We start from the raw sequence: 72,089 nt of genomic DNA, 5'->3' as shown, positions 1-72,089 counted from the left end.
CATACTGAAAAAGAGCAACCTCTCAAACAGTAAATCGAACTAGAGAAGTCGAGGTTGGAGGAGAAGGCACTAATGAAGTCCAACAGAAAGGGGTAACTAGCAGACCTCGACAATAGGGCAGGGTGTATACGGTGACCCACCAAGAAGCTGAGGAGGCACCCAACGTTGTGGCTGGTATGGTATCTTTGTGACCATATTGCATATGTACTATTAGATCCTGGCGCTACTCATTCATTTGTTTCCAGCATGTTTATATTGCATATTGATAAGATGTTAGAAAATATGTCTGATGAGTTATTTATTTCTACCCCTGTTTGCAAGATATTAATGGTAAAGGAGTTTTATAGAGATTGTGATTGAGGGACAAAGTATGTTGATTGATTTAATCCTTTTAGAATTGTTTGAGTTTGATGCTATATTTGGCATGGACTTTTTAAGTAAACATCATGGCTCCGTTGACTGCTATAAAAAGGAAATAGTATTTAGGAGGCCTTGAGAAGTTAAGTAGTCTTTACAGGAAATAGAAGAGTTCTTCCTAATAACCTGATTTCATCAGCCAAAGCAAGGAAGCTATTGAGGAAAGGATGTAGTATTTAGGAGGCCCATGTAACAGTTTCACAATACAAGAAATTGGGCCTAGAAGATGTATCGGTGATGCAGGAATTTATTGATGTATTCCCTGAGGAACTGTCAGGCCTGCCACCTGACAGAGAAGTATAATTTACGATGGACCTAATTCCAGGTACAACTTCTATTTCACAAGCCCCATACAAGATGGCACCAGCTAAACTAAAAGAGCTAAAAGTCCAACTATAGGAACTGGTGGACAAAAGCTATATTAGGCCCAATGCGTTGCTGTGGGGAGCACCAATTCTATTTGTAAAGAAGAAAGATGGCACCCTTAGGTTGTGCATTGACTATAGACAGTTGAATAAGGTGACAATCCAAAATAAATATCTGTTACCGCACATCGATGACTTATTTGATCAGTTGAGATGAGCCTCAATATTCTCCAAGATATACTTAAGATCAGGTTACTACCAGTTAAAGGTTAGGGAAGCTGATGTTCCTAAGACCGCTTTTAGAACGAGATACGTGCATTATGAGTTTTTAGTCATGCCATTTGGTTTGACAAATGCCCCAGCAGTGTTTATGGATCTAATGAACAAGATATTTCATCCTTACTTAGATCAGTTCGTAATCATTTTCATTGATGATATCTTGGTTTACTCGATAGATAGGAAAAACATAAGGAGCACCTGAAGATAGTACTGCAGACATTACGAGAGAAGCAATTAGACGCAAAGTTTAGAAAATGCGAGTTTTGGCTTGACCAAGTTGTATTCCTAGGATACGTAGTGTCAACCACAAGAGTAAGTACAGATCTTCAGAAAACGGAAGCAATAGTAAAATAGGAGCGACCTATCTTGGTGTCAAAGATATGTAGTTTCCTTGGATTAATAGGTTACATAAGAGATTCGTGGAAGGCTTTTCAAAGATAGCTCTTTCGTTAACTAGCTTAACTAGGAAGGATGCCAAGTTTAAATGAACTGAGAAGTATGACGAGAGTTTTCAGAAGCTGAAGCAAAGATTGGTGTCCGCATCAATCCTAACCTTTCCAGTATCGGGTAAGGAGTTTGAGATTTACTATGATGCTTCCAGACAGGGGTTATGATGTATATTAGCAAGAAGAGAAGGTAATTGCCTATGCTTCTAGACAACTGAAAAAGCACGAGTGTGATTATCCTACCCACAATCTAAAATTAGTAGCTGTAGTATTAGCCCTAAAGATATGGAGACCTTTACCTATTTAGTGAACGATGCCATATATTTACTGATCACAAGAGTTTGAAGTATACCTTTAATTAGAAAGAGTTAAATCTAAGACAGAGGATGTGATTAGAGTTGATTAAAGACTATGATTGTACCATTGAGTACCATCTAGGGAAGAAGAATGTAATAGCTGACGCACTAAGTAGGAATGTGGTATATTCTAAAGCTACCCTTGTTTTAGTTAAAGGTATACTGCTACGAGAATTGAAAAGTGTTGATGCTAGGTTGACAGTAGGCCAAGCGAGGAGTTTGGTAGCTTTGGTATCTCTGGTAGATGATATTTTTATAGAGCAACCAGGGGATCCCAATCTTTAGAAGTTAACCGAAGCAGTAAGTAAGAACTAGAGATCAGATTATAAGTTGAGATCAAATGGAGTCTTACTTAAGGAAGGCAGATTATGTGTGTCTATTGTTGTGAATTTGAAGATCGCCATTCTAGAGGAGGCCTATAGTTCAGCCTATGCTATGCATCCAGGCAATACTAAGATATACAGGACCCTGAGGAAGTGCTATTGTTGGCCTAGAAAGAAAAGAGACATAGCAGAGTTTGTATAGAAATGTTCAGTATGCCAACAGGTTAAACCTGAGCGTCAAAGATCTATAGGATTGCTTAACCCACTTCTAGTACTAGAGTGAAAATGAGAACATATCACAATGGATTTCTTGTTTGGGTTACCCAAGACTCCGAGTGGTTATGATGGTATATGAGAAATAGTCGATTGACTCACAAAGATAGCTAAGTTCTTACCAGTTAAAGTTACTTTTACACTCAATCGACTAGCTAAGTTGTATGTGGATAGAATTGTGAGTCAGTATGGAGCTCCTGTGTCGATTGTATTAGATAGAGACCCGAAGTTCACTTCAAAGTTTTGGCCTAGTTTGTAGAAGGCTCTTGGTACTAAGTTACATTTGAGTACAACATTTCATCTGCAGACGGATGGACAGTCAAAGCAAACGATCCAAACTTTGGAAGACATGTTAAGAGCATGTGTGTTGCATTATACAAGCAGTTAGGATACACACTTGTCACTAATAGAGTTCACATACAATAATAGTTACCATTTTAGTGTTGGGATGGCCATGTACGAGGCATTGTACGAAAGATCGTGCAGAACTCCCGTTTGTTGGAATGAAAATTGGAAAAAGAAAACTAGTGGGGTCAACGTTAGTATAAATAACCTTGGACAATGTTAAATTGATAAGAGAAAATATGAAGATAGCTTGGGACAGACAGAAGAGCTATGCAGAGAAGCGAAGAAGAGAACTAGAATTTGAGATCGGAGATCGAGTATTCTTGAGGCTATCTCCATGGAAAGGAATACTAAATTTTGGTAGGAAAGGCAGGATGAGCCTAAGATACGTAGGACTCTACGAGATAATCGAGTGGATTGGGCTAACAGCCTATAGATTAGCTTTACCTGCAGAGCTATCAAGGATACATGACGTATTCCATGTATCATTACTAAGGAAATATGTACTGGATCCTTCGCATATTTTGCAAGGTCAATTGGTACAACTAAAGGAAGATTTGTCGTACGGGGAAGAGCTGGTACAGATTCTTGACAAGAAAGAACAGGTGTTGAGAAATAAAATAATACCATTAGTGAAGGTATTGTGGAGAAACCATGAAGTAGAGGAAGCTACGTGGGACACCAAGGAGCAAATGAATAGAAGATATCCCCACTTGTTTGATTGATGGAGCTCGAGGAAAATTTTGAGGATGAAATTTTCTTAGGGGGAAGTAAATTGTAAGCCCCTAACCCTACTTTACTAAGTAATTATATTTAAGCTTCTTCTTGGTTGTGTGTCAATGATGTTTGTGAAAATATATAAGTATTAAGAAGATAAGCCTCGAGTAGTGGCTGGATAACCAACACTTAGTAAGGAAGTTAGGTCGTGAGATGTTATGCACCCAAGGCTAAGGGAAGTTGTTGGATGGGAAAAGCATGAGATATGTGTTGAGGGGACATATCGAGGTTAAAGTGTCTTTGAGGAAGGACTTGGCTGAGGCTATCAAGGGATGAACTAACCTCACAAGGAGGTTAGTGAGGGTCAGGGCTGGTGGCGTGCAGGTAGCTAAGTTTCCTAGGTGAGCACATGGTAGGCGTCGAGTGATGTATGCGCCGAGTGTTATGAAAGAGTTTAGTAGGCATAACTCAAAGCGAAAGATAGGCGGCAACAAAGAAGACACTGGCCAGAAAACTTAGAGGTTGCAGTGTTGGCTATTCAAGGGATATGCGACGACATGAAGGGCACTGAGATGCATTTAGAGATTATGTGAATACTGGTGAAAAGCCAACCTACTGCAAGAGCCGAAGGAACGCGGGTGTGTATTGGTTGAGGTATGTAATTGGCCGAAAGGGAAGGCTTGCATGTACGCAAGCCCATGTCTTAAGGGAAGGCTGAAGCAGACAACTTAATCACCAGTTGGTGCACTAAGTGGCTTAATTAGAGGCTATAAGCAAAAAAATTAGTGGGACAGGTGGCACCTTAATGAAGAACTTAGTCATGCAAAATCTAGTATAAAAGGAGCGCTGGAATGAAGAACTCAGGTTATACAATTTACCCGTGCCAAATGAGGAAAATTGCTGCAAAAAATGAAGCTTGCTCAGTGTTGAAGTTGATCTAAGGCTGCCAGGAGAGGAGATTCCCATGAAATCAAGCTAAAAGTTGAAGAGTTCCACAGATGCTCAAGGTTCTCGAGTCACTTGGGCAGTTTGAAAAGATTGAAGGTTTCCGAGCCTGTTAAGATGAATCAAAGGCTGAAATTTTGAGGTAAGGTAGTTCAGATATTTAGAAACAAGTTCTTAGAAGAAAATTTTGTGAGATCAGTTCTGGAAATTAAGCTATTTAAACTGGAAGTTAAATATGAAATATTGACAAGATGAGCAAGGAAGTAGTTGCATCCTACGCATAAGCACGTAGTTGGCCGACTAAAGGTGTCCATAGTCAAGCGTGCGTTAAGGAAGTGTATGCATTGGTGTGACGGGTGTTGGCTGTGAGGTATGCACGATGTAAGCGAGGGGCTACGAGTGTGAGTTGAGGCGTGCCCAGGGTTACGACCACAAGTTTGACGCATAGGCAAGGTGGGGGCATCCCAATGCCAGTGAGCACTGCATGTGCGTGCTTCCACCCACCAACCTAGCTGCAAGGTAAAATTGAATAAGTTTGGTGGTGTGTTTAATTTACTTAAGTATTAGGGATGTGTTGAGCATAGTTAGTACGATGATGCGCTGAGCTAGGCTACGTGTTGATGAGATGTTAAGCTTGGTATTAAGCTTAAATGTTAGAGAAGCTCGAAAGGAGCTATTAACATTAACCGAAGGTACTTATTGATGTCACAGGACAGACGCCACTAGGGGAAGCTTACCACCCTTTGAGGAAGTAACCTAAGACAGTGAGTGATATGTTTTAAATGCTTTATAATTATCGATTTCATTATATAAGCCCATCCCAAGCATGCTATTCCTAAGGTTTGATATGAGTTTTGAAGTATTCTTTTCCCTCGCTTTCAAAGCTAAGTTTAAACTGAGGTATGATGAGTTTTAAAAAGCATACTTGAGTTTTAATGCTTGGGAGCATGTTTTTACAAAGCATTCCTTGAGTTGAGTTATTCCTTATGAATTATATACTTATAATGGATGTGATATTAGAATGCTTGATGTTCTAAAGGCTGAGTTTCTTAAATACAAATAATATTTTATAATGTTCTAATGAGGAAACCCAATACTGAAGTTATGAAGGTATCTAGGCTCCCTGATACTTAAGGTATGACGATATCCAGGACTTAAACACGTGCATGTAGGTACTATATTATTGACACTGATTGTATTGAGATTACTCTACATCAGCTAAGGATTCGACATTGCGCGATTGAGCAAAAGGACTCTCCCTCAACTAAGGGTAGAAGATGATGTTTTCTAAACGAATGAATGTTATTCAATGTTTTTAGAGTTCTATAACATTCTCTAGAGATGTTACACATTAATGTTTTTAATATTAGCGAACCCTGAGTTTCATAAAATTGATGCTTGAGTATGATTGTGTTTCTCTAGCATGTGTACTAGAAGTATGTTTTAAAAGTCATTCACTTGGCATTAGCTCACTTTTTTCAATGTTTTCATTTCTTCCTCAGGTAATGGTCCACACCCCGGAGCCTAGCGGATCTGTCAGTCTACTACTAAAAGATTAAGACTTCTAGAGGAACCAGGACATAAGTGTTTAGGTATACAATTTTGTCCTGTTCAATAAACTATTATGTGCATATTAGGGATAAGGGTAACTTGAGATGGGTTCCACCGTAATGTTAACTATTTTGGCATGTATATATAACTCGTGCTTTTGAGACTGGCCACTTGTGTTACTGAGGAATGTCTAGTGGATTGCATGATTATAAACTGTTTACTGGGGCACGAGGCTTGTGAGTACAGGTTTCTAAGGTTGAGATGGGCATTGGATGTCGTAAGAGGGTTGATATCTGCTGTCTTCAGATCTCCTTCTAGGTTAAGAAGGTAATCTGGGAGGGCGTGTGTCAAGTGTGTACTGACCCCCACCAGATTTTATAGGTACCAACGAGCATGGCAAGCTTGGTGATGCTAAAAATGAAGCTTGAGAAAGATCATCATATAGAATTTTGTCGTTGTTTACTTTCTTTGTGTTGGGAAGCTTATTTTATTTTGAACAATTATCTTTTGAGACTTTGGTTTATGTTCATGTTGTTTCAGTTGATTGAGTTGAAAACTTTGTAATAGTTCTTAGTTGATTCGTTTTTCATGTTAGCCTAAGTTGGACAATTCATTACATTTCGTTGAGTCTGACTAAGTTGTTATTTTGAGAGTATTCATTTTTCTGAAAACTCTTTTTGTTCTGTTGAGAGAAGTTTATTGATTCGAATGTTAGCAGAAGAGCATCTCTTTGAAACAGGTGCTAAAGTAATTTTTGTTTCATTATGTTTATGTCATTGTGTTGCTAAAATTTTTATAAAATATAAGAGTTAGTAAACTTAGTTTTAGGTTAAATTTTGGTAACGTCCTTAGTTTAGTATTGAAATTCGAGGTCGTTACACCAAGACCTATAATCCTATACAATAACACTTCCAACAGTTTCAATCACCTAAAGCTTCATGTATTGTTGCTTAATTTGCTCTATTGAGTAGTATGAGGTTTGCCTCCACTTACACCAAACTCTAGCAAAACTCAAGATCATAAACAAATGTATGGAATTTGAGCTAATCTTGTGTGAAAGAAAATTTCTTAAGTATCACTGCCACCTTAAATTTCATCTCAAATGCCTTAGCTTCCGTTCATCTGAACTTTTGTAGTCCTGTTATAAAAGACAAATGATAAAACTCAAAAAACCTAAAACATTGTCTCTTATCCATACTCTAGACCAAAAAAAAAAAAAAAACAATCTTGTTTTGAACACCAATGACCTTATACTATAACACTTCTAACGTTTTCAATCACCCTAAAGCTTCCATTATTGGTGCTTGAATTGCTCTATTGAGAAGTGTGAGGTTTTCCTCCACTTGTCCAAAATCTAGCAAAACTATAGATCACAAATAAATGTATGGCCGAGCTAATTTTGTGTGGAAGAAAAAAAATCTTAAGTATCACTGTCACCTTAAATTTCTTCACAAATGCTTTAACATCCGTTCATTCAAAATTTTATAGTCCTTATATAAATATCATAAATCTCAAAAAAATCCAAAACATTGTCTCTCCCCCCAAAAAAAAAACAACCACCGACCCATAATCTTATACAATAGCACTTCCAACGGTTTCAAACACCCTAAAGCTTCTCTTATTGTTGTGAAATTGCTCTATTGAGAAGTATGAGGTTTACCTCCCCTTTTCCAAACTCTAGCAAAACTCAAGATCACAAACAAATGTATGTCATTTGAACTTAATCTTGTGGGAAAGAAACATTGTTAACCATACTGCTACCTTAAATTTCTTTCCAAATGTCTAAACTCAGTTCATCCGAAGTTATAAAATCCTTATCTAAAAGTCATATGGTGAAACTCAAAAAAATCCAAAATATTGGCTTTTATCCATACTCTTGCCACCCCCCCTCCCCCCCCAAAAAAAGGAACTTTGTTTTGAACAGCAATGACCCGTAATCTTATACAATAGCACTCAACGGTTTCAAACACCCCAAAACTTCTCTTATTGTTGCTTAAATTGCTCTATTGAGAAGTATGAGGTTTACCTCCACTTATCCAAACTATAGCAAAACTCATGAGCACAAACAAATGTATGGCATTTGAGCTAATCTTGTGGGAAAGAAAAATTCTTAAATATGACCACTCCCTTAAATTTTTTCCTAAAATGCTTTAGCCTCCATTCATCCAAACTTTTATAGTCCTTATATAAAAGTCATGCCAAAACTCAAAAGATACAAAACATTGTCTCTTAGCCATAGTCTTGACCAATAAAATCCGAGTAGTTTTGACCACCAATGACCAATACTCATTTACACGAGCATTTTCTATGGTTTCAAATACCTTTAAACTTGACTTATTATTCATTAAATTGCTCTATTGAGATGTATGAGGATTACCTCCACTTGCCCAAACTCTAGGAAAACACAAGATTATAAATAAATATATGGCATTTGAGCTAATCTTGTGTGAAAGAAAAAATTCTAAGTATCACCGTCACCTTAAATTTCTTCTCAAATGTCTTAGCCTCCTTTCATCCAAACTAGTCCTTATTTTAAAGTCATATGCCAAAACTAAATCCAAAACATTGTCTCCGAGCCATTTTCTAATACCCTCAAGCTTCCTTATTATTTGTTAAATTGCATTATTGAGAAGTCCAAGAAGTCCAAAACATCGTATCCTTGGCATTTATTTTCTCCATCATCGTACTTGTCTGTATCGATGTTCAAGATGCCGTGACAGTGGACTACATACTTCTTTTTGGTATGATTCCAGATTGAGTTATGGGGTTCTTGAGTGTTTTTAATGAATTTTTCGTCATTTATTCGTTGTTATGTTTCAGTTAGATAGGTGTTGTTATGTTTCAGTTAGAAAAGTCTAGAAAAATTCGTTGTTTAGGAATCGAGTCTTGGCCAGAATTTTAATGATTTGGAGGTGCTTGAATGGTAGTCTTTCCTATCTTCTTTCATCAATTGTTTCTAGGACAGTATATAACTCTTGGTTACGGCCTATTAATCCGTCTAAAATTTATAGAGTTAAGCTCTTATGGATGATTTATTTCATGTTATCGATCATAGTTTGAAGATTAATTGGTTTAGAAAGCATTCAAGATCTAATATTGTGCCTCAAGGCTTACGCCTTCACCATATAAAAAATGGCGTAAGCCTTGTTTCTAGTGGTGGGCCATGCAAGTAATTAATCTTACACTTCTAAAATTACTGCAGAAAAGAAACTTCGTTCTCAAAGGACAATGGAAAATGGTTAAAACTTTGTTTCTAAATAAAATGCATGAAACGAGTTTTTAGGAATAGGTATCTAATGAAAGTACTACTGGAAAGAAAATAAGAAAAATACATGTGACCATCCAGATAAGTAAAGCTAGAAGTATCTTCAAGATGGAAACGTGGATCGAAACTTCTTGGATTCTCTAGATTTCTGATATGAACTATGTTCTGCAATGAACAAAAGAAAATTGAAGGCCATGAACTGTACATAATTAAAAATGCAAAATTGGAACACCAAACACCAGCATGGAATAATAATAGAATGATAATATGACTCTCTTTCTTACGGTTTATAATATTCTTCAAGTCCAACAACACCACCAACCATCCCAATTTTCAATCCGTCTATAACCTCACGTCGACAAAGTTCCTTTTTTTTCTCAAATAAGGTAATACATTAAGAAAAAAATTAGAAAGTTTCAAAAGAAATAGGGGCTCAAATGCAATAAATATTATGGACCAATCTATAGATCTACAAAAGATGGAACAAGAGACAGAAGCCACATAAGATTACCCAAGAAGGAAAATATATTAGCTATCGGTTTCTTCTACATACCGCTTAGACGATTTATCTAAGCGGATAAGATAGGAAATCCGGATCGAAATTGGGGGATAAAGGGTTTTAGGAGGAGGAAGAAGAAGGGACCTTGAAGAAGCTTTGACTCAAATACCTCAGTTTTTTATTTGTTTATAACTAACTTTGTGATGTAAACGGTTAGCTAGTATGCTTTATAAATACCTCTAATCTTTAAAACAAAAACAGAGAGTTATCATCATTTTTCCTAGTTTTCTGTAAACAACAAAAACCGTACACAATCTTCATCGGTAAAGAACTTGGATCTTTCCGTGGACTTAGGCAATCTTACCGAACCATGTAAACTTTGTGTTTAATCTTCTTACCTTTATCTTTCTTGTTCATACAATTGTCTTCTTTTTGCAAATCGCGCATCATACATTCACCATTCAAATCGCACCAAATAACTGAGTATCGAGTTCAATCGTGCATCGATTTTCGCTATCGAGTAGCTTCGAGTTGATCATTTTCACCTTCGAGTCGCATAAATTATTGTTCAAGAATCATTGAGTAAGATTGAGTATTAGTTCAGTTGTCATCGAGTTCCATCAAAGATTTAATAGAGATTCGTCAGACGAAGAAGGGAATTCTCATTGAGCATCGAGTAGAAAGACGTCGAGCGTCGAGTATCGATCATCGAGGATTTAGCAGAATATTTCTTAGCATTTTATTCATCTTTCCAGCGTTGATCTTGAATATTTGGGTCTAGTGAAGAGTGGTTAACCCAACAATTTGTGGTATCAGAGCGTTTGAAGATCATCAAGGTCAACATTCTTGGAGCATTAAGATACTCAAGAAAGCTAGACTCGTTACTCGATTAGATAAAAAAATGATCGTTGCAAGATATGAAATTGAGAAGTTTGATGGAAAGGGCGATTTGGGCCTATGGAAGGCCAAAATCAAAGCTATGCTTGGACAACAGAGAGCTCATAAGGCCCTTTTGGACCCATAAACTCTGCCACCTACTATATCAGCTCAAGAAAGGGAAGACATGGAGCTTACTACATATGAGACTCTGGTTCTTAATCTTAGTGGCAGCATCTTGACACAAGTGATTGATCATGACACGACCTACAAGATGTGGGTCAAGCTGGAAGGTCTTTTTGCAACCAAGGATCTCCTTAACAAGATGTATCTAAAGGAGAAGTTTTTTCACGCTCAAGATGGATTCTACCAAGCCTTTCTCAGATAATTTGGATGAGTTCAAGAGGGTAGTTTCAGAGTTTAAGAGCCTTGGCGAGAAAATTGGCGATGAGAATGAAGCTTTTGGTGTTATTAAACTCTCTACCCGAAGCCTATATGGCAGAGAATCAGTTATCATTAATGGCATCATTTCAGCATTAAGAACTAGAGAGTTAGAGCTTCAGTCAGTAAAAAAAGAGCAGCCTAGTGCAGAGGGGTTGTTTGTCAAAGTGAAGAACAAGTAGAATCAGTCTAAGGGGAATAAAAACCAGTCAGGTGAAGAGCACAAACCTAAGACCAAGCTGAGATGAAACTACTGCAAGAAGAAAGGTCACTTGATGAGAAATTGCTACAACTTGAAATAGAAAAATCAGGAAAAAGAGAAGGATCAGAAGGGAAAACAACCAGAAGCTTCAGTGGTTGAAGGTTCTTACTTTTATTCTAATGCCTTAGCCTCCATTAGAAACCAGACCAACCAAATCAGTCCTCTTGGGAAGCATGACTGGGTACTTGACTCTGGTTGTACCTATCATATGAGACCTTTCAGACCTTGGTTTAGTACTTACAAGGATGTAAATGGAGAATCTGTGTACATGAGAAACAATGAAGCCTGCAAGATCAAAGGGGTTGGTTCAGTATCATTCAAGCTAAAAGATGGATCAATCAAACTTCTAAGAAATGTGAGACATGTACCTTTACTCAAGAGAAACTTGATATCTCTAGGTATGTTGCACTCCATTGGGTGCGAATGCAGAGGAAAAGGTGGAGTTCTTGAGGTGATCAAGGATTCCAAGATTGTGTTGGTTGGTGAAAAGGTCAATGACCTTTATATTGTGAAAGGAGTAGAGATGATGACAAGTGCTTACACGGTTTCAACAACAAGTTTAACAGAGGTTGACTTGTGGTACAAAAGACTATCCCATATTAGTGTAAAAGGGATGCAAGCACTGTCCAAACAAGGTATACTGCCCAAAGGTATTAGTGAGCGCCTTTCCTTTTGTGAACACTGCATTCTAGGTAAAGCAATCAGACAAAGTTTCACAAAATCTCAGCATACCACCAAAGAAATATTGGATTATGTCCATTCTGACCTATGGGGACCATCTCCTACACCAAGCCTTAGTGGCTCAAGGTATTTTCTAACCTTTATAAATGACTTTTCTAGGAAGAATTGGATATGCTTTCTTAAAACTAAAGACCAAGTTTTTGGGAAGTTTAAGGAATGGAAAGCCATGATAGAAAATAAAAAATCTAAAAAGTTAAAATACTTTACAATCGACAATGGGCTTGAGTTTTACAATGAATACTTTGACAAATTTTGTAGTGAGAATGGTATAACTAGGCATAGAACAGTGAGGTATACACCTCAACAAAATGGAGTTGCTGAGAGGTTAAATAGAACCATAATGTAAAGGGTTAGGTGTTTACTTTCTGATGCTATCTTAGGAGAAAATTATTGGGCAGAAGCTGCAGCCTATACTGTGTATACCTTGAATAGGTGCCCTCACACATCTTTAAAGTTGCTTACCCTTGAGGAAAAGTGGACTAATCATCCTCCTGACCTAGATAACCTCAAGGTCTTTGGATGTGTAAGGTTTGTACATCAAAATAAGGGAAATTTAAAGGTCAGAGCAGTCAAGTGCGTGTTTGTAGGCTTTTACAGAAGGTAAGGGTTTAAAATGTGGCACCTGGTTGAGAGGAAGTTCATAGTGAGCAGAGACATCACCTTTATGGAACAAAAGATGTTTATACAAAAGGAGAAAAGGCTTGAAGATGAAGGTGAGTCATTCAACAGAAGAATTGAGGTGGAGTTACCCACCCACTAAGCAACCAATAGAGTCTAGCCAACCTAGTGACATAGGAGAAACTGAGGAAGATGTAGAGGAACATGAGGAGACAGCAAGTGAGCAGCCTGATTTAAGTCAATATGTCTTAGCTAGGGATACACAAAGGAGAACCATTACACCTCCAACTAGATATATTAAAATGAACTATATGAATCTGGTTTTAAATGTTGTTGTAGCTCCTACTAACTAAGAACCAACAACCTTTGAGGAAGCAACAAGTTGTGCTAATTCAAGGGATTGGATAGAAGTTATGAATGAGGAGATGCATTCACTAAAGGTGAATGACACTTGGTCTTTAGTTCCTCTACCAAAGGGTTACAAACCTATTGCCTCTAAATGGGAGTTCAAACTTAAGGAAGAAGTATACTGTGATAAAAAACCTAGGTATAAAGCTAGATTGGTTGCAAAGGGGTTCACTCAAAGAGAAGGAATAAACCACTTTGAGATATTCTCTCCAGTTGTCAAACAGACTTCCATAAGACTTCTTCTATCCTTAGTTGCTCAAAATAATTTAGAATTGTATCAACTAGATGTCAAAACTGCTTTTCTTCATGGACATCTAGAGGAGACAATCTATATGACGCAACCTAAAGGATTTGAAGTTAAAGGAAAAGAAAATCTCTATTGCTTACTCAACAGTCTGTATATGTGTTAAAACAATCATCTAGGTGCGGGTATAAGAGATTCAATGACTATATTTCTAGTATTGGATTCAAAATAAGTTCATTTGACATATGTGTTTATGTAAATACAAGTTCTTACAAGGACAAGGTTTACCCACTCATATATGTAGATGATATGTTGCTGGCAGGTAGGTCCAAAGGAGATCTACTGTTAAAAACCTCTTAAAAAGGGAGTTTGATATGAAGGACTCGGGAGAAGCAAGAAAGGTCTTAGGAATAGAGATCCAAATGAACAAAAATGAGTCTATTCTAAGCATCAATCAGTCCAATTATTGTGAGAAGATCCTTAAAAGGTTCAACATGAATGATGCTAAACCTGTGTTCAACATGAATGATGCTAAACCTGTGAGCTTACCTATTGCTCAGCACTTTAAGCCTTCATCAGCCAACTCTCCTAAAGATTCTGATCAAGAACACCAGAAACAGATGGTTATCATACCCTATAGTCAAGCAGTCGGAAGCTTAATGTACTTAATGATTTCTACCAGACCCAATCTCTCATTTTCAACTAGCTTAGTAGATATATGTCTAATCTTGGTAAGAGACACTGGGAGGCTACTAAATGATCCTAAGGTACTTGATTTGGTCTAAAAACTCAAGATTAGTCTACCAAAGGTCAGCTGAACCAAACTTAGAACTTTATGGATATGTGGATGTTAACTATGCTGGTGATTTGGACAAAAGGAGGTCCTTAACAGGTTAACTTTTCCTTTATGGTCCTAATTTAATCAGTTGGAAAGCAACACTACAGCCTATAGTAGCTTATCTACAACAGAAGCTGAATATATGGCTTTAACACAAGCAATCAAAGAGGCATTGTGGCTTAAGGGATTGCTGAAAAACTTTGGAATAGATCAAACAGTGAGTTGTGACAACCAAAGTGCTATTCATTTGTCCCAAAATCCACAATACCACACTAGAACTAAGCACATTGATATCAAGTATCATTTCATTAGAGATAAAAGTGAGACAGGGGAGATAGAAATTTTAAAGGTTTATACTTCAGATAATTCAGTTGACATGTTAACAAAACCTGTTTCAAAGCTTAAATTGATTAAATGTTTAGAACATGTTGGTTTCGAGCTTCCAGACACAGGGGAAACAAAATGGTCAGAATCAAGAAGATCAGAAGATTGCAAGGCATTAGAGTCGAAGTGGAGAATTTGAAGAAGCTTTGACTCAAATACCTCAGTGTTTTATTTGTTTATAACTAACTTTGTGATGTAAACGGTCAGCTGGTATGCTCTATAAATACCTCTGATCTTTAAAACAAAAACAGAGAGTTATCATCATTTTTCCTAGTTTTCTGTAAACAACAAAAACTGTACGCAATCTTCATTAGTAAAGAACTTAGATCTTCCCGTGGACGTAGGCAATCTTGCCGAACTACGTAAACTCTGTTTTTCATCTTCTTACCTTCATCTTTCTTGTTCATACAATTGTCTTCTTTCTACAAATCGCGCGCCATACATTCACCATTCAAATCACACCGAATAACTGAGTATCGAGTTCAATCGTGCATTGGTCTTCGCTATCGAGTAGCTTCGAGTTGATTGTTTTCACCTTCGAGTCGTATCGAGTATTGTTCAAGAATCATCAAGTAAGATCGAGTATTAGTTCAATTGTCATCGAGTTCCATCAAGGATTTAATAGAGACTCGTCAGACGAAGAAGGGAATTCTCATCGAGTATCGAGTAGGAAGACGTCAAACTTGAGTATCGATCATCGAGGATTTGATAGAATATTTCTTACCTTTTCTTTATCTTTCCAGCGTTGAACTTGAATATTTGGGCCTAGTTAAGAGTGGTTAACCCAACAGACTTGTTTCCAAGGAAACCTGTTGGTAACTCAAAACTGCAAATTAGTTTTTGAGTTGGTCTAGTCAATTCCTAGTTTCTAGGAAATAGTTGAAGTTATTTTTAGTTATAGTCAAGTCTAAGTTCCTATTCTTGTGGAGTTAGTAGGATTAGTTGTTAACATTGTGGAATCTATTTTTAGATTCAAGATATGTATTTATATGGAGTTTTCTAGAATGAAATACACACTTCCCATTTTTCTCATTTCCCTCTCATTAGTTAGAACAACAGTGGTATCAGAGCCCTCAATTCTTAAGGGATCTGTGAGTGAGAATCAGTGAAATATCTCCGAGAGAAACTGAGTGATACACTGTGAGAGTTGTTAAAGATGGAATTAAGATCAAACAATATTTCTTTATTGGCTCCCAATGTGTTTGATGGTAAAAACTACTTAGCATGGGCTATCAGAATACAAGCCTACATATAGGGTTGTGATTATTGGGAAGCAATTGAACAAGACTATGAGATTGCTCCACTTCTTAATAACTCAACAATACATCAGATCAAGATTCACAAGAAGAGGGTCACCAGAAAGGCAAAAGCTCGAGCTTGCCTATATGCAGCTGTGTCTCCCGCCATATTCAACAAAATTATGGCCTTGAAGTCGGCAAAGAAGATCTGGGAGTTCCTCAAAAGTGAGTATGAAGGTGATGAGAGGATTAAAAGCATGAAAGTGTTGAACTCGATGTGAGAATTCGAGAGAATACAAATGAAGAATTCTGAGTCCATTAAAGAGTACTTAGATAAGTTGATTGGGATTGCTAATAAGGCAAGAGCATTAGGAACCAATTTATCTAACAATAGATTGGTTTAAAAGATTCTAGTTTCAGTACCTGAGAGATATGAAGCAACCAATGCTTCCTTAGAAAATACTAAAGACCTCTCAAAACTCAAAGTGATAGAAATGGTTAGTGCTTTGCAAGCACAAGAGCATAGGAGGTTGATAAGACAAGAATGAAGAATTGAGGGGGCATTGAAAGTTAGAGTGTAGCAAGGAGAAGGTGGAAGAGAGAAGAAGATAAGTGGCAGCAGTAACTCAAAGTCTGCTGCAAAGGATGCTGGTAGTACATCAAGCACGTGGAAAGCAGAATCATCCAAATTTCAAATGTTGGAGAAGACCAGATGTGAAATGTAGAAGATGTCATTTATTGGGACACAATGAACGATTCTGTAAGGAAGTAAAAACTCAACAGCAAGAAGGAACACATGTTGTAGTACAACAAGAAGAAGAACAACTCTTTGTGGCTACTCTTTTCTCATCAATCACTCAATGTGATGGTTGGTTGGTTGTTGATAGTGGGTGTACCAATCACATGACAAGTGACAAATAGTTGTTCAAGGACCTTGACAAGTCATTTAAGTCAAGGGTGAAGATAGGAAAAAGTGAGTATTTAAAAGTAAAGGGGAAGGGCACAGTGTCAATAGAGAACTATGTTGGAACCAAGTTGATTACTGAAGTGTTGTTTGATCCTGAAATTGACCAAAACTTGTTAAGCATTTGTCAATTAGTAGAGAAGGGATTCAAAGTGTTGTTTGAAGAAGGAAAGTGCCTCATTTCTGATTCCAATGGGAATGAGTTGTTCAAAATAAAGATGCAACATACACTCGAGAAGGAGTAGATAACCTTCAAGTGTCAAGTCAATGACATTGAGTTATGGCACAAGAGATTGGGGCATTTTCATCAAAAAAAGGTATACACAAGTCTGAAGAATTGATTTTTCTGAGACTTTTGCACCAGTTGCAAGAATGGATACAATCAAGTTGCTACTAGCTGGGTCAGCCCAACATGGATGGAAGGTGTATCAACTAGATGTGAAGTCAACATTCCTAAATGGAGTGTTAGAAGAAGAGATCTATGTTGAGCAACCAGACGAATTCATCATACCAGGACAAGAGCAGAAGGTTTATTTGTTGAAGAAGGCTCTGTATGGGTTGAAGCAAGCTCCTAGGGCATGGTACAACAAGATAGATGATCACTTGCTGAACCTGGGTTTTATGTGAGTCGTTTTCTAGCTCTTAGGAGCAAGTTAGGTGTTTGCAATATTTGAGTTAGGAGGAGAATGTTAGTAACTCAAAACTGCAAATTAGTTTTTGAGTTGGTCTAGTCAATTCCTAGTTTCTAGGAAATAGTTAAAGTTATTTTTAGTTCTAGTTAAGTCTTTTTAGTTCTAGTTAAGTCTAAATTCCTATTCTTGTGGAGTTAGGGGATTAGTTGCTAACATTGTGGAATATATTTTTAGATTCAAGATATGTATTTATATAGAGTTTTCTAGAATGAAATATACACTTCCCATTTTTTTCATTCAGAAAAAGCTCAGAATTCATATGGGCGCCGGAGATATGTCCGACGGCAGAGATATCGACGCTCCAAAAGCTTCGAGACTGACTTGCCGCAGTCCCAGCTCATTCCTACCGCATCGTTAATGAATGTTTCTGTTTTGTTGATGATATTACCAGCCACCGTCAATTTGCCTTGTACCTTCGAACTCCAAAAAGATCCAATTTCTCCGAACGGCGCGGCGGCGGAGGCGGTGGTAGAAGACCAGGTCCGGGTATGAGACCGTTGTTGAAATTTGAAAGATGGAGACTGAAATCTGACTTTTCAAAAGACGGGCTCTGGGTTAGCGTATTGGTTTCGTGTTATATATTAATAAAATATATATTTTTGTAACGGTCCGATATTATTCCGTGTAGACCAAGACTTCCCATTAATATATATTAAAAGTTTAGTAAAATTTGTTTTTCTTTTTCCTCTCAGTTTAATAGTACAAATAATGACTAAAAAACTTTTGGTTTTTAATTTTTATACTTTGGTGTGATGATTTAATATATGAACGTTTGTTTGTAACGCTATTCTTTTAAATTAGCAACCATTTAATTCACATAACTTAAAAGCTTGTAACAACTATGAAAACAGATATTAGGTTAAATTACAAAATTAATTTTTGTCTTTTTAGTATCTTCATTTTTAAAATTACAAATTTAATCCTTAAATTTCGACCTATTAATTTTTTTTTAAAGTTTCACACAAGTTCAAAGTTTAGGTTGTATTAGACATAATATAAAAAATTATATAAATAGAGAATTAATCTTTTTTAAAATTTTAAACTTGACAATGACCTATTAAGCACAAATGAAAGTTTATGAACTTATTAGATATTTTTTAAAGTTTATTGATCAAATAAACACAAATATCAAAGTTCATGAAACAAATTTATAATAGGGCTAGTTGCATAAATGGAATTCAAACCCAAAATAATAGAATATGTAATACAAAAATAAAATAATTGCATATGTGGAACAAAAAATGGTAAAAGACTAAAAAAACTCACGCCTAACCACCGTTTTGATTGCTTCTTCCCCATTTTCTCAAATTGAAAGTCAACACTGATAGTCACAATCAGTGGTAGCCACTGATTGCGACTATCACTGGTAGTTGCTATCAATTACTATTAGTGGTAGCTTTCAATTTGAAAAATATTAATACAATCTTGAAATTTAACTTTTAATTACTATCACTTATCAATGCCTATCAATGATAGACGACTTTTATAAGTTGTTATCAATAGTGAAAGAAAACCAACACCTTTGAAAGATTGAGTTATGCCAGTTATGAAAAACTATTAATGGCTATCACTAATAGACTTTCATCATCAACTTGGAAAGATTAACACAGTAGCTATCACTAATAATCTTTTATCGTGGCTATCACTAATAGACTTTCATCAATTAGAAACAACATTGAAATATTAACACTTAAGGCCAGCAATGATAGACTTGTATAACTAGTTTCAAAGAACTTCTATCACCGGTATCACTTCTATCACCGGTATCAGCAATGATAGAACTTTCAAAGAAACTCGATATACAGATTTCACCTAACTTCTATCACCGGTATCACTAATATCACTCATATTATGGTTATTAATGATAGTTTCTTTCACTGATAACATCGTTGATAAGATGCTACTAATGATCCTACTGATATCATGCTATCAATGATAGCTCTTTATCACCGATAACATACTATCAATGGTAGCTTCTATCACTAATAACGTGTTATTAGTGGTAGTTTCTATCACCAATAACGTGCTATTAGTATTAGCTTCTATTTTCGATAACATGCTATCAGTGATAACTTCTATCAATTATAGCTATTGACCACCTTATTGTCCCTTTCCTCGTCCTTTCCAAGCATTCGTACGGTCCCTTTTCTTTTCGATACCTCTCAAGGACACTTCTATAAAAACAAAGAACAACCAAACCAAATCCTTCTTCTTCATTTGATTTCGTAAACAAATATTACGGTATATAAATACACAACTATTTCAATTTGTGCCTTTCATTTTAGGCCATCTATACCTTTTTTTTCAAATTTATTTTTTTTATAGACATCATACTCTTAAAGTCGGAGAAAAAACTATTGGCCTGTCCGATATCGTTCGCATTTCTCATTTTTTGAGAAGTAAACTTGTTTAATAATTATTTTCATTTCTTATTTCTTACTTTTAAGAAATGTTTCTAAAAATTGTGTAAATTTTTGGACTGAAAAATAGTTTCTTTCAAATCCATTTTCATTTGCTATTTATATTTAATGTTTCGTTATAATAATCAAACTTGACGATTGATTTGTTGGTGCTAAGTCACTTATGAATTGGGTATTTTTAAGTCTTGGGTATGAAACTCAATCTCGTAATTTTTATGAAAAAAAAAAGGAAAGAAACAAAAATCGGATAAAGGAAAGATTTTTTTTTAAAAAAAAAAAGAAAGAAAAGAAGAAAATTTTATTATTTATTACAAATATCCTTTATAATATAACAAAAATATTGTTAAGATTTAATAAAGTTTTATATGGAAAGTGCCAATTAGAAACCAATTTTATAAAACCTTAATCACTCCACAATAGGAACCAACACTTAATTTTGATGATTCTTTTATAGTATAGATTAACTTCTTGTCCATTTGAAAGCATGATGATTTAATTCTTCCAGAGATTAAATTATATTTTTAATTTAAAATATCCTAGATTAAATTATATATTTAGTTCCTAACCTTTCAAATTTATCAAACCATGTCTAATTTTCATTTTTATATCTAATAAATTTCGAAATTTTAAAATATGTCTAACACCAAACAATTAATTTTATGTCTAATAATTCGTTAACCTTTCAACTTCGTGTCAACTAAGTTCTTTAACATATTTGATATATTTGTTTAAAATTCATGAGCCTATAAACATAAAACTAAAAGTTTAATATTCGAGTAAACATAAAATTCAATTTTATATATAATAAATTTGTTAATTAAAATAAAAGTTCCATCTCAATTAGACACAAAATAGAAACATTTGGTCTTGTTTGGCAATGATTTCCTATTTAATGTTTTTATTGTTTCCTCTCAATTCAATTATGATTTTATTTTTTTTAAAAGGCACACTTGAGCTTCCAGCAGTTTTTTTAAAAATTATTGAATTTAGTTTTTAAAACACTGCTTGATTTCTAAAAATATTGATAGAAAGTCGATAACAATTTTTTTTAAAAAAAAAAAACTTCATAATAATAGTATTGTTTCTACGTTTATTTTATTTTATTTAAAAAAAACTACAACAAATTAGATGTTTAAAAAATAGACCTTAAAAATCTTTGAACATTTTGAAAGTTTGAAGACTTATCATAGATAAAATAAAAAATTTAAAGATATATTAGACACAACAACAGATAAGAATTAAATCTGTAATTTAACTCAAATATTATTTCAATATTATCCATGTAAAAATAACAATGGATAGACATCTCGAAGAGATAAAGAGTAGAATAATGCAAATTTGATCCATATGATTTGAAGAAGTTATAATTTAGTCCTAGTAGGTTGTAGATAGAACTTAGTCCATATTGACTATAGTTTGATAAAATTATCATAAATAATCTCTATTTTATATGAATTGTCTATGAGAATTTTATCAAACTATAAAGACTAAACCATCAAACTAGGTTTCAAACTATCAAATAATTTATGATATTTTATCAAATTATAAATATTAAATTCTAACCTTTTAAAATTATAGACACTAATTATATTTTAAGAAAAAAACTATATACCAAATTCTTTATTGAGAAAAATACTTTTTGGTCCCTATGTTTTGGATATAGTATCCATTTGGTCCATAGGTTTCAAAATGTTACACATTTAATTCTTAAGTTTTGAGTTTGGTTTTAATTTAGTCCCTAAGTTTTAAAAATGTTACAATTTTATCCTTGAAATTTGAGTTTTGTTTTAATTTAGCCTCTAGGTTTCAAAATTTTACATTTTTAACTTCATTTTTCATTAAATACCCACTTTCAATCATTGATGTCAATCTTTCTCAACTAATTTAAAATAATCACGGAGTGGAATTTTAAATTTAATTTTAAAAGTGATGAAAAATAATGAAATTTAATTAATTATTTTAAATCTATTAAGATACCTTAAATACGAGAAATTAGTGTTTAGTGAAAAGATGAAGTTAAAAATGTAAATATTGAAATTTACTAAAAAAAAAAGAAAATTAGAATAAAACTCAAATATTAAAAATTAAAATTGTAATATTTTAAAATTTAAGAACTAAATTAAAATCATAAATAATAAAAAGTGTAAAATTTTGAAAGGACAAAAAATTTAGGGACATTTTTTCAAATGATTTGATTTAAAGGAAGGGAAAAAGAAAAGGGTGGATAGAGTTGGACACAAATATCAAGAGAAGCGAAAGGAGTGCCTGGCAAAATGGGAACCAGAAGCGACACGCGCAAATACGAACCTTAAGACCAACCGAGCTCCAGCCGCCACATAAATTTACACTGTAAAAATTTATAATAATTTCTATCCAACGCCGCTGCATTTTGATTGGTCCACGCTGGCATTTGAACCCTTACGCCCCTACGTCGACCGGGAATTTCTTCCATTTGGACCTTCTTCTTGCGTCTACGCTGCCGGTGCTAGGTTTCTATTTAGAGCAAAGTCGATAACCGAGATTTCCCTTACTTTTCTCTTCTTTTGATTCTCGAGGTAATAGTTTACAGGATTTCAACCTCAATTTCTTACCTGAGATTTTTTAGAATTCTTATTTTTCCGTTTGTTTTTGTAGGGAAATTTGAAGTTTATCTCTGTTTGTGTTTGTTGAAATAAAGTAATTTGTGTGTTTGATTTAAGCCTCTGTTAGCTGCAAATACTTTGTTCAGAAGATTTTCCGTCGATTTCGTGGCGGAAATGGGGGGGATTTTGTACTGAAAATGTAGCGAAGGATTAGGAAATTTGAAATATTAGGGTTTGTTTTTCTGTTTAGGTTTAACCTTTAATTTAATGGATGAATGATGTCAGGATTTGAAATTAAATATTCGCGGGAAAGTGAAACTTTTAATCGCGGGAGTTGATTATTCTTATAATTATTCCCCCTGTTCACTGTTTCATAAAGCTACTAGTGCTATTACAATATTTCTTATTGTCAGTTTGAGTTAGTTGCTTTCAGTTATTTTGTTAATTTGAGTTTTTTTTTATCATTTGATATAATCCAAATTAAGTAGATGTAATCTCCCTAACTCTCTCATTGCATTTATCTTATTATTGTCGATTTCATGGTGAATGTCTTATTTGGGAAAGCTGAACCATCGATGTGTAATTTGTTAGTTGATTGTTTTCTTTACTTGCTTGCTTGCTTGCAGTATAAAAATTAGCTATTGGTTATGACAGGTACTAGACATTCTATTGTAAATTGCTGAGCTCTGAACCAAGAAATCTCACTACATTATTGAGCCCCTTTTACGGGGTTCAGTGTACAAACTAACTTAATCTGCATTGGGATACTATCCTTGCACATCACTGTTTTCAGCTCATTCAACGATGGTTCATCCTGGTTCAACCCAATTTTCACATAAATTGGGGATTCAAAGTGTTCATGGATGCAACAAGCTACATATTGTATGTCATTCACAAACTTTTGTTTGATGTGGTCAATGCTTTTATTAAAGGCCGACAACTCTAATTTTCATTTATTGATTTCAACCCACACTGCAGAGTGTCAAGGGAAAGACTCGTCTACATCTTGTTACTATAGTTCCTACATCACACGGTCTGGTATGGATGAAATACTTTTCAAATTCAACATTCGACATTTTTTTTTCCGTCTAATTAAGGGTTACATGTAGAAGATTTGTTCTCTCTCTATGTGTCTCTGTGTGTATTATGTGTAAATTGATGCTCTCTCAGTGTATGTGGAAGCTCATAAAATCCTCTGCATTCTTTTAGTTGGTGAAAGTATGACGTTTTCAACATTATTTGGATGCTTGATGCTACAGATAACTTTCTTTATTTAATTGTCAGAGGCACGATCCTGGAAGTCTTCAGCTCTTACAGAGTGTAAGACGCCCGATGTATCCTGTGTCTTCCAGAGCAAATGTTTTTGTGTGTCGATCTGTTCTGGAATCAGGTGGTGGAGCTGGGACTGCTGTTCTAAAATCTGCAGCTGTGGTTTTGACAAGGTATGATTTCATTTGATATGGAGTGCTATAGCAGAGGAAAGAAAATGCATTTCCTTTTGGTAGTAGTCTATCCCAAACCGTAGAACTTGTTGACTTCTAGTGCTATTACTTATCGTCATAAAATTATAATCTGTCTCATTAATCTTGGAAAGCTAGTTGACATTGCTGCTTTCTGCATGCATTGATTGTTAATGGTGCAAATCACAGTCGGTTAATTTGTATCTTAAATATTCTTTAACATCATTTTCAATGGAATAGTGACCATTAAGTTGGTTATTGAACTTGACATGCACCAAATGCTTTAATCTGACTTGGTTGGCTATTTCCTTTTGTCCATCATGTTTTTTTGTGCCCATCAGATACTGATCCGGTTACTGCAATTTTCTCCCAGGTCTTATGATGCTTTACGTGGCAGTCCTCTGTTACTTAAATTAATTCCAGCAGCTTGTGTCATTGCTTTTGCTGCTTGGGGTGTTGGACCTCTTATGCGTTTGGGGAGGATTCTATTTCTTCATGTATTGATCTTAATATATAATTTGATTGTATTGAGCTAGTAGAGCAAACACCTGATCAGCCTGATTAGTTATGGAAATTTTGTTGCAGGAGCCAGATGGCAGTTGGAAGAAAAGTAGTACATACTATGTTACGACTTCTTATGTTCAGCCTTTACTGCTTTGGACTGGAGCTACGCTGATTTGCAGGTGAGCTCATATCTGTAGTCTGCACTATTAGGGCTAGCAATCTTTGGCTGATGATGATATGGGTACTAATTGTAGCAGTTTTCTTTCAGGGCATTGGATCCAGTAGTTTTACCTTCAGTAGCCAGTCAGGCTGTCAAACAACGACTTCTGAATTTTGTTAGATCTTTATCTACTGTTCTCGCATTTGCCTATTGTATATCCAGGTGGTTTTGGGCTTCAAATTTGCCTGTGAAATTTTTTATTGAGTGATGTTCATCTTCAATTTAAGTGTTGCTAAACTGATTGGGGTCGCTGATATCTTAAAATTTGCATGTCTTCTTCGAATTTCGCTGATACATGCTTGATTGCATGTTTATGAGATAAAATGCATCATTTTTTATTCGTCTACTGAAATGGATAATTTAGCCTCGTTAATTGTTTGTCTGATTGGACCATATCATGAATTTTGATTCTAACAGGCCTTAACCTTGATGCAGCTTGATTCAACAAGTACAAAAATTTGCTTCTGAATCAAATGACTCGAGTGATGCAAGAAATGTATGACATCCTCTCTAATTTCATCTTCCCATTCTTCTTCTTTTGGTGTCATTTGTACATCTCCTCGCCATTAATCATTTCCAGTTTGAACGAGGGTGGATATTTTTTGTTGTGTGGATACCCTTTAAAACAATTCCCGCTAGCTATTGAATGGACAACTTAATGGTGGAGAGCAAAGTCATAGATAAACGCTACCAACTATACTAAATAAAATCAAAGCAATTACAAAGCTAACCTTACATGCCTACATAACTTGGATATCTTTAATTTCTTTTTAAACTTGACTTCATTAATGATAGATGGGCTTTGATTTTGCCGGGAAAGCTGTTTACACTGCAGTCTGGATTGCTGCTCTTTCATTGTTCATGGAGTTGCTCGGCTTTTCAACCCAGAAGTGGCTCACAGCTGGGGGTCTTGGAACTGTATTGCTTACCCTTGCTGGTCGTGAGGTAAACCTTCACTCTCCTACACATTCTCGTTTATGAATGTTACAATTATGACCTTACAATATTTTTAGGTTAATTGTAGAATGTGCCATTACAATTCGGAAGTCACTGTCTTCTTTCCGTTTATTAGACGGTCTTTCACCAGACAAGTTTATTCCATAATTTTGATGTATGCAGATATTTACCAACTTCCTTTCAAGTGTCATGATTCATGCAACACGACCATTTGTGGTAAATGAATGGATTCAAACAAAGATCGATGGATACGAAGTATCAGGAACGGTTGAGGTTTGTAACTCTTTAGCACCACCATCACCTTAAGAAATATGTTGATAAGAGCAAAAGGGAGAACATATCGATTTGGTTTTAGAATTTCTCAAGTTTTGGTTGATTTTCCTTTCTGACATGGATTTTTTCTTTTCCCAAATGCAAGCACGTTGGTTGGTGGTCGCCAACCATCATCCGAGGCGATGATCGTGAAGCGGTCCATATTCCAAATCACAAATTTACTGTTAGTATTGTGAGGAATCTTACCCAGAAGACTCATTGGCGTATCAAGACTCATCTTGCCATCAGCCACTTGGATGTTAATAAGATTAATGTGAGAATCAATTTGTCTTTCACACCTGTTTACCCTATGTTCTTCCCATTATATGCCGTCTAATAAAAATTTGGTTTCAATGTCCAGTATATTGTAGCTGATATGCGCAAAGTTTTGTCCAAGAATCCTCAAGTTGAACAGCAAAGGTTACACCGCAGAATTTTTTTGGATAATGTCAATCCTGAAAACCAGGCTCTTATGGTACAAATTGGCTCTAGTTATCACCCTTCTGTTTCATACTTAAATTAGTTCACATGTGCTAGACTGTGATCGGTCAAATCAAATGTTAATTAACAAACAGGAAATTGAGAACTTAAATATTATTTGGTAAAGCTTTAAAGATGTGTAGTTACAATAGGGTTCACCGTGTACTCCAATTGGAAGCACCATAAACAACCAAGTCAAGACAATAGGGCATGTCTTTTGAACGTCTTTGGACACTTTGTAAAACTCCCAATTTACATATTTGCTTCGTTTTCCCCCAAGACTGACCAGTCAATCACGAAACTTTGGTTAAGATAATGGTGGGGGGAGGGAATGGTAGTTTTGAAGAGAGTCAAGTGGTGGGTGAGGGAGTCATTGGTGCAGATGATAATTGAGCTATTCCTTCATAGTATTTTGTATGCTGCATCTATCATGGCAATTTCTTAATCTGGTTGCAGATAGCTTTAGAGAAGATATTTTCTTTTAATCATGCTGTAATTACTTACCATATTGTAGATCAAATACCAAATACTTTGATTCATTACATTGTTTTTTATCTTTTGCCATTTTGATGTAACTGATTGGCCAGTATTACCCAGCAAGTAAATCTGATATCCATTTTAAATATTATAGTCTTCCTCTTTAGGGCCGAAACCTGCAACACTCTTGCCTTCATTTTTTTCGTGGAGGATGTTCTGTATTTTCAATATTCTATTTTTTTCCCCTACAAAGTTATAACCAATTTCTTTTTGTTCCTGCAGATTATGGTTTCTTGCTTTGTGAAAACTTCTCGTTTTGAAGAATACCTGTGTGTCAAGGTACGACTATATTTTGGTGTTCTAGAACTATATGGTTGACCTTGGCTTGTACTATATCGCATGTTTGGATTTTGGAATAACTTTGGAGAAAAAATGCTTTTAATATAAAATTGATTTTTCTATAAGGAAATTCTTATAAATAGAAAAATCCAAAAAATATTTATACTTTATAGCAAAAAAGTTCCAAGTGCTTTATAAATTGTAAATATTTTTAAATATTTTTTGATATTTAAAAAGACCCCTTTTCTGTAAGCACTTTTGAAAAAAATTAATAATTTAAAGTATATTTGGTATTAGCTTATTGACTAATTTTAGATGATCGAGAATGGTTCTTAAAAAAAATCTTAATAAGTAGTAGTTCAAAAAGATTGAATTAAATTTAAAACTCTCTCTTTGAAGAAACACTCTGAGAGATAGATTATCTAAAAAACAACATGAAAGTATTTAATAAAAAATCCTTAAAATATGTGGTAAGAAATAAAAACATATTTATAATCGATCTAATAACTTTTGAAAATAGACCAACAAATGTCATTTAAAATAAATTTGAATAAAATGTAAGCTATGGTAACTTTTTTTCTAATTTCAAAAGTCTTTAAATTAGAAGGTATTCCAAACACCATGTTTAGCTAACTTTTAGTTCTTATTTATTCATTTTTTTTTTTTGTGCTGATAATCACCTTGATTTGGACATAGCTTTAAGTTGCTACAGAATGTGGCAGTGGTTATTCAAGTATCTGAACTATTAGCTGCCAATTGATGTGCAGGAGGCAATTCTCTTGGATCTCCTCAGGGTTATCAGCCATCATAGGGCCCGGCTCGCCACACCTATTCGCACTGTTCAGAAAATATATGGTGAGGCTGACTTGGAGAATGTACCATTTTCCGACACCATGTATTCTCGTTCGGGAGCTACTAACCGTCATCTGCTTCTTATCGAGCCATCTTATAAAGTCAATGGTGATGATAAAACCAAAGTCTCTAGTCGTTCCACTCGTCCATCAAACGAAGAAAAGGAAGCCAAACAAGAGGCAGTCTCGACGTCAGGGACAAAAGCCCCCGACACAACTGGATCAACATCAAATCTTGATATGAAAACAGACGATAAAAAATCGATTTCTCCATCTGGTACTACACCTAAGCCTTCAACAGGATCGATATCCAACACACAGACACCAAATCTATCAACCAGCATTTCAGAACAAAGCAGCGCAGAAAAGCCAATAACAAGCAATGAGATAAAAGGACTGAATTCCAAGGACAATATGACACGAGGGACTCCGCCCAAAAGATCACCCTCAGCTTCTGGTCCCATCAGCGAGAAAGCTGATATTCCTTCCTCAAGCTCACAGAATAAGCTAGACAGCGAGAAGCCCTCTGCATCGCCATCAGTAGCAAGGCCACCATTGGAGGAGAATATTGTTCTGGGAGTTGCTTTGGAAGGCTCCAAAAGAACTCTTCCGATTGATGAAGATTTGGATTCAAAAGAAGTTTCTACGCAGAGGAATGGGTGTGAGTTTCCTACCAACAGCAAGGATATGAAAGATGGCCAAATGCCTGCAGTTCCAGGTGCGACAAAAAATGATTGATGAGTAGGCATCTCGAGGGTTGCTTTCTCCCAATTATTACCCCGATTTTTGAAGCGATGCGAAAATGAAATGCAGAGCTGCATTTTTAAGCAAGCATTTTGCAGGCTCGCCAGTGTAAAAAATTCATATCTTGTTCCAAAGGCAATGTTGGCTACGCTAACTTTCCCCCCAGAAAAGAAAATAGGAAAAAAAAAAAAGGATAATTACGTTATCATTCTTATTGTTAAATGATTTCTCAGGATCAGTCTGTCATTAGTGAGTTGAATATACATTAGAACTGGGATAGATTTAGCAAATTGAGCATAATTTAACTGGTTTAGACATGTACTTTGAAGAAGGTTGACAGATGAATAACGTGACACCTGTAAAGGTCACATGGATGTAAGGGTCAAAGTAAAACATTACATTTTTCTTGGGCTAACAATGAAACAAGACAACACAACCTAATTACCCTCTTACCTCATGGCGATTATGATCTTTCCAATTTAAAGAACAACTTTGAAAGAAGTCAAACTCAAAGTTATAATAACATGAAGCAGATTTGAGTAATGATAAACTGTGAAACATTACATATTAAGATACAATGAAGTAGGAGCATGTTCATTTCTCTAAGTAATGTTGAGTCAGTACGAATAATGAATGATACAATACAACCAATCAAGTGAACAATTCAAACTATGATTATATTCGATTCAAGTAATGATTGATACATCATCAACCAATCATATGAATGTTTTCAGAGCATGCAATCAAGAATGATGATTGAGAAATCAATTTGAGCAACGATTGATACAACAAAGCATGCAATGAAGATAAATGTTTCATTATTGGGAATCTTTAATGTATATAGATTTAAACCGACCGACTTCCCAATGAAATAAACTGTATAACGTTTGAAATCGAAACTTGGAGCACGGTAAAAAAAATCTACATATCTGGTCAAACGTTAGCGCACATGCAATCAGGAGCAGGATAAGTGTATATGGATTGCTTCTCTTTCCTTAACCTGATCTGTCCTTGTCTATTTTTATGTCCAGTGAGAACAACCTTCCTGAATTCTGACCATTCCATGCTCTTATTGAGGAACAACTGACCTAACAGTACCATGTTTGGCTTTATAGTTTTCATGTTCAAGTATGCCCGATGTCCCACCTGATTATATGAAAAGAATTCACTTCCTTTTATCAGTGTGAACCTACAGATAGAACTTGTAACCATGTTTTGGCAATGTACTTTATATTGATTATGATGCTATTATATTGGTTTCAAGCTCATGCATATACGTTTGAATGGTGTATTGGGTTAAATTATAGAAAATGCCTTTGAACTTTGCTATTTGTTTAAAAAATACCTTTATTTTTTCAAAAATTGCAATATTGTCTTTGACCTTTTAAAAATGTTTCAAAACTAGCCTTGAAATAGAAGTCCTAAACGTCATATGAAAATTGGGATCATGTGGTGGTGATCTAGAAGAAAATATGGATTGTCATACCATTGAAAGTCATTGCCATAATATTCCAAGTCCCTGTTTCCATCCAACTTTCTAATGGATTTCTATTCCAATGATAATCTTGAAATGTTATGAGAACTTAAGGGTAATATTGCAACTTTAAAAAAAATGAGTTTTTCGAAACAAAAGCGGGGACATTTTTCAATAAAAAGCATAGCAAGAGCGAGAGTGAGAACCAAAGTTTGCACAACTCAACTAACAAATAGATGCGTGAGTGTCCAAAAGGTTTATAGTTCGAATCCTCCTACTTTCTATTGTAGAAGGAAAAAAAAAAAGAGGTTTGGCTCACCAGAGCATTGTGCATGTTTCCAGGCGAGGCAGAAATGAAGATGTCGCTGTACATGCTCACATAATAATCAACAGCAGCTGACAATGATGCTTTGCCTGCTACACCAGCACGTTCCAAGGGAGAGGTAAGGCTCTTCTTATCTTCCAGCAGCGGGAATACTTTGCGCAAAGTTGAGATCCTTGCTTCCCCACCATAAACCTGAAATAGACACGACCATTTCCGAAACCTTAGAGAACTCAGACTACTTAGAAGACGTTAAAAGAAGCTTTCTACCATACAATTATCAACTCCCCTAGATTCCCGTTGATAGATTACTTCCACATTCCTAGCAAAGAAAAAAATTGACCTCGTGTATAGCAAGGTAGACGCGTGTACTATTGCTAAACCCCAAAGCAGCTAGCAGCAATCCTATCTCTTCAGGAGTCAATGGGCAACGACCCTGATATCTCAACTCTTCATCAGTGAACTGTGAGTTAGGAACCCTTCCCTGCCAAATCACTTGACGATACTTTGCAAGAGCCAGTCTCTCAGCTTTGCCCCCACCAAACTCACAAGCTGAATGAGCAGCCATATCCTGCAAGGATGATTTGTAGAGATCATCACAATACTACTGGAATTGAGACAACTGTAAACCGCAAGACATTTTATTAGATAGAAAGGCCAAAAGTTAAAGCTAATCTAATTAAATAAACTTGGTCCTTGTTACATGAATATAGCATATTAATGGTCGTTGCAAATTGTAATGTAGCCATTAGACTGGATCCAGAACATAAAGCCTTACAGAAATTTCAGTATTTTCTCCCTGCATTAGGACTATTCCATATCATCCAAGATTACAATTTGAACCGTAAAAACTCCTAAGAGATGATAGCACTATGAATGGGCTGAAGTGAACAATGGAATCAATTCAAACTTCTGATATTGAAGGTTAATTTATAAAGTTTAATAATTGTTTTAAAAAAACCAGGGAAGGTACAGACCTTATCGAATCGGAGATGCAATACAACAAATTTCCCACGTTCCAGTTTTCTTGTCTCATCTGCTAGCAGATTCTCAGCTCCTTCTATTTCCTTTCGTTTTGAAGGGTAACGAAGGCGATTGACAATGGTATCTCCTAATTCAGTGATGCCACGAACAAAAGCTAATGCCTTGAAATTGACTTTACAACGCAGATGCTGAATCTCAGTAGGCAAGTCGTTGAAAGACAGACGATGAGAGAATGGAGCAACAGCAGCAATCCCATAGCTGTTACCACCAATTGCATTCCAACTCATTTATAAATGCTACACGATGTAGGATACTAAAGACAGAAGGCAGATTATGTGTGAAATACGCATGTTAAAATGGATTATCTTGGCAGGTACATGCGAGAACGTGATTTTGGCAAATAAGTGGGTTGGGTTCAAAATTTGTGACTAAGAAGAAAATATGTACGAGAGTTAGTTTTCCAATCAAACCACCACCGAACCGACCATTCAAATTGATCTCAACTGTCGAGTAAAAGTAGGGTGGTTCAATCAGTTTTATTCTTTACATCTTTTTTCTTCTGGGGGGGAGGAAATTTTCCCAAACCGACACCGACCGACCGATTTCGATTCGGTCTATCATGCTCACCTCTAGAGAGTAGTGAAATTATAAAAATACAGTAGTCAACATGTGAATTTCCTGAAAATCAAATATCCTGAATTATGGGCAGGACTTACCTCTTCAGTACGGGCAAGACATTTTCCAAGTACCAGTTTGCAGAAGCATGGGTGGGAGCTGTTTTAATTCTAGTATTGCGGATTCCAGTAGCATAGTATTCCCTTGTGCTCCAGGAGTATTCAGTAGGCAGTTCTTTGACTATTAATACATCATCACGCAGGACATCAATAAAGTGATCGACATCAAAAATTTCTCCAAATGAACTGGTCAGATAAAAAAAAAAATATTAGCAACTCTTTCCTGGACGACCCCCACCTCCCCTCCCCACCCCACCACCACCAAAAAAAAAAAAAAAAAAAAAAGGGATTACATTGTCAAGAGACACCACAATTAACTCATTCCTAGTACCTTGAATCCTTCCAAACAGCATTAACTTCAAGATGAGGTATGACCAATGTTGCATTCAGTATTCGGGCAACAGCAACTGCATCACAGATCTTTCACATGGGGTGGGGGGAGGGAGGCTAAGTTATTATGTAGCTAAAGAAGCCTGAAGGATAAAATGTCATTGAATTGGAATTGGTTTTACATTTCATCCATAGTTTGAAAGATGGCGATGATATTAACAATAAAGAACAACATTTACCTACCCCCATTCTTTGCTGATTCAATCCTCCATCTAAGAACACTTGAATGTAACCTTGAGGTTTTGTTGGTGATACTGCATGGTATCAGATGCGTGTATATGAGGAAGGACACGTCTAAAAAATGCAAAAGCAAAAAATTGTGAAGAAATTCCGCTCAAATATCAATGTGGTAAGCTAGAATAAGGAATACTAGAACTCGAAATTTGGCCTTCAAATCGTAGTACTCACATTCCGTTCTTGTAGGCTTCAGACAAGGTTTCCATCCTTGATTTGGCAATGGAGACCATATCTCTCTCTGGTCTTCTAATGTCTGAAATGCCATATACGGAACTCATTGTAAGAAACACCCTAAACAAAAAACTTCACTAAACTATTTAGCCTCCGCCTCATTTAATAACCATTTAGTCTTTAAAATCGTGCTTATTTCCTCACCATTGTTTGCCATGATTTTCATCTTTTTACTAAGGAAACATTTGGCGCGTAACTAAATTCAAAAAACAAAAACAAAATTTTGAAAAATATAGTCCCATTTGATATCCATTTGGTTTTAAAAAATTAAGCTTATAAATACTACTTCCGCCATAAATTTCTATGTTTTCTTGTCCACTTTCTTTTCATGTTTTCAAAAATTAAGCCAAGTCTTGAAAACTAAAAAGAATAGATTTAAAAAACTTGTTTGTATTTTTAGAATTTGACTATTAGTTTAAATGTTTCTTTAAGATAAATGAAAACATAATAGAGAAATTTGAAGTAAACAAGCATAAATTTCAATATTCAAAAAACTAAAAACAAAATTGTTATCAAATGGTACCTACCTTTATTTAGTTTTTAAAACTTGGCTTGAATTTTGAAAAACACCCCTAAAAAGTAGATATCAAAATAGAGGAACTCATAGGTATAAGTAGTTTTTATAAGCTTACTTTTTAGAAATAAAACGAGGTGTTTGGCCCAAAGAGTTGGAGTTGGAGAAGTGGAATTGTGAACTCCACTTCTTATTTGGTCCAAGGAGTTTGTGAATCCCACAACTTAAAAACGTCAATTTTGCTTTATTAACTACTTACACTATGAGTTCCACGACTTCAAAACTCCACTCTCGGTCCCATACACCCTCTAAATGATAATCAAACGAGCCTAAATATTTTAATTAAAAAAAATTGGAGATGGTTAAAAACTTAAAAGAAACAAGCAAATAAAGGATTGCTAACCGTGATATGATGCAAAGCACTTTCTAGCAAAATCGGGTGCCTTGGTCTTGGAGAAATCCACTCCTGTTATATCTAAGAACATCAAATATTTATATAAAATAACCGTCTGCAAAACTATCTCTGCCTCTATGGTTATCGGATACGTAAGAAGGGGGGGAAAAGAGGGAGATTTTGAAAAAATAAAGAAGAAAAGGAAAGCAAAAGAAAAGTTCGTAGAAACTGCTTTTCCAACCAAAAAAAATGAAGAGAATGCCTAGAAAGAAAGAGGATTAGAAATCAAAGGTTCTTTTACTTCATTTTAACTCTGCAATCAAAACAAATCAATATGAACATATTTTGCTAAACTCGGAAATCATAGAAAATCCCAGGTACAATTAGGGCAAGCAAGCAACGGATCTCATTATAAATTGCAGTTCAAAGACGAATCGTTGAGGAAACGTAGGGAAAAGGATAGGAGTGGATGAAGAACTTACAGAGAACAAGGAAGGCGAAGCGCGACCCAAGGGTTGGAAGAGATTGGGGAAAAAAAGAGGAAAGAGAAGAAGAAAAACAGCAGCAAGAGCTGCTCTGTGGGATTGGTTCCGATGACTGTAGTAGTGAAGCTCCATTGTTGGTTTTTTGGAGATCACAGCTTGGATTGGACACTGGATTTTGACGGTGAAGATGACTCGTAGTTAGGACTGAGAGGAGAGCCCAAAACAGTTTTTTCCGTTTTCTAATGCTGAAAAATTGACACCGCTAACCAATTTTGAGCCTCGAAATGAAAAATATTCCACTTTTTAAATACAATGTTAAATTGACTTTCTGAAGTTATGGATTTACTTTTTCCTTTTTTATATATTTTTTTTTCTTATTTTCTAGTTTTTTTTTCTTATCCTTGTGTTTTTCTTCTTTTTCTCTGACACAACCACAACTTCTCCAGCATGGTGATTCTACATAAACAACACCAGTGCAACTAAGAGAGCGAGAGAAACGAGCGTGAAACTACACAGAGAGTACAAGAGTGCAAGAGAACAAGAGAGCGGAGAGAGATATGTGAAGGAGGAAGGCGATGTGAGAGAAGAAAGAGATTGAGCGAGAAAGTGAGAGAGGTCATTCTGTGATTGAAGAAAAAAAACCTCATTTAAAAAAAAAAAAAAAAAAAAAACAAATCTAAGATTACTTAACCAATTTCCAAAAAAAATAAATTTGACTGACTAAATCTAAGATTTATTGAAAGTATAAAATTAAAATTTAACATTTAAACGTATGTGGACTGAGATTGAAGAAACTCCAAGGTACATAGACCAAAAAGGTGGTTTAATTAGAAAAACACGGTGACTTTATTAAAGTAATGATCTAGGTCTAGCCATTTTTTTTTTTCAAAATGCATTTGATTTCTCCTTATTTCTTAACTAGTGTTAAACATTTGAATACTTAGTAAAAATTCAACTAAAAAAAGATTAGGTCTCATTCAAGTATTGATTTGGTTTTTTATTTTTAAAAATTGTGTTCGTTTTCTCACAAATTCTCACTCATAGTTTTCATATTTCCTACGTAAACATTTGAATTCTTAGTCAATTAAAAAAAAAAAAAACTTAATTTTACTTTAATTTTGAGAACACTTCTAAAATGTAGACAACAAAATGTATAGACCAATAGATGGAAGTGATGTTTATAGGCTTAATTTCTAAAACAAAAAAACCAAAAATCAAATGATCACGAAATGGAGTTTCGTTTTTTAACTTTGTTAATGAACTTTCAAAATTACAAATTTAGCTCTTGATATTAGTATTTTTTTAAAAAAAAAAATCATTTTTTTGTTAAACACAAAAGTTGAGCTAAAATGTTTTAAATTTGTTAGTAACATGTTAGATACCGAATTAAAAATTCAAGAATCTATTAAATATAAAGTCGAAAGTTTAAATAATAAATAGACAACAAACTTGGGTTAAACTTGTAACTTAATCAAATTTGAATGTCATGTCATCATTTTTTAACGATGTTTTAATAAATAAGCGGAGTTTTAAAATCTAAAAAATATTATTACTATTTAAATTTTTAAAATGGGTTGTTTTCAAATATAGTAAAATGAGCCAAATTATTTACAAATATGGCAAATGTCAATGTCTATCACCGATAGATAGAGATGGTTTGTTATATTTGAAGATGTATCTGGTAGTTTTGTCATCTAAAATAATTATCTCTTTAAAATTTTACTTGTTTTTTCACATATTCTTCACAACGCTGTCATAGTTTTAAAATCTTGTTTTTCAATGTTTTTGAAATCAAAAGATTAGGCTTTAAAATTTTGGTTTTGTGGATTTCGATTAAGAATTAAAATATTTCGTTAAGAAATGCGAAAGCCGTTGAGAAAACAAACCTAAATTTCAAAAAAATAAAAACGAAAGACGAGCATGGAAGCGGATAACAAAGCAGAAAAACTAGTATATGCATAATTTTTAAAATCCAAATATTTATGAAACAAGCCCTTGATCTTTAAGTTATAGTATATACCAAATTAGTCTTCGTGCATTGAAGTCATGTTTGATAATCATCTCATTTTTTTTAAATTTTTTAAAATTAAACTTTATAAACATTAAATCCTCGTAATTTTGTATGTTTTGATATCCAATTTCTACTAATATTTTTTTAAAAATCAAGTCAAACAAAAAAATTTTAAAAAAAAAAAAGAACAGAAATTTTGTTTTGTTTTTAGAATAAAAATTGAGAAGAAACAAATAATAAAAAATGACAAATTGTCCCAACTAAATTATACCGAGTGAAAAAATTCTTCACTTTTATCAATCTTGTACTGTTACATCAACTTACTAGGCTCATTGTTTATAATGCCTTTGTGATTTATCTAAAATACTTATAATAAACCTTTCTAATCTCTTGGTCAATGCATTTGTGATTTATCTAAAATACTTATAATAAACCTTTCTAATCTCTTGGTCAAGAATACTAGCATAAAACTATGATCATAGTGGAAGAAAATATATACTTGTTTTTATGGAATAAGATTGTTTTCTTTCCTAGGGCAATAGCAATAGCAATAATATCAATGCTATTTACTAGAATCGCCACTGACAAATATGCTTCGACATTGGTAAAGAACTTCATCAGTAGAGCAAACAGTTTCAAGAAGCTTTGATTTTTTTCCAAAAAATAGAGGAAGCAAACAGCGTGTTGCTGGAGGTGGAGAGGAATTAAAAAACTAATCCTTGATATAACTAACATGAACATGGGTACATCAACCTTTACCCAAATGAATTTTCTATCGATATGAATAAGTTCATATGGAGCCATAACACTATTGACAGCATGGCAACCCAAACACTATTTCTGACATTATCATTTACAAATATAAAAGCAAAGAACACACCAACCAACCTTTTCATCTTATAACTCTGCATCATCTGACAAACCTTCTCTGACACCGTTGTGACTCGCTTCTTCGTGGTGCGGCAAATGCCTTGGTTTCTTTGCAGGGGGTTGCTCGTCTAAGTCCACCTTAGTAACCGAAGCAACCACCAGAGCATCATCATGCTCGACGTCTGTTTTGGTTGTTATATCTTCGTCCAGATGCGGCGATGTAAGGAGAGTCTCTTGACATATGGGATCATCAGAACCATTATTTTCTTCGTTAGTATCTTGAGAAAAGATAACGGCATCGACATCTTGCACCGTGGTAGCAGCAGAAGTAGGGCATTCTGCTACAGGTTCCAGGTTCTCCTTCTCGATCGATAGAGGCCTTTTTCTGTTCCTTTCTTCTTTGTTAGCAGGACTTGCTTCCCCAACATTGGAATGCTCAATGATTCCCACATCTTCCAAATCATCTGCTGGGGACGAGGTAATACCCCTGCCATGCTCTGGTTGAATAGACATGCATAAGTCAAAAGCAGCGTCAGATTCAAGGCCTCTTGATGAACACGGAAACCGACAAGCTTGAGATGTCATTGCATCAATTGGCTGCAAACCATCCTGTTCTGGAGGTAAGTACATGAAACGGTCTCCAGTTTCTGTATCTGCGTCCTCCTATTAGTAAGAAAAAAATTTATAGCATCAGAGCTGGCAATCATACTTACAATTGTTCTCTACTGGAAATTTTGGAAATGGTATCGTCTAGAACTAACGCACAGGAATTGCTTGAAGATGACAAGGAAATATTGTCTAACTTAATTGAAACTGAGAAAAACAAAAGAAGACAATACTTTTGTATCGGAGAAGACATCGAAAAGCAAACACTTAAAACCTAACCAATTAATTTTTTTTTGGAAAAAAAGAAAAAAAAAAAAAAACACCCTAGAGAACATATAAACTCTAAAGACAAAGCCAACACCATTGAGTAGACAAGGAAGAAGTCCTCTGAGACCAAAAGTGAAAGGATCAAACCACAAAACAAACTTCTAAACTGTTGCTTCCAAGCTTGCAATTACTAGGAAAAAAACGCAACTTCTTATGGGCAAAACAGCAAGGCTCAACATTCTTAACGTTGATATCAGCATGACTCATACATTATTGCCAAGCATATGAAAAAAAAATATATGTATATATATAAAAACGAAAAGATTGTGTCAATTTGCTTTCTTAATTGTTCTCAAAGATAAATATCAAAATCAACGAGCTCCTGCTTATCTGACATAAAATAATGCTCCCAGTTCTCTTAGATAATAAGAGAAGCAAACATACCTCCAGCACAGTACCATTTGAATCAAAATACGATGATGTTTGAGCAAAAGATTGATAGTGTCCAAGTAATGATCCATTAGAGGCACCCGGTTCGAATAATTCTCTGACAACCAAGCCAGAACCATCAATAAAGTGGTTGTGTCTACTCGAAGATTCAGATAATAGAGTAATTTCGATCCCATCAACAGCTTGTGAGCTTGACAAATTGTGATTGCATGCCACGGCTGGGCTTCCTCTTTCCGGAAGAAGCTCCAAACCAGTTTCATCCTCATTATTGGATGGAAATTTAGACAAGAGTTCATTACTGCAAGCAGCTGTGGACATTTCTTGAGATCGGTTTTCAAGGATTTCAAAAATTAATCTCTGTATTGAAGTTCGCTTGAGGTACGCCTCAGCAGGTAGGAACCAATCCACATTAAGCTGGGGAGATTCGTTAAAAATAAATCAAATTAGTCATGCCTAGTTTAAAAGATAAAAGCAAATTCAAGGAATTATATTACAATTCATTTTTGTGAACTCAAAAACTCTGTTAGACTACACTCACACATACAAAACGCAGAATATACTCCAGCTATTTTATGTTTCTGACAATCCTTTTTTTTTAAAAAAAAGAACAACAGTAATAAGTGTTCAAATTTATCTTCAAGTCTCAAACTGCGACACATGTCAATTGACCTACTTAGTACGAGTCATGTGAATTGTGAACATGTCGTGTCGAGTGATCTGAGAATCATTAATGCTTTCAATGAGAGTGAGATCAGAGATGGCACACATCGCATTTCACACCGCTAGTCCAATTAACAAAACAAAAGATCCCTCTCCTTTCTTCCCCAAGGAAAAGTAAAAGATCTTTTAGAAGGATGAAGGGTGAAAAGTAGATGTGGAACAAGGCTTCGAGGCTGATGCACAAACCAACTTGGGAAGGGACTTGAACGATGAGAAATGAAATGAACATGAGAACAAGAATTTTTTGGACAGCATCAATAAAGAAAATAAAAGGAAGAAAATTAAGCATTATAAATTAGAGATAAACCATAAGAAATTATGAACCTAATCCCATGCATCTTTTCTGTAACTCGCAAAATTGATTGAGAACACTCCATTTAAGAGGAGGCCTTTTCTTTTAGACCCTCCAATTTAGACTCATAGACCTTTCATGCCTAGGCCTTTAGGTTGTGATCTCTTTAGTTGATAATGAAGTTCTAATCTCTTTCGAAAAAAATTGAGGAAGTTATTTTGCTACTAGTATTCGTATTTTGCAAGGAAAACAATTTATTAGGCCGAAGTGGTTCACAAGAAAATTAGTTATACTTAACAATTACAAAAGTTGACATTCTCCAACAAAAACAAAGGGTGCAAAGCAGAAACTTACGAATTTTGAAAGCTTGGAGATCTTGAACGGGCTGAAATCAAGAGGAGCTTCTGCCAGAAAAAGTTCTAGATAATGGAGCAAAAATAATCCGCAATCAAATGAATTTTCCTGTTGCGGAAGCTGACATGAAACATGCAGGACATGTAAGACAGTCCCCCCAAAAAAAGGAAAGGTAAAGAGAGAATGAACGTAAGACAACAATATTAAACATCATGAGTTAGCAATAAAGGAACCAGTTCATTTGAGTTACAGTGGGCTCAAAGCAGGATTAGTGGCACTATGATTGGAGCTTAATCCCTCATTTCGAGATAGGGACAGAGTTCTGTGGCAGGCTAGTTTTTTTGCTGTGGTTACGGGAAATTTGAATTTGAGAGAAATAGTAAAATTTTTATGGAAGCTGAGAAATCTCGGAGGAGGTTTCAGAGGTTGCTAGTTTAGTTTTGTTTTCATGAGCATTTGTTATCCAACCTTTTTGTAATTATGAGCTTGGTTTTTTTTTTTTAGATTGAATTTTCTGTAGTTAGTGAGTGAACTCCTTTTTTGTGGGCTGCTTTGAATATCAATACAATGAAGTTAACAGCCAGAAAGTACCTCGAGTGTGAGAAACCGAAGGTTCTTAAATTTTGTAGAAATATCTTCAGGTGTCTCCTTGTTTCTCTCTTTCCATTCTTCCAGCAAATAACTGCCATATCATCACCGAGTCCCAGTGATTAAGGAACTTGCAAAAAAAAATTAAAATTAAAACTATAAATGCTGAGAAATTGGAAGGAATAATTGGAGGCGGCTCATTTTATAATCCATTACAAAAACAAAATGCTAAAAGTAGAAAGGGCGAAAGACAGAATCAGCAAATTACTACAAAATCTTTTCTATGAGATAGCAAGCTACATTCATCTGAAAAAGTGAAAAAGCAGGAGTGAGTACAAGGATAAGATGTCAACGAATAGGTTTATTGTGCTTGCTTTGGATGGAATATCCCTAAAAATGTTAGATCCTTTGTCATGGGCTCTCCATCGCAAGATTAACACATTGAACAAAGCATGAAAGTTACAGCTATTGCCTCGATTCAAACTTGAAGCCCAACTCAATGGTGTATTCTTGATAAAAAAATGAAATCAGATCTTCGAGACTCTACGCTAATTCCAAATTCCAAAGGCTACTTCATAAATTAATTTTGGAAAGAGAAGTTTGCCACTTGGGACATCTTGTTGAGATGGAATCTCCCTGATAAGGAAGTAAACAAATGGGCATTGATGCTTCAAGCCTTGCACAGCCTGAGACTCAGTCACGATCCAAAAATGGGTTTTTTTTCACTCAGCTCAGCCACTATTGCTCTTTCTAAGAATCATGAACTTCAACCTTGATCTGAGAATACAGTATTATGGGAAGCCAAACTCCCCAAAAAAGTTAAATTCCTACGGATCCTAATCCCTAATCCAAGGCAAGCTTAACACAAATGATATGCTTCAAAGGAGACTTTCAGATTTCTTCTATCTCCTCTGCTCGGTGAGTTCTTTGCAAATCAGACTCGGAAAGCCATACTACATTTTTGTTCGCTTCTCTATAGCTTATGATTGTTAGATTAATTTATTCTCTGTCTTTGGGTTGAGCTGGTGCTTTCCTAAGCCTTTAATCAACCAGCTTCTCATTGGTACCAATTTTAAGGGCCCTTCTAAAATTCTTTGGACTAATGCAGTTTGCTCAATACTGTGGCAAAACTGTGGCATGTCTGGACAGAAAGGAATCACAGAATTTTATAGGGGCCAGAGTCTATTACTGCTAGTTTATGGAACCTTATTTCCCTCCACGTGTCATCTTTGTGTTCTGTCAACATTTTTTAATTATGTTTTTGATTCACATCCTTGCCAAATGAGAGGCCGTCTTGCCACCCTATGGCTTCTTGGGGATATCACATTCCCCTTCTCTTGTATATGCCTCTTTGATCTATATATTTCACTTTTCTATAAAAAGATAATAATAATAATAATAATAAATAAATATTAAATACTCAGTTTCTTTTCATCCACACTCCAATACAATTTCATTACTAACACTGCTTCATAGGATTTTTCCTTTTCATTTGAATGGATGACCACGAAGAAGATGCTCTAGAGTCAAGCTTTTGGTTGAAAAAGGCTAAATTGTAATCTTGCAAAAGAGTAACACCACATTCCGGCCAGGATCAATGGAGGAAAAGGTGATCAAGGTTCTCCTCGCTTTACAGAGAGAAGAAACTTGGTGACATTTTTTTTTTTTTTTTTTTTTATATTCGTGAGTGTTCAGGCCAACTTACGCGTACCTCGACTAATCTCACAGGACAACCCCAGGCCAATATTCGTGAGTGTTCAAGCCAACTTATACATAAGATATTAACATTAGGTAGGTGGTCAATGGTCATCATGGATTGAACCTATGACCTCTTAGTCCATCATCAAGGGGATGTTCCCTTATTGAACATTAGGCCAACCCATGATGGTTTGGTGACAAAGTTCTACTATAATTTTTCCTCTTCAATAAAATTTTTTGCTTTATTAAACTAATAAGAGAGAACAAAAATCAAACATACGTAAACAAATTAAAACACTGCAATGCAAAGTCTCTCCTAATGCCTTTTGTAATGACAAATCGCCCCCCAATACAAAATTATACTAATTCCCCCCCCCCCCCCAACACACACACACTCTTACAACCTAGGAAAAGGCGTCCACTTCCTAACAAAGAGGTTACACAAATTGCAAAGATACAAAATTATATTACTACACTTGATCTTAGCCAAAAGGCCGAGAAAGGTATGATACAAAATTATATTACTAAAACAAAAGAATGGTTAAATTAAATTTTTTTAGTTCCTTAACTTTAAGATCCGTATCTATTTGGTCCTTAAACTTTTGAAATACAAATTTAGTTCCTAATCTTTCAAATTTTTTAACCTTCCTAAATCTACGAGACATGAAATTTAAAGTTTGGGGTTTCATTAAACATTTTCATATATAATAAATCCATTAATTTTTTTAAAATTTTGAATTTGTTAGGACCTATTAGAGACAAAATTGAAAGTTTAGAGACCTATGAAATTTAACAACCCCCCTAAAAATGATAATAATAGAACTTAAAAACAAAAGGCAAGAAAACAATTACTTAGCAGAAGATGAAAAGAGGTTGGTTGCAATATGCAAAAGAAGGCAGGTACTGAAAACACTTCTGAAGTTAGCATCAAACTTCTCAGTAAGGAAGAGACTAATTCTGTATTAGTAAATAAAAGTAAGATGCAATGTCAAACTAACCATGACAGAAAGATTCACCTTTTTTCGGATAGCTTAGATGCACTGTTCAAACTAATAAACTGAACTTCATAAAAACTATAAAAACAAAGGAACACCTTTGGATGAGATTTTTAAGACCTCCGTGACTTCCTTTAATAGAATCCATATGCAATATACACGGTACTTTCATGGACTTCATCAGGTTTTCATCTGAAACAAGACAGAAGTTATTACTGAAGGGAGACACATATTAGCCCAATCCCAAAGAATGAAGAACTTACCGCTACATCTAGCCACTTCACCAGGATGGCATATGACCATTAAGCTCCAGTGAAGGCTGTTATGATAAACATGTAAAGTTGAAAAAGATACCCACTTCAAGTGATGTTTAGCTTATGACACAAGGCAAAAATCTTTCCAGAAGAGAAAAACCTTACTTAAAGTTTATAGGGATGAAGATATAGTCCTTGTCAAATAAATCCACTTTCCGTGTCCATTTCCGAACACGTAGAAAGGCAGCTCTGCCATCCGATGCACTAGACGGATCTTTGTCAAGGTCTGCCAGCTTCCTAAAGAAAAAACTATTGAAGAAGTGAAATCTATGCTTCTCCTTGGGATCTATCTGGCTCTTCAAATACCTGCCAATCAATTCCATTTAGAAAGGGTGTGATCCAATATTTGCAATAAAAGTTTGTTAATATGAAGACCAGTCAGCCATGCAAAGTAATGGTGAAATTTGAGAATTATGGACCACAACTTTAAATGAGAAGCTGAAAATCCCAATAGGAGAATATACAGGGGGAACACCTCTGATAGTAACAGTATTCAATCATGATTACAACCAATCGCTATATAATTTGACTCACTGGATGTAAAAGTCAATGATTGTGTCATTGACAAATGTCTCTGGTTGTAGCAAGTCAACATCCCTCTTACTAATGGAAACGGCATCTGGATCTCCTTTGGGATAGACAACTTCTTCAAAAGGCTCATCAAAGCTGCAAACAGACTCATATAAATTGGAAGGGGAGGGAAAAAAAAGGTGGCCACCGCCAGATAATATACTGAAGTTCATGTATCGATCATCTAATAAAGAGAGCATACTTTACAATTACAAATAGAAGGTGAAACAAGGTTGATCCGCATGCATGACATTTCAAATCTCATAGCATAGTAAATATGAATCTTTTACTCAAAATTAACAAATGTAGTTTAAGAAGTATATACGAAGAAAATTACAAATAAACTAACCAAATGGTTTAAAACATGAAGACTACCTTTAAAAAGAAAAAAGTAAAAAATTCCACTCACTTGGGAAAATAATGTCTCTGCCCATCTAAATCATCATCGTCTGTTCCTATTCCCACACTACAAGACATAATAGAGGTAAACAATAAATCAATGAACAAGAAAGACCAATATATGCCAAAGGGAATCACAACAAAGTTCATAGGTGAATGCAACCAGTGCATGCATGTTATCTGAGTGACTTATTCTACAGAGAGCTGTCTCAACCATGAAATGAAGAATGTAAACCATAATACTTCTTTAGAATATGCCACATAAATTGGTGTCTTTACATAGTGTTTTAAAAAGCCCTCTCAGGCGTGCACCTAGGCTCAAGACTCAGGTCTAGTACCTCACCTTTTCAAGGCAAGCCTAACAAAATAAGGGCTTTTGTGAAGCCCCAAGACTCAAAGCCCTGGACCTTGGGACTTTTTCATTATTTTTAAAAATTATAATAATTAAGGTTTTTCCTTCTTTATTAACTAAAGAAATCAAAATTACTAAAAGCTTAAATGCAAAATTTCTTGTGTTTAGGGATCCTTTTTTTCCATATTTCCATTTCCACTATGCTTTCTCTTCTTAATGTAAGCACCTCAAAACCCACACTTTTTTCTGCACCTTGCGCCTTGAGCTTTAAAAACAGTCTTTATGTAATGCCAAATTTATAACTTCTATTTTTAAAAAACTACATATGAACAACAATATAATGACACGGAAAACGGATTACTTACTCGAGAGAAATATTCCAAATAGCCATGTATCTGGAATCCAAAGATCTGATTTTTTGTTGTTTCTCAGACCAATAAGAATCAACAAGAGCAATCTTCACTTCCTTAATGCCTGAATCAAGTTCATAGGCAGTACATATTTGTCAAACTAACGACAAGAAAGATTTTTATCACATTATTGAGAACACTGATGAAATGACACAGGAAAGAAACCAATGAGGATGTCTAGAAGAATATAAATGTTAGCCCATAGTTACCAAAGATTTACGTTGAAATACTATCAATTTTATGCAACTGAAATCTAATTCCAAAAACTCAATGTTGCAGAAGTTCACTGACCAGAAGTGTCACACACATTATCGCATTCACCAGCATCCTTCGATATAACATGGAGCTTGATCATCACATATTCAACCTGTATGCCAAAAGAAAACTGGAAAATCACAAAAGAACTCAAATATCATGAAATTTAGTTTCTAAAGACATAACCACTCACCCTTTGAAAGCACTGGCACTCAATATGAATGAGATCATCAACTCTCCATTCAAGGTTCAGGAACTCATTGCTTCCATAATCAGCAAAACCATTAATTTTGATTCCATTATGTGAAAAGGTTAACGAGGGACTGGCATAGTAAAAATCTCCGCAAACAATATAATCAGGATAAAGGACAACCTCCTCATTAAGATCATCCTATGCATTGAACGGAGGAAAGCTTCAGTACCCAAATGCATATATTCTGGACAATAAAATTTGATGACTACTATCTGCCTATGGAATTGATATAATAATAATAATCTTGAAAAAAAACAAAAAAATCATCCTAAGTTGTAAACAATTCTATTACCCACAAAACAATGTGAAATTAGACGTCTCAGAATTAAAATTACAAACATAACTTGATAGAAATTTCCAATATCAAAGAAGATGCATCATGTTTTACTATTTCATTTCTTTCTTCCTAACCTAACCTAACCAGTGCTTTTCCCTTCAAACGCTCTTTGAGAATAAGAGGAAACTATAGTCTCCTTCAATATTTAAAAAAAAAAAAAAAAAAAAAAAAAAAAAAAAAAAAAAAAAAAAAACTTGGCATGGACTGACAATGAAGAATCCGTAATAATACGAACAACGTGAACATCCGGACAACCTACACTTCTCATAGAAGTAGTTAGACTTCAAAAGTCCTGGATTCCCAGTAAAAAATAATGAAAAATAAGAAATAAGTTTCAGGAAAAATTTAAGACATAAGTGCGTGAAATTTTTCTCTGTCAGTTTAAATAGTCACAAGGAAGAAACTTACCTTTTCATTGTCAGATGAGCAATTATCTGAAGACTTCCCGTTCAACAAAACTGAAAATTGTCCAAAAAAATTATAGTCAGAAAAGGTAACAAAGATAGAATACGAGCTTGTTTCATGACAATAGTAATTAAGCATTGTTGTTTTAAGGTCAATCTATTTACTCGTCTAGAAAATATTTTTCCTTGTTCACTAATAAATTGACTAATTAAACTCATGTTTCTATAATCAATCGATCCCCCGATAGAATCAGGGGCAAACGCCTACAAAAAGATCATTTGGATTTAAGGAGTCACTTGGATTTATCCAAGGTTTGTTTGTTCCTTATCCCAAAAATCCTATTTCAAACGGATCTAAAACGATTTAGAATTAAGAAATAGGATTTGGTTTGTTTATATTTAAATATAAAAGATCTCTAATATATGTAACTTCTCATCATCCTTGGACTGGAAAAGGGTGACTCACGGACAATCGGTTCGATCTATTTCTTTATCTCCCCATGAATTGTATGCTTGTAACAATGGAGATAGAATTTTCTCAATTCTTATCAATTAGGCATATTGTGTCGATTCTTTTGAGTAATATATCTGGAAATCCCAATTAATTCCTTACTAACACTGTTTCGAACACAACAAGTACATTCCAAAATAACTGTTACTCGGGCTTGAGGACAGGTTTTATTCAGGGCAACTCTTGCACGTTATATGTGATGTAAGTTCTTGGAAACTTCTGTTTGCTGCAGGCCGTATACCAAGTCGATGGAAGATCTGTTGTCTAATTTTTCAAATTGAAGGGGGAAATTTAGGTTTTTTCAAATTCCTTTTTCTGGTTGAATGGGGCAATGGCCATCCGTTGAAAGATTTGAACAGGAAAAATAATAATAATAATAATATTTACAACTTCTTGTAATAGGAGGAAGGAGAGTGGCAAGGTATCAACCTTGGTGTCTACTAACAAAGCCATTAGAAATGTGCCCTTACTGTTCAAATCAGTTGATTGAAGAGTTTTTTCTTTTCCTTCTTCTTCCTTTTCTTTTCTTTTCTTTTCTTTTCTTTCTTAACATCAGTCCCCTTTCAAAATCTTTCTTATTGATGCATTTTACTCCCTTTCTGGGAAACAACAACCAAAACAATGTTGAAATAAACAAAACAAATAGAACATACCACCATCCTCTACAGTTTCTGAAGGAGGGCTCATTGGAGAACTCCCTTTCATGCTTCCATTAGGATTTGAAAGTGCATCAACTTGCTCCCTCTGTAAATTGTAAAAAAGTGTTAATTGAACATAACTGACACTCCTACATATCTAAAAAGAAAATAGTGTTCAGAATGCAGAAAGTAAAGTACTTCAGCAGTAAACTCAGGAAGAGTGCAATTTAAACCCAGTGTAGGACTTTGAGAGCTAGATCCAATTTTTCCAAGTTCAGAGCAAAGGCTTTGTGTCACATGATTATCTACTTGCATTAGCATATCTTGTGAATGGCATTTCACTTCTGTTTCTGTATTGGGATCCAATTGATATTTCTCTTCTTCCATGATTTGCTGCTCTTTAGTTGTGCCCGAAAGATTAAGTGAAATACCATTAGCACAACCATGATTGCATTCCTCCAAATCAACATCCATGTGTGGATTTTCAATCTCCTTCCCTTCAATAACAAATCCATTGGTCACGGTTAGTTTATCTTCATAAATTTATAAAATGGATGACCATCAACAAAGGAACTAATTTTGAAGTTAGCCAAAAAAGAAAAAAAGGGATTGCTGTTCTGCAGTACCATTGTTGAACGGATATTCATTAAAGAAATGGCACAAAAAGAAAGCAATTCTGAAATGATAACTTAGAGAACGACAACCCATAGAGTGAGAAATGAATAGCACAACAGCATGGATAAACATCACGATAGTTTATATTTGTTTTCAGATACAGAAAATATTCAAACATGTCCGGAAACTAATTATAATAGCAATCTTCACTAATTAATGATACCAGAGTGTAAAGACATTTGCCGTTCCATAAGTTTTTTTCTTTTTAGATGAAAGATGAGAAAATATCATTCCAGAAATCCTTTTCTCAGACGTGAATCTCCAAAGGGATCAAACTCATCTACCCCTTTTGACAGCGTACAAGTTAGCCGCAGAGTGGGGGGAAAATGCACTTTAATTCCCCATTGGAAGTAAGCGAGCAATTAGCGATAATTCCATGTAGTGAAACACCACAAACAGTTAACATGTGGCCAGAAATTGTAGTACAATTCACTGGACTACCATTCAATAGGTTTCAAATTCGTCTGTAGTTGGCCGAAAATCGACAACAAAGAACCGATTAACATTCTACGGACTACTCCATGATCTACCTAGGGCAAAAAACAAACGGAACGAATATAGCGATCAAATTTCACTTCGCATAACTCCAGAAAAAAACCCCCTAAATCATCTATACCAAAGAACCGATACTCTGTTTCCAATCAAAATTAAGGACTCATATCCAACTATCTGGTACTTACGCGTATAAATAACATAGCAAAAATGAAGTAATTTCAAGTTGAGGAAGACCTACCACATTCGAGAAATTCATACTTCAAAACAGCGTTAGATTCGACATTAGGGTTTTTGAATTTGCTGAGGCGCTTCTCGGAGATCAATTCAGGAAGCTCATCTTCTTCGGTGAAATCGAAGACTTCGAGACTTCTGACGGAGGCGTTCTTCATGACGAAGAGAGGGAGGAAGGGAAGATCGGTGAGTTGAAAACGAGTCAAAAGGGAGCTCAGTGTGTTGACATTCGTAAATCAGAGCGCAACCTCCGATGAACAGGGGAAGGCAAGGTTTAACTAAACGCAGATTTGTGACAAAGCTTTTTTGGCCCACTTGGGTTGAACCAATGACATGAATCAGCTGGATGCTCGTTCACGCCTTTGTTTGTTGATTTAATTTAAATGCACTTCTGCTTTGAGAAAGTTTATTACAACTTACTTACTCCTTAGGTTTAAATACTCTAAGAGTATAAAGGTACCGAAAATCGATCAAACGGATCGAAATACCGAATTAAGATCCGTCGGTTGAGACTAGAACTTGATTGATCTGTTTTTTATTTTCATATAAAAATTTTAGAAAATCAATCGACCGACCGATATATATATAAAATGTTTTTCTAAAATTATTTTTTCTAAAAAAATAAGTATAAAAAAGTAAGGTCATTACCATCAACCTAAGTCCAAGTCTATTGCCTTAGTATTGATTTTTTTTTTTTATGTTACCTAAATTCCAAACCCACGTCATAATTGATTTAAATTTTTCCTAAAAAATGATTAATTTAAATTTTAAAAAGTTGCAAATTATGTTAACCTAACAATAACACTTCATCTCATCTTTTATTTTCATTCACTTTGGCTTTTCTTATAAAAAACAAAACAAACAAAAAAGAAGACAAAATCGAACCAGCCGATCGTCAGTCGAATTTCATGCACTTTTTTTGTCAATTTTCTCCCAAAATCGACGCCAACTGACCAATAAACACTCATACTCCTTCATTATAGAATGAGTATAGTTTAACGATAATTAATAATTTTTTTATTAATTGATATGCACTTCTTTTTATATATGGAGGCAATTGCAAAGCTAAAAAAAAATAGTAAAATTAGGTCCATAGTCTACATATAAAGATTTTGCAAAAAAAAGGGCAAAATAACAAATTTAGATCAATTGAAATAGTCGAATGACCAATATATTCTCACTGTTAAAAATGCATGATTGTATTTGATTGTCATTTGATATCATCTGATTGGCAATGATACTAATTGCTATCTAATTGTTATCTGATTACTATCTGATTGTTATTTGATATTGATTGTAATTTGATTGCTATTGTATACTGAAGCCAATGATATTGATTTACTATCTGATTGTTGTTAAATTGATATTTGATATTGATTGTTATCTAATCTTCACTGATACTAATTGCTATAATTGTCGTCTGGTTTTAATCAAATACTAATTACCAATGATATTGATTTCTATTTGATTCTTGACTGTTTGCTGCTTGATTATTATCTGATTATTGTTTGACGATGATTATTAATGATACCGATTGTTATCTGATTACTATTTGATATCAATTGTTAATGATACATATTGCTATTTGATATTGATTGTTATCTAATTATTATCTCATTGTTATCTTATACTGATTGCTAACAAGAATGATTTACCATCTACTCGTTGCCCTAATTATTATTTGATATTACTTGTATATGATTGCTAATGATATTGATTGCTATCTAATTGTTATTTGATTAATTATTGTTGGGTTGTATATCCTAAAACTCGCAATTTGTAAAATTAAACATATTCTATTTGCAATAAAGATGTTATTAAGGTTTATTCAATAAAATTGTTATAAAATATGTAATTTGCAGTTGTAAAAATTAAATCCAATAAACTAACGAACCCCTAGCTATATCATGAATACTTGAACCTCATGTGGAGACATAAAAAGAGGATCAAGTTTGGGTATATAGCTAAACGGTCTATAAGTATAAGGATAGGGTTGGGTACCTTATTTTGGGGACACTTTGGATACAACCCGCTTTGTATTTGATAGAGACATACGAGTGGGGGCATCCTATGCAAAAGATGTTTGCATAAGACCGGACCACGAAATAGTTACTTTTTCTTTATAACATCGTGTTAAAACTGACTATTTCAATTTAATGACCTAAGGTATCTCGATCTCAATCATGAGCTAACTATGAACTCCTGTTTATTTAGGATTATCTTTTAATTTGCATGGGTGAGACTAACTCAACAGCCCCGCTCATTAAACCTCCCATTTTAGGGGTAAGACCGGATAGATAGCTGAAGGCATAGTTCTGCAAGACGGAATTCACTCCTGCCTACTTTAGAGTTAGCAGATAGGTTTTTCCCTTAAGTACTGACTCCTAATCTTGAAAAAAAGGGCCCCGCCCTCTCTATTGGCTGAAAGGGACTCGATTTATTGGTAGGACCATAAACCAATTGTTCATTTAAGATCAGCAAGGACTTAAAGAGCAAGATGTATTATAGGAAAAAAAAACGAAAAAATTTGACCCAGCTGTTAATACGAACGACCTATGAATGATCGATTTACCGATCATGGTTAACTCAAGTGGACATAAATATATCTACAGTGAGGAAAGTGTAGCTATTGAGCTTTAATAGAGTGATATGGTAATTAATGAATGTTGATTAGTTCGGTTTAAAGAGTTTAGCCGATTAATCTCAGATCGTTGGAGCTCATGATCTGTAGGTTCATTAGGTCCCCTTACAAGCTCACAAACGGATTAAACCTAGGAATAGTGTGATGAGAAAATTTGAAAACGTTCAAATTCATTTTAAGGAAATTATTAATTATATATGATATAATTAAAACGTTTAATTATTGAATTAAACGAAATTGAAGAAGTGGAAAACATTTAAATATGTTTTAAATATTACTTGAATAGAGATTCATGTTTTTTAAATTGGTGTGTTATATTAATTTAATATTTTGATAAATTAATTAATTAATTATTTAGAATTAATTTTTTAATATTATTTTTTGAATTAATATTTTGTGTAATTAGTTTTAAAATTTTGAAAATTTATTTCAAATTAAATTTATTTGAATTTTATGTTAAAATTCATTTAAAATTAAAATTGGAAAAAATGTGCTTTTCCTGCTTCTTCCACTTCACCTTACACCACACAAACTTCTCAAAAGTGGTTCGAGTGTCATTACCTCATGGAAGAAGGCTACATGAAGAAAGAGATCAAAACTAATCGAACTTTAGCTGCTGGTTTTAGACATGCAATTTGAGAAATTGAGGGAAAAGAGTTCTCTTTAGGTTTTGACAGTTAATTTGAAAATTCTCCAAAATTTCCTTCAATTGATTCTCATTTTGGATCTCACAAGCCAATCTAAGGGTTAAGAGGATAGTAGGAATAATCGAGTGGTTGTCTACAACTTGCTGGAGTAGAGATTCAAGCTATAATTGAAGGAATTTGAAGAGTTCATCAAAGGTCAATTTCTTAAATCCTTTTATTTTGTTGTGAACATGCTTACTTGGTTGCTAAAATTAATGGAATTAGAGTGCTTAAGATCCAAATTGCTTCCGCTTTTTGATTATCAACACCAACAAATATAATATTAATGGTCTATTATACCAATTGCTATCTGATTTTTGTCAAACTTATCTAATACATTTACGAAGCCGTAAATCCATAATTATATTATTTAATGACTTTCCATTATACTGATTGTCTTCTGATTATTATATAATTACCTTATATTTTTTTGTCAATTAGTTAGTAGTTTCTAATAGCCTTATGATTGTAATTACTTTCCAATTTTTATTATGATTACCTTCTATCTGAATTCAGAATCACGACCATAGACAAGCAACTACTACGGTTGTTGGTCAGATGGTTAAAGATAAGTTTACACGCATAGGACGTATTTATGAACTCCGTCATATCATTGAGGATATGAGGAGAAATTATGGCGTGAACATAAGTTACGATAAAGCGTGGCGTGCAAGGGAAGCCGCATATGATCTTACTAGATGCACTCCAGAATACTCATATGTCATACTACATGCTTATGGGGAAGCATTAAAAATAAAGAATCTGGATACAGTGTTTAAGATTGAACTTGAATATGATGTGCATTACAAGTATATGTTTGTGGCATTAGGGCCTTGTATTAGAGGTTTCGCAAAATATCGGCATGTGATAATTGTTGATGGGTCGCACTTGAAAGGAAAGTACAAAGGAACCATGTTGGTTGCAGTTTCTATGAACGAGAACAATCAATTATACCCACTAGCATATGCAATAGTGGACAATGAAACCGATCGATCATGAAAATGATTTATGTCAAATTTAAAATGCACTATCGAAGAACCCGATAATATGGTATTTGTGTCCAATTGGATGGTATCTATCAGCAATGCTATTCGTGCATTTTTTTCCCACGATATTTCATGGATTGTGCACGTGGCACATAGAATAGAATATTATTACAAACTTTAAGGACAGTACGATCGTTGGGATGTTTAAAGATGCAGCAAGGACATTTCGCGTGATAGAGTTCCAGATAAAATGGGACGAACTTTGTAGTTGTTGAGATGGTGTTGTCACGAAATATCTGCAAGACATAAGTCTTCAAAGGTGGGCACGAGTTTACAAAATAGAACAAAGATATGACAATATGATGTCCAACAGTCCATAGTGTTTCAATTCGTTAACTAAAGAGTATCGACTATTGCCCATAGTATACTTGATTGAACATATTAGGGGAATGATCCAATCGTAGTTCTACAAACGGAGGAATTACTGGGCATCTCAAACGACATTGCACTCTAACTACTGTAAAACCCAATTAGCAAGTGAGGCTGATAAGAGTAGACGATATCAGTTGAGCCTATTGATTGTTATCGGATCTACGTATGAGATAATCAATTGGATGATATTGTGAATCTTCACACGAAGGAATGCACGTGTAAGGAATTCGACTCACTTGGTATCTCATGTTCGCATGCAATTATGGCCGCCATGGAACGAAACATACCCATCCAAAGTCTTTGCATTCGATTTTATACAATGGACTCTCTAATGACTGCATATGCGGAGCCTATAAATCCACTCGGGCACATATCTGAATGGAAGAGACCTCCTGGATATGTAGAAAAGACTATCCTTCCTCCAAAGTTTGTGGCACAAGTCGAGCAATGGAGAGTAAGAAAAATACCATCCAAAGGAGAATTTGCAAACAAATAAAATGTGGTAGGTGCGAGAATTATGGATATAATCGACAAAATTTTAGTGAACCACTCACAACTGTGTGACGTACTGAAAATGGCATAACTGACTCAAATATTGGTCGAGGTTGATTGTCTAAATATAGACCTAATTGGCATTTTAATTATCTCAATGTACTCACTCTGTATGTCTCGATCTCTCAGAATGTCACTCATGCTCTTGTTATGTATACTCTTACAATGTCACTCATGCATAAACTCATGTTTTATATATAGATTCTTATAATGTCACTCATGCTTATGTACAAACTCTTATGAATACCATCAGAATGTAAGTCTCGCTCTCTCTCAAAATCTCGTTCTCTCAATGTATTACTCTCTGTATAAGTGTTTCTCTCCCTGAAAGTTTCGCTTTCTTTCAAAATCGCGCAATTTAAATTATATAGTCAGAATGAGTAACAGATTCTAGTGAAGTTTTATATACATTTTTTTTAACTGAAAATTGAACTGGAAATTTATTCCAATGAACTGAAAATTGAAAAATGAGGATCAGTAGGTGTACCCAGACATCTCAACTATGTTGACACCCCATAGCATCCTCATCATTTCCAATGCGAGATACAATAATTCAGAGATTACGAACATAGAAAATACAGGTTTTATACACATAAAAAATATGGAATGTTCGCCTACAACTGACACACTAACTGCATCCTATATTCACTCATTCTCTCCTGAGTGATTACGGAAGGATCAATACCAGTCACCAGATGTTCTAGTAATTTTACTGCAAAAATGCCACAATTAAGTGACCCGTGCTATATGTTGGTGCTGATAAGTGAGGGTGATTTTCCAACGAGATATGGATAGGTCCGGCTTTAAATGTTCCACATCACAGTAATTAAGTAGGGATGTGTTGTGATAGTCAATAGCTCCAGCCAAGTCCCCAACTTCGTCATTGGTGTGTGTGATGGTAGTAAATTGAGCACGAATATATGGCCTCTATTAATGTCCAATGCAAAGACCATCCAGTGCTCACTGATGTTCATTGTCGTATACACGAAATTCACATCTTCCCATTTGACATCAAATTTACCGGTGATGTAGTCCTTGAACGTGCCTTCATCCTCCTATATTAGGGCAGCCTCTAGTTTATGCTTATTCTTTATTCCTTTAAATACCCCGCTATGAGTATTAAGGAGACTCTGCAAAATAAAATGAGAAGTTAACTAATGAAATATATCATAGTAAAATGACTTTGCACAACAAAATATATCAAAGTTTACCGTTACTCCAATTGGCAAGATGGTGAACTTGTGCATGCACATGTCAGGTCAGTTATAAAACTTTTCTTTCATAAAATGAAATTGAGTATTTTATGGTCTGCACAAATAATTACTATGTCATCCAAAGTACAAGACATCCAATTGTAAAAAAGTCAAGACTAGGAAACTTACATCGCACTCAACCAACGAACTTGGTTCAATCAATTCCTTGAAAATTTGATTCCATCGTGGCTTAAAGGAATTCTCTTGAACCTCGTTATTTGTATTCTCATCGGTGATCTAACCCATCATTTCTGTAAAGATATTAAGTGGAACATCATGTGCTACATTGTACCCGACAATCTCTTTGAATAATGACGTAGGCACGCCCGAGAGAGGATACTTAACCTTTTCAGACAGAAGGTATACCCTAGAATCCACATATTTTGTTATTTTCTTCTTTATTTGAGCTGAAGGTATATATTTATCAACACCTTTCCTCTTACAACTAATTCTTCAAGATTCCTATATAAACAGATAACAAAAAATTACTCATCAAGAAATATAAAAAAATATAATTTCGAATCACGAAATATAAGTAAAGATTTTCGATTAATAAATTACTCATGAATGTAACTTCTTGCATGGTCGTAACAATATTAAAAGTGTCGGCCTCTGGATGTCAAAAGTGTTGGCCTTTGTATGTGGCAAGGTGAGTAAGTCAAACGTATCGGCCTCTGGATGTGAGATGTCAGTGGGTGAGGACACGTCAGACTGTGTATATGGGACGTCTGCCTCTATAGGTTGGATGCCAGTGGGTGATGTTGTGGTATTGGGCTCTATAGGGGGGATGAGAGTAGGTGTAGTGGTGGTATTTAGAGGCTCTACAGGGGGGATGGGAATATGAGAGGTAGTCGCAGCAGTGGTATCAGTATCAATAGGTGGGATGAGCGACATCTGATGGAATTTATATGCATGCAATGGAGGCATTCATAATCAATAAACACTCTAATTACATTTAATTTGAGTTCTAAAAGCATGCAAAAACAAACAGAAAAGGGTTCCATTGAAAACATACCCTTGAAGAATTCCTCCCGTTCCAAGTTGCTCCTCACGAATTCTCAGCTCCAAATTTATAGTGAACCACCAAGTTTTGTAGATTTTTCCACTAACATTATATAATTTTCAATTTCTATTATTTTAATTCAAAATTAAACAAATACCAAATGCAATTTTTAAAATTGAATTTAAAAATTGAAAATTAATTTGATTATTAATTAATTAAAAAAAATTTAATTAATTAAGTAATAATTTGATATCAAATATTGAACTAATCAAACACCTAATTCATACATGAATCCTATTCATATAATTAATATTTAAATATTATAAACTCTTCAATTTCTTTACTTTTGATACATTAAATGTTAATTATATGGAATATAATTATACAAATCCTAATTACAATTTGAACACTTCAAATTGAAAAATCCTAAAATCAATTTTGATCATTTCAAATTGAATTTCATTGAACACTTCAAATTGAAATCATTTCAAATTCACTATGTGGACCCATGAGAACTACTGCACATGGAGGTAATCGTTATTTTCTCATATTTATCGATGATTATAGTAAAAAAAACATGGATTTATCTTCTAAAAGAAAAGAGCGACACTTTTGAATGTTTCAAGACATTCGAAGCAATGGTTGAAAATGAAAGTAACCTGAGATTGAAAACATTGCATTCATATATGGAGGAGAATATATTATTTTTGCAAATTTCTTGAAGGAAAATGGAATCAAGCATCAGAAGATTGTTCAAAGAACTCCTAAAAAAATGGAGTTGTGGAGAGAAAAAACAGAATAATAATGAAACTTGAAAGAAGTATGTTGAAGGCCAAGAAACTTCCATATCAATTTTTGAGAGATGTAATAACTTGTATAGTTTATTTGTTAAATCGAGCTTCAACTAAAAGTGTGCAAGGTATTACTCTTCAAGAAGCATGGAGCGGATTAAAGCCAACTATTAGTCACCTAAGAGTATTTGGGTGTATTTCTTACTCTCATATTTCAGATGGGAAAAGAGGTAAGCTAGAAGATAAATAAAAAAAGTGCATTTTTGTCAGGTACAATGAGAACTCCAAGGCTTATAGATTATACAACCCTATGAGTAAAAAAGTTATTATTAGTCGAAATGTCAAGTTTAATGAAGCAGAATTGTGGAAATGGATGCAACAAATGAAAACCACAATCCATTACTAGTTGACATGGGTGGCAAAGAAGACGCTCGAGACTTGGATCTTGAAGAGACTCAACCAGTAGCTTCATCTGTTGGGTTTTATGTCCTAAAACTTGCAGTTTGTAATATTAAGTATATTCTATTTGCAATAAAGATGTTATTGAGGTTTATTCAATAAAGATGTTATTAAGGTTTATTCAATAAATATGTTATTGAATATATAAATTGCACTTGTAAAAACTAAATATAATAAACTAAGATCTATGGCTATCACATGAGTACTTGGACTTTATGTGGAGATATAAAAATGGACCAAGTTCAAGTAGATAACCAAACGGTTTATAGTATACGAATAAGGTTGGCTACCTTATTCTGGTAACACTTTCGGATGCGATCCACTTTATATTTAGTACAAACAATGTGATCCTGAATTGTTCATATGGAGACATGCGAGTCGGGGTGTCCTATGCAAAGAGTTTGTATAAGACCGAACCAAGAAATAAGTCGCTCTTACTTTATAAAGCTGTTAACTATTTAAGATAGACTATTTCAAATTGATAACCTAGGTAACTTGACCTTAATCATGAGCTAACTATGAACTCATGTTTATTTAGGATTATCCTTAGATATGCATAAGTGAAGGTTGGCTCAACAGCGCTGGCTCAATAAGCCTCCTATTTCAGGGGCAAGATCGATAGATAGCTGAGGACATAGGGTGCAAGACGGAATTCACTCTTACCCGCTTTTAGGATAGTAGAAAGGTTGTTCTCTTAAGTGTTAATTCCAGGTCTTGAATAAAAGGCACCCACCCTCTCATTGGCCCGAGAGGGACTAGGTTTGGTGATTGGATCACAAAAATCAATTGTTCATTAGAGGATCCATAGGACTTAAGGAGTAAAATGTAATTTCGGGGGTAAAACAACATTTGACCCAGCCGTTATTACGAACAACATGTGAAGGTCGACTTACTGATATAGTTAAATCAAGTTGACAGAAATATATCTACAGTGAAGGGAATGCAACTATTGGGCTCTAGTGGAGTGACCCGATAGTTAACGAATGTTGATTAATTCAGTTTAAATAGTTATCCAATTAATCTCGGATCGTTTGGAGCTCATGATGTAGGTCCATCAGGTCCTCTTACTAGCTCACAAACAAATTAAACCTTATATGGAGTGATGATTTAATTTGAAACATTTAAATTAGAATTAAGGGAGGTAGTAGTTATATACAATATAATTACACATTATATTATCGTATTAAACGAAATTGGAGAATTGGAAATAATATTAAATTCAATTTCAATATTAAATACATAAATAAAGATTTATGTTTTTGGAATTTGTGTTAAATTTAATATTTGATACTAAATTAAATTTGATTAATTAATAGTTTAATTAGTTCTTAAGAATTAGTTTTATTTAAAATTAATAAAATTCTATATTTTAATTATTGGATTATATATATATATATATATATATATATATATATATATATATATAATATATATAATAATTTTGAAATTAAGATTTCAAAATTTATAAATTGAATTTTGAATTTAATATAAAATTATGAGAAAATCCACTTAGTAGATTTACCCCACGTTAAACACTTAATTCCACCAAAATTCTACTTGCTTTTATGCCTTTGAGTTGTCAACTTTGCAATGTGATTGCATGAGTGAAGTGGACCAAAAACTCAGCTTTGGTGTTGAGATGAGGACATGCAGCTAAGTTTTGCTGATTTTTGGAAGAAGAAAGGTTATTCACTAAAAATACAAAAATCGGTTTTCTCCTCTAAAAAATTTCCTAAATTATTATTCATTTTAGATCCCACAATCCAATCTAAAGTTCTAGAGAATAGTAGGAAATATCAAGTGGTGGTCTACAATGTTTTGCTGAGGAGATTCAAGCTTAATTTGAAGAATTTTTTAAGTCTTCAAAGGTAATTTCTGAAATGCTCTTTTCATTCTATGAACATACTTATTTAGATGCTAAAATTGTTGAATTAGAGTGCTTAATAATCCTAATTTCTTCCGCTGATTGCATGCTAATTCCATCATTAGTATTCGAGCATGATTTATGCACTCAATTCGTGTTAATTTTAGCTTGGTGGGTGATTTTCATAGGTTGTATGAAAATGATTTCTGGTATAGATAATTTCAGTTTTGGCATTTAAATTCTCTTTAATTAAATGTTAATTGTTATAATTGGCTCTTTGTTTCTGGGCCTTAATGTGTGATTAAGAGTTTGTAAATTTGTTAGAGTCAATAGAGTTGTAATTAGGTTAAAATTGAAGAAAGTAGCAAGAGAGGTCAACCACAAAAACTCAACTTTGAAGCCACTGCCAGGTAGCGTTGCAACGCTGCCCACAGAGTGTTGCAACGCTATTCTTCAAGAGTTCGAGGCATTGTAACGTTGTTCATCCTAGCCCAGAAAGTGTGCACGCGACCCGACCAGCGAATCAAGTGAACCGATTTGGCCGGTTCGGGTCTAGGAGGACCGATTTTGACTGGTTCAACCCATTTTGATGCTTTGGAGGTCCGACTCGAGCGGTTCGGGTTCAAGTCGAGTCAGGTCGAGCAATTCAATAGTATTTTTGAGTCTTTTGGAGCCCGTTTTTATTATTATTGTAATAATTTAAGCTAATTGCTTGCTTGAAATGCCAAAACTGGTCCATATCAGTGTATATTTAATTATTTATGCTTTGTGAATGCATATTATAATTAAATAAATCTTGTATGTGTATATAGTATGCCATGTAGATTTAAAATCTCACCATAGGAAGTATGTAGCATGCATTGAAAGTATGTTATAAAGAATTATAATATATAGTATGCATGTTTTAGGGTTTCAAGTATTTAACATAAAGTGTTATATTAAATCCTGAAAATTCTTGATGTTTGTTATGGATAAAAAACATGTCTATAAGTTTTATAAGTTGTTATAAAATTAGATTGGGCATTTACAATCCATAACAAAGATAAAATGCATGCTCACCTAGTTAACAAATAACAACATCTTTTAATAGTTAAAATAGGTCGTTATCTTATAAAATTTGATTATAAACTCAATCGGTCTATAATCCTGTCTATGGTTGGAGGTATTTAAGTTGACGGTTTATGGAATGCCTCCTACTTGGGGATTATAACCAAATAATTGAGCGTTGTTAACTCGATTTTATGAGCATGCGTGAGCAATGTGAGGTTTTAAATCTATTTTATCACCTAGACATCATAGATTAAAATCCAAATATAAACATTATACTTAGATAATCACTTAGACTTAGGTAGTTTTATTAGCTGGAATATACCTAAGTAAATGTTTACCTAAAACAAATAAAACACTTCAATGGGAAATTAATAAAATTCACGTAAACATGAGACTCATGCTCGACTTCGTGTCACCGTAGGAGTGACCTCCATTCGGAAAGTGTTTGCATGAGTCAATAGAAAGATGAATAGGGAAATTCGTTCATAGTAAGTGGGTGAATAATGTGTTTCACCGTATCATGCGGTCTCTTCCATTAGTTTGGATCGTGAGATTCCTATGTTGCACTTGCTTGTCATTTTTATGCGACATAAGCTAGTCGTTTTATGGCGGTTATCCCCTCGGAGGGTTGTAACATGGGATTCAGAATAACTCAAACTCCAAAAATGGATAGGATTTCTTAGGTCCATTCCCAACCTTGACTCTCCAATTCGATAGCATCGTTGAGGCCAACCTCTGAAGTCTGAAAATGGAGGGTTACACTTACAAGAGTTACTAAATGTTAGTAAGTGCTTGACCAAAAACGATAACTAAATAACTATAGGAATAAGAGTTATTATGAAGTTAGTGTTTAATCAATAATGTCTTGCTTCAGTGAAGGAGTATTTGACTGCGCCAAGCATCTATTCTGACTCACTAAAGTATCATTGCAAATAAATAATTTGAGTACATTATTACTTGTGCTAAAACTAAAATAGGATTTAAAAGCAATTTACTAATTAGAATTTGTTTATAATTTCAACATGTTGAAGTCTTGAATATTACACGTTTCCAATATATTTAACGGTTATGATTATTCAACATGGAAATCGAACATAAATGTAATATTAGCGGATGATGATTTGAAATTTGTTTTAACAGAAGAATGTCCTTAATTTCCCAATTTATCAACAAACCAAAAAGTTTGGAATACGTATGATAGATGGATTAAGGTAAATAAAAAGGCCTGAATCCTTATCTTAGGAAATATATCTGATATACTAGCTAAGAAATTTGAGAACATGGCTTATGTTGAAGAAATCATGGATTCGTTACAAACATTATTTAGTCAATGTGTCAGGAACGATATTGATCGAAGAAGTTTATAACTATGACATAAATGATAGAACTTCTATTAAATAACATGTTCTAAATATGTTAAAAGTGATAAACACGAATGTCTTAGATGAGGAAACACAGAAAGTACAACAAAGTGAATATGATTTATTTGTCATTGAGACATGTTTAGTGAAAAATGTTGAATTAACCTGGATATTAGATTCGGGTGCCGCTAATCATATTTGTGCTTTCGCTTAGGAAACTAGTTCATGGAGATAACTTACAGAAGACAAAACAACTTTTAAGATAAGGACCGAGGAGGTTGTTTCAGCTAAAGTAGTGGGAGATATGAAGTTATTTCTTAAAGATAGATTCATTTTACTTGAAAATGTTTATTACATTCCATCAATGAGAAGGAATTTAATATCTATCTCATGTTTGCTAGAATAGAAGCATAAAGTTTCTTTTGAATATAATGAAGTGTTCACTATTTCAAAAGGTATTAAAACATATTCTACAAAACTGAAAAATAACTTATATGTGTTAAAACCGACTGAGACAAAAGTTGTTTTGAATATTGAGATATTTAAAACAGCTAAACTCAAAACAAAAAATGGAAAATTTTCTTCTAATGCTTATCTTTGGCACTTAAGACTGGGTCATACTGATCTCAATAGGATTGAGAGATTAATTAAGAGTAGACTTCTAAATCAGTTAGAAGATAACTCTCTATCACCATGTGCGTCTTGTCTTGGGGGTACGATGACCAAAATATCTTTTACAGGAAAAAATTTTAGAGCTAAAGAACCCTTAGAGCTAGTGCATTCAGACCTCTGTGGTCCGATGAATGTTAAAGCCTGAGGAGGGTATGAATATTTCATCAGCTTTATAGATGATTATTTAAGATATGGCTTACCTAATGCACCATAAGTATGAAACACTTGAAAAGTTCAAGGAATATAAGGCAGAGGTTGAGAACCAATTAGGTAAAAAGATTAAAACACTCTAATTAGATCGAGGTGGTGAACATATGAACTTAAAATTCCAGAATTATTTGACAGAACATGGAATTCAATCTCTACTCACAACACCTGATACACCTCAACATAATGGTGTAGCATAAAGGAGAAATAGAATCCTGTTGGACATGGTTCGTTCAATGATGAGTTATGCTTAATTACCTAGTTCTTTTTGGGGACATGCAGTAGAGACTGTTGTGTATATTTTGAACATAATTCCCTCGAAAAGTGTTTTAGAAACACCTTACGAGTTATGGAGAGGACGTAAAGGTAGTTTACATCACTTCAGGATTTAGGGATGCCCATCATATGTACTAGTGCAAAACCAAAGAAATTGGAACGTCGTTTGAAAATATGCCTATTTGTATGCTATCCTAAAGAGACAAAAGGTGGTTATTTCTATAATCCTCAGGAAGATAAAGTATTTGTATCGACGAATGCAATATTTCTCGAGGAGGACCACATAAAGAATCATCAACGTCGCAGTAAGCTAATATTAAGTGAGATGTCTAGAGAAACTACAGATAGATCAACAAGAGTTGTTGATCAAGCTAGTTCTTCAACAATAGTTGTTGATGAAACTGGTACTTCACATCATTCTCAAGAGTTAAGAATGTCTCGACGTAGTGGGAGGGTTGTTCGTCAGTCTGATTGTTACATGGGTTTAACGGAAATTCAAATTGTCATACCTGATGATGGCTTAGAGGGTCCATTGACTTTTAAATAGACAATAGAAGATGTGGATAAAGACCAATGGATAAAAGTCATAGACCTCGAAATGGAGTCAACGTACTTCAATTGAGTCTGGGAACTTGTAGATCAATTAGAAGGGGTACAATCTATTGATTGTAAATGGATCCACAAAAGAAAATGAGACCAAGGTAGTAAGGTACAAACCTACAAAGCTAGACTCGTGGCAAAAGGGTTTAACTAAAGAGATGGGTGGACTACGAAGAAACCTTCTCTCCAGTTACCATGATCAAGTCTATTAAAATACTCTTTTCCAATACTACTTTTTATGATTATGAAATCTAAAAAATGAATGTCAAGACAACTTTTCTGAATGGCTATCTCGAAGAGACTATTTATATGTCTCAACTAGAGGGGTTTATAGAACAGGGTCAAGAGCAAAAGTTTTGCAAGCTTAAAAGATCCATTTACGGGTTGAAATAAGCGTCTCGGTCCTAGAATATGAGATTTGATACTGCGATCAAATCTTATTGCTATGAATAGAATGTTGACGAACCTTGTGTTTATAAGAAGATTGTCAACAAAACTGTAGCCTTTCTAGTTTTATATGTTGATGATATTCTGCTCATTGAGAAATATAGGATTCCTTGCCAACATTAAGCGATGACTGGTATCACAATTTCAAATGAAGGATTTGGGAGATGCACAATATGTTCTTGGGATCCAAATAGTTTGGAATCGCAAAAACATAACACTAGCATTATCTCAGGTATCTTATAGACAAAATGTCGTCAAGATATAAAATGCAAAATTCCAAAGAAAGGAATGTTACCTTTCAGGCATGAAATTCATTTGTCTAAGAAAAAATGTTATAAGACACCTTAAGAGGTTGAGGTTATGAAACGAATTCCCTATGCATCGGCAGTTGGAAGTTTGATGTATGTCATGGTGTGTATACGTCCCGACATATGCTATGTAGTTGGAATTGTCAGCGGGTATCAGTCCAATCTTGGATTTGATCGTTGGACTGCCATTAAAAACATCCTCAAGTAGTTTCGGAGAAAATGGATTATATGCTCGTGTATGGTGCTAAGGATCTGATCCTTACTAGATACACTAATTTTGACTTCTAGACCAATGTGAATTCGAGGAAATCAACTTCGAGGTCAGTATTTACTCTGAATGGAGGAGCTATAGTGTGGAGAAGATAAAACAAAGTTGTATTGCTGACTCCACCATGGAAGTAGAGTACGTAGCTACATGTGAAACAGCCAAGGAAGTAGTATGACTTAGAAAGTTCTTGACCAATTTGAAAGTGGTTCCAAATATGCACCTACTAGTTACCCTCTATTGTGATAACTGTGGAGTAGATGTAAATTCCAGAGAACCTAGAAGCCATAAGCGCAGAAAACACATCGAGCGTAAGTTCCATCTCATCGGACGTAAGTACCAGCTCATCAGGGAGATCGTACACCGAGAAGAACATAGCTGATCTGTTTACAATGGCCCTCCCGGCTAAAGTGTTCAAGGGTCACTTAGTGAGACTAGGACCATGAGATAGATAATTTTAGGGCAAATAGGAGAAATATTGGGTATTTGATGCGCTAGTTTATTGTATTTATTCTCTCATACCCAACATTGTATATATTTGTATATATATAAACCCACTGGAGTTTTAGTCCAAGTGGGAGTTTGTTGGGTTGTATGTCCTAAAACTCGCAGTTTGTAATATTAAACATGTTTTATTTTCAATAATGATGTTACTGAGGTTTATTCAATAAATGTGTTATTGAATATATAAATTGCACTTGGAAAAACTAAATCTAATAAACTAAGATCCATGGATATTACATGAGTACTTAGACTTTATGTGGAGACATAAAAATGGATCAAGTTCGAGTATATAGCCAAAATGGTATATAGTATATGAATAAGGTTAGATACCTTATTCTGGTAACACTCTCGGATACGGTCCACTTTGTATTTAGTACAAAAGATGTGATCCTAAATCGGTCATATGGAGACATGTGAGTGGGGGCGTCCGATGCAAAGGGTTTGTATAATAACGGACCGAGAAATAAGTCACTCTTACTTTATAACGCTGTTTATTGTTTAAGACTAACTATTTCAAATCGATAACCTAGTTAACTTGATCTTAATCCTAAGCTAACTATGAACTTCTGTTTATTTGGGATTATCCTTAGATTTGCATAGGTAATGGTTTGGCTAAATAAGCCTCCCATTTCAGGGGTAAGACCTAGTAGGTGGCTGGGGACATAGGGTGCAAGACGGAATTTACTTTTACCCGCTTTTAGGATAAAGAAAGATTGTTCTCTTAAATACTAATTCTAGGTCTTGAACAAAGGGTCTCACCCTCTCATTGGTCCGAGAGGGACTCAGTTTGGTGATTGGATCACAAGAACCAGTTGTTCATTAGATGATCAGTGAGATTTAAAGAGCAAAATGTAATTTTGGGGGTAAAACAACATTTGACCCAACCGTTATTACGAACAACCCGTGAAGGGTCAACTTACTAATTATGGTTAAATCAAGTGGAAAGAAATATATCTGCAGTGAGAGGAGTGCAACTATTGGCTTTAGTGGAATGGCCCGATAGTTAATGAATGTTGATTAATTTAGTTTAAAGAGTTTATCCAATTAATCTCGGATCGTTAGAGCCCATAATCTGTATGTCCATGAGGTCCTCCTACTAGCTCACAAACGGATTCAACCTTAGAAAAAATTGATGATTTAATTTGATACGTTCAAATTAGAATTAAGGGAATTAGTAATTATATACGATATAATTACTCGTTTAATTATCGTATTAAACAAAATTGGAGAATTGGATAATATTTAAATTCGATTTAAATATTAATTACATAAATAAAAATTTTTGTTTTTGGAATCAGTGTTTAATTAATTTAGTATTTGATATTAAATTAAATTTTGATTAGTTAAATAGTTAATTAGTTGTTAAGAGTTAACTTTATTTAAAATTAATAAATTTGTATATTATATTAGTTATCGAATTAATATATATATATATATATATATATATATATAAAATCTTGAAATTAAGATTTCAAAATTTATAAATTGAATTTTGAATTTAAATTAAAATCATGAGAAAATCCACTTAGTGGATTTATCCCACATTAAATACTTAATTCCACTTGAAATTCCACTTGCTTTTATGTCTTTGAAGTGTCAACTAGAAGTGCGATATGATTGCATGACTAGAGTGGAACAAAAACTCAGCTTTTGGTGCTGAGATTGAGGACATGCAGCTGAGTTTTGCTGATTTTTGGAAGAAGGGTTCTTCACCAAAAATACAAAAATCAATTTTCTCATCTAAAAAATTCCCTAAATTCTTATTCATTTTTTATCCCACAATCCAATCTAAAGCCCTAAGGAATAGTAGGGAAGATCAAATGGTGGTATACAATATTTTGCCGAGGAGATTCAAGATCAGTTTGAAGGATTTTTGAAGTCTACAGAGGTAATTTTTGAAACTCTCTTTTCATTCTATGAACATGTTTATTTAGATGTTAAAATTGTTGAATCAGAGTGTTTAATGATCCTGATTTCTTTCGCTGATTGCATGTTAATTCCATCATTATCTCCATCTTCACACTTCACAAGTGATGAAGAAACTACTCCAAGGAAGACAAGAAGTATTCGTGATATCTATAATACTTCAAGAAGAATGTTGGACGATGAACATGTTGATTTTGGTCTATTTACAGATGTTGATCCTATATACTTTGAGGAGGCAATTCATGATGAAAAATGGAAAGATGCAATAGATCAAGAAATTGATGTAATTAGAAGAAATGATACATGGGAATTAGTCAAACTACCAAAAAATAGGAAATCTTTTGGAGTCAAATGGATCTATAGAAACAAGCTGAAGCAAATTGGAGATGTCGAGAAATACAAGGCAAGGCCTCTTTGTGAAAGTGTATAAACAAAAGTACGGTGTAGATTATGAAGAAGTTTTTATACCTGTGACCCGCTTGGAGATTGTTCGATTGCTTCTAGCCCTTGCAGCATAAAATGGCTGGAAAGTACATCAAATGGATGTCATGTAAGCTTTTCTAAATGGGTATTTAGAGGATGAAATATATGTTGAGCAACCCACTGGTTATGTCAAGATTGGAGAAGAAAATAAAATGTGTCGATGGAAGAAAGCATTGCATGGACTAAAGTAAGCACCAAGAGCCTGGTACAGTCGTATCGACAATTTTTTCTTGAAGAATGGCTTCAAAAGATGTCCATACGACATGCTCTTTATACGAAAGAAGATAAAGATGGTAATTTCTTGAACATTTGTCTATATATTGATCATTTAAACTTTACGAGAAATTCAAACATGATGATTGCATATTTCAAAGAGAGTATGAAGAAATAATTTGAGATGACTGATATGAGTTTACTTCATTACTTTCTTGGTATTGAAGTTAAGCAAGGTGATGATGGGATTGCAATTTTCCAAAAGAAGTATGCAAGAGATTTGTTGATAATGTTCAAAATGGAGAAAGCTCATCCTGCCAATACTTATATGGAACTAGGCTTAAAACTAAGCAAACATGATGATAGCAATGGTTTTGATACCACCATCTATAGAATTCATGTTGGGAGTTTAATGTATTTAACTACGACCAGATCTAGTCTTATGTTCTCAGTCAGTTGATTGAGCAGATGTATAGCATCACCAAAGAGAAGTCATTGGGAAACTGGAAAAAGAGTTGTTAGATATATTCTTGGAACTATTGATCATGGATTTCACTAATAAGAAGAACTTGGATAATGTGCTTGTTGGCTACAGTGATAGTGATTGGGAGGAAATATTGATGATTACAGAGTACTTCTGGGTATGTATTTAATATTGGTTATGGAGCAATTTCATGGGCATCAAAGAAGCAGGATGTTGTAGCATGATCAACAACGGAAGCTGAATACATTTCTTTGTCTACAGCCAGTTGTCAAATACTTTGGCTAAGAAAGGTACTACATGAATTAAAGAGTCCCGGGAGGAAGAGACCGTCATGTTTTATGACAATAAATTATCTATTTCACTTTCAAAGAGTCCTATCTTTCATGGAAGAAGTAAACATATAAAGATCAGTATCATTTCATCAGAGAATTTATCAAAGAGGAGAAATATGCAGACACATTCACTAAAGCATTAAAGAAAGACTTGTTCTGGAAAATGAAAGTGAAGCTCAGAGTCATGGAACTCTAGCTTAAGGAGGATGTTAGAAATTAAGCTAGATACATGATGGATAATACATTTCTAGATACATTTCCAAAATGGTAGATCCTAATAAAATGGTAGAATTTATTAGTATTTCCTCATAGTTACATATGAATTGTAATTATTTTTCATTTATTTTAATTCTGCATATTACCGTAATCTCTCACAAACATTTTGTAAGGGTATTTGTTTAAAATGGTAAAACTACTTTTCAAATCTAGCAAAATGTCACTGTCTATCATTACCTATCATTGATAGACAGTGATATTTTACTATATTTATGAATAAGTTGACACATTTTTCTATATTTGTAAACAGCCCCACATATAATATATAGCATTATAAATATAGGTGATATATATGCACAAACTTTCCACGGCAAAAAAAAATTAGGACGAAGTTGACCACTTTCTCTTTAATTTTTTTTTTTTTGAAAAAAAAAAAGAAAAGAAAAAAAGAAAGAAGAAGAAGAAGAACAGGCTAAATCCCTTCCTTTTGATTTGATAAAACTTCATAAAGAGTCCAAAAGTCTCATAAATAGAAATAAATCAAACTAGCATTTTTAAGTTAATTGTTCTTATATACAAACTTATCTAAGTCACCTGTTAGGTTAAATTACAAATTAGATCCGTGGACTTTGAGATAATTGTGTCTATTTTGTCTATGAACTATCAAAATTACAAATTTAGTCCATAAATTTTATACATTTTAAAATTTACGGATCTACTAGACACATGAAATTGAAAGTTTAGAGTTTTATCAGATATAAAATTAAAAAAAAAATATATATATATATATATATATATAATATCAATTAATTTTCCAAAAACTTCAAATTTGTTGGTGACTTATTATTCACAAAATCAAAAGTTTGAAGAATTTATCAGATAATTTTAAAAGTTTGGAGTCTAAATATACACAACTTCAAATTTCAAAGACTAAATTTGTAATTTGGACCAAATTAATATTTAGACCTCGAATTTAATGAATTTTCACTTATAATAAGATTGCTAGAATAAGAATCACCATTAGCTATAACACACTCTTAATAAAAAAAAAAAAATAGAAATATATAAAATATATAAAACATGCATACAATGAATATACTATATAGTATTTCAAAAAAGATAAGTCTACTTAATTTATTTTGTTGATAGCAAAATCTGTCTAAGGGAACTCACCTGACTTTCAGGTGCCTTCAGTGGTGAATTTGTATTTTAGGAGAGGAAATTACCTACAAGACAATCAAAAGGGCAACACATTAGTGTGGTACTTGCCACAGACACTCTGATGCTTGAGTCAATATTTTGCACAAATGTCAAAGTAAGTAGTTTCTGAAGGAGATGAGATTACCTTTCATGGGGTTGTCGTGTTCTATTTATAGTTGAGTCATAGAGGTCTTTCTTATCCCAATTTGAGAAGGAGATCTATTTCCTTTTCTTACTCTCAAGTTGGACACATAGGGCTTGGGGTCAGGCGACTTAGGATGTTCCAACAAAGAGGGTCAATCCGGATCGACATCAATATAGAGGATTTTGTGGCCTTGGCCTTGGCCTCTAGGGTCGAGGCAAGCCTTGGGCTCTCAATGCCCATATTGGCCTCGATTTTGGTCTCTGAGGCTAGGGCGGGTCAAACACACTCTTTTAAGCCCAACGTATCCTCCCTTTATTTATTAGAACTCTTCTAGGCCTGCTTTTTAGCCAGTCTTAGGTCCATTTCTTTGGTTAAATAACTCTTTTGGTTCGATCTTAACCTTTGACCTTTTTTTGGTCCGAAATTACCTATGACATTAGTCCCCTACTCTCGTATTTAGACTCAATGACTTGCCTTGTTGGCAAACCAAGATCTCAATTTGGGAATAAACTTGTGGTGGTTTGAATGTTTTAGCTCATTCTAAGCCTTTTTTCTAGACTTGTTGGTGCTCTCCCATCAAGATCTACACCTTTTGAGTTCTCGCTTGAGTGTATGGCCACTTGGAACGACTTATTTTGATTAGTTCCCAGGTGAGCCTTAGATCACACTTTTATAATGGGTCCTTGATTTTCAGAGGATCGGTTTACAAACCTTTCCTTAAAGTCTTTGGAGTCAACCTTCATCAGTTAGCTTACGAGATTTCTTAAGTGTATACAATGTATATATTTTTTTTTATTAATAGTAGTAATAAAAATAGTAATAATAGTAACTTTAATGGTGAGGATTATAAGTCATACCAATTTTTTAGGAGGTGGGGTGTGCCATGCATGTGACTACCTCATGGTGTTGTATACTTATCAATCTAGGTTTGGCCAAAAGTGAGGAGGAGTCAGGTTGATGGTGGTGTTGGCCCGACGGATGAAGGGGTTTTTTTGTTGGGTTGTATGTCCTAAAACTCACAGTTTGAAAACATTAAGCATATTCTATTTGTAATAAAGGTGTTATTGAGGTTTATTCAGTAAAGATGTTATTGAATATGTGAATTGTACTTGTAAGAGCTTAAATCCAATAAACTAACAAACCCCTGGCTATAACATGAATACTTGAACTTTATGTAGAGACATAAAAGAGGATCAAGTTTGAGTATATAGCCAAGACGGTCTATAAGTATAAAGATAGGGTTGGGTACCTTATCCTGGGGATACTATGGATCCAACCTGCTTTGTATTTGATACAAATGATGTGATTCCAAAATCGTTCATGTAGAAACATGTGAGTTGAGGCATTCTTTGTATAAGACTGGACCACGAAATAGTCAATTTTCTTTATAACGTCATTTACTGTTAAAAATGACTATTTCAACTCGATGACCTAAGGTAA

The 72,089-nt window shown here is 34.4% G+C and overlaps 4 protein-coding genes and 1 pseudogene across 4 annotated transcripts; 2 read left to right on the top strand and 3 right to left on the bottom strand.

The window, feature by feature from the left end:
- The first annotated feature begins 3,043 nt into the window (after window positions 1-3,043).
- LOC120076137 lies at window positions 3,044-3,529 on the top strand. The gene has a single exon (XM_039029913.1). The coding sequence runs from the start codon at window positions 3,044-3,046 to the stop codon at window positions 3,527-3,529; it is 486 nt and encodes a 161-aa protein (XP_038885841.1).
- Window positions 3,530-22,251: 18,722 nt separating this feature from the next.
- Window positions 22,252-29,248, top strand: LOC120076907 (mechanosensitive ion channel protein 3, chloroplastic-like). Its single transcript, XM_039030869.1, has 14 exons — window positions 22,252-22,462; window positions 23,144-23,371; window positions 23,468-23,527; window positions 23,774-23,931; window positions 24,323-24,446; window positions 24,535-24,632; window positions 24,722-24,835; window positions 25,109-25,169; window positions 25,469-25,618; window positions 25,793-25,903; window positions 26,049-26,216; window positions 26,304-26,417; window positions 27,182-27,238; window positions 28,006-29,248. Exons 2-14 carry the CDS (start codon window positions 23,294-23,296, stop codon window positions 28,825-28,827), a joined length of 2,115 nt encoding a protein of 704 aa, XP_038886797.1. The 5' UTR covers window positions 22,252-22,462; window positions 23,144-23,293; the 3' UTR covers window positions 28,828-29,248.
- Window positions 29,249-29,629: 381 nt separating this feature from the next.
- On the bottom strand, window positions 29,630-35,053 carry LOC120076908 (O-fucosyltransferase 31-like). The gene is made up of 10 exons (XM_039030870.1): window positions 34,596-35,053; window positions 34,123-34,185; window positions 33,146-33,227; window positions 32,921-32,991; window positions 32,679-32,767; window positions 32,330-32,533; window positions 31,607-31,871; window positions 30,973-31,200; window positions 30,627-30,824; window positions 29,630-29,979 (listed from the first exon to the last, which is right to left on the bottom strand). Exons 1-10 carry the CDS (start codon window positions 34,728-34,730, stop codon window positions 29,767-29,769), a joined length of 1,548 nt encoding a protein of 515 aa, XP_038886798.1. The 5' UTR covers window positions 34,731-35,053; the 3' UTR covers window positions 29,630-29,766.
- Window positions 35,054-37,303: 2,250 nt separating this feature from the next.
- On the bottom strand, window positions 37,304-49,651 carry LOC120076906 (probable ubiquitin-like-specific protease 2B). Its single transcript, XM_039030868.1, has 16 exons — window positions 49,301-49,651; window positions 48,091-48,389; window positions 47,908-47,998; window positions 46,748-46,797; window positions 45,943-46,140; window positions 45,786-45,861; window positions 45,450-45,558; window positions 44,743-44,799; window positions 44,298-44,429; window positions 43,869-44,069; window positions 43,713-43,768; window positions 43,548-43,641; window positions 40,760-40,850; window positions 40,169-40,288; window positions 38,797-39,216; window positions 37,304-38,142 (listed from the first exon to the last, which is right to left on the bottom strand). The coding sequence occupies exons 1-16, from the start codon at window positions 49,449-49,451 to the stop codon at window positions 37,507-37,509; spliced, it is 2,781 nt and encodes a 926-aa protein (XP_038886796.1). The 5' UTR covers window positions 49,452-49,651; the 3' UTR covers window positions 37,304-37,506.
- Window positions 42,886-42,961, bottom strand: LOC120076937 (annotated as a pseudogene).
- Window positions 49,652-72,089: the final 22,438 nt, after the last annotated feature.

This window comes from Benincasa hispida, chromosome 4 (assembly GCF_009727055.1).
Source record: "Benincasa hispida cultivar B227 chromosome 4, ASM972705v1, whole genome shotgun sequence".
Taxonomy (NCBI): Eukaryota; Viridiplantae; Streptophyta; class Magnoliopsida; order Cucurbitales; family Cucurbitaceae; genus Benincasa; species Benincasa hispida.
This window is presented reverse-complemented; position numbering and strand designations above follow the sequence as displayed.

What these genes read in the sequence shown, in the direction of transcription:
- LOC120076137 (XM_039029913.1), top strand. Translation starts at nt 3,044, where the DNA reads ATGAAGATAGCTTGGGACAGACAGAAGAGCTATGCAGAGAAGCGAAGA.
- LOC120076906 (XM_039030868.1), bottom strand. Translation starts at nt 49,451, where the DNA reads ATGAAGAACGCCTCCGTCAGAAGTCTCGAAGTCTTCGATTTCACCGAA. An exon ending in GCTCATCTGACAATGAAAAG is followed by an intron (nt 46,141 to 46,747) that starts GTAAGTTTCTTC and finishes TTCAATGCATAG; the next exon opens with GATGATCTTAATGAGGAGGT. An exon ending in TGAAGTGGCTAGATGTAGCG is followed by an intron (nt 43,642 to 43,712) that starts GTAAGTTCTTCA and finishes GTCTTGTTTCAG; the next exon opens with ATGAAAACCTGATGAAGTCC.
- LOC120076907 (XM_039030869.1), top strand. Translation starts at nt 23,294, where the DNA reads ATGGTTCATCCTGGTTCAACCCAATTTTCACATAAATTGGGGATTCAA. An exon ending in TTCCTACATCACACGGTCTG is followed by an intron (nt 23,528 to 23,773) that starts GTATGGATGAAA and finishes TTTAATTGTCAG; the next exon opens with AGGCACGATCCTGGAAGTCT. An exon ending in AAGTATCAGGAACGGTTGAG is followed by an intron (nt 25,904 to 26,048) that starts GTTTGTAACTCT and finishes CCCAAATGCAAG; the next exon opens with CACGTTGGTTGGTGGTCGCC.
- LOC120076908 (XM_039030870.1), bottom strand. Translation starts at nt 34,730, where the DNA reads ATGGAGCTTCACTACTACAGTCATCGGAACCAATCCCACAGAGCAGCT. An exon ending in GAAGCCTACAAGAACGGAAT is followed by an intron (nt 32,992 to 33,145) that starts GTGAGTACTACG and finishes GATACCATGCAG; the next exon opens with TATCACCAACAAAACCTCAA. An exon ending in TGAATCAGCAAAGAATGGGG is followed by an intron (nt 32,768 to 32,920) that starts GTAGGTAAATGT and finishes CCCATGTGAAAG; the next exon opens with ATCTGTGATGCAGTTGCTGT.